Source organism: Lynx canadensis, chromosome B4 (genome assembly GCF_007474595.2).
Source record: "Lynx canadensis isolate LIC74 chromosome B4, mLynCan4.pri.v2, whole genome shotgun sequence".
Lineage (NCBI taxonomy): Eukaryota > Metazoa > Chordata > Mammalia > Carnivora > Felidae > Lynx > Lynx canadensis.
The window spans coordinates 54004498-54076586 of record NC_044309.1 but is presented as its reverse complement, the minus strand read 5'-3'; the positions used below and the strand labels follow the sequence as shown (position 1 = coordinate 54076586).

At 42.7% G+C, this 72089-nt stretch overlaps 2 protein-coding genes across 5 annotated transcripts; both read left to right on the top strand.

Moving 5' to 3' along the window:
• Positions 1–22214: 22214 nt before the first annotated feature.
• On the top strand, positions 22215–69722 carry LOC116738193 (cationic amino acid transporter 3-like). Of its 4 annotated transcripts, XM_032593927.1 has the most exons (5): positions 37853–37905; positions 39214–39321; positions 57798–57923; positions 60544–60623; positions 67447–69722. In XM_032593927.1, the coding sequence occupies exon 5, from the start codon at positions 67632–67634 to the stop codon at positions 69399–69401; it is 1770 nt and encodes a 589-aa protein (XP_032449818.1). In that variant the 5' UTR covers positions 37853–37905; positions 39214–39321; positions 57798–57923; positions 60544–60623; positions 67447–67631; the 3' UTR covers positions 69402–69722. The 4 variants fall into 4 exon arrangements, with proteins under 4 accessions (XP_032449821.1, XP_032449818.1, XP_032449819.1 ...); XM_032593928.1 differs by lacking the exon at positions 57798–57923; XM_032593930.1 differs by lacking the exons at positions 37853–37905; positions 39214–39321; positions 57798–57923 and adding an exon at positions 22215–22247.
• On the top strand, positions 28319–30340 carry LOC116738195 (cationic amino acid transporter 3-like). Its single transcript, XM_032593932.1, is given in 2 exon segments — positions 28319–29613; positions 29615–30340. Coding segments are annotated over 2 exon segments (1752 nt in total). The 5' UTR covers positions 28319–28510; the 3' UTR covers positions 30264–30340.
• Positions 69723–72089: the final 2367 nt, after the last annotated feature.

Sequence of the window (72089 nt, the reverse complement as noted above, 5' to 3'; positions counted from 1 at the left end):
ATACATGTGAGAATATTTGTGACATATGTGTGTATTTTGAGCATGTGTCTGTGTGTATGAGTGTGAGCATCTGTGTGTGTGTATCTGCATGTGTGAAGGTGCATGTGTGCATGTGTATGTGTGTGTGCTTTTCCAGGGCAGCCTGAAGACTTCACCTAAAGGTGAAGATGTCTCTGATTTGATTTGTGTAAATTTGCATCAAGTTTCAGGCTGTGGTATGGGGTTGCGGTGGGGAGGCCAGAAGAGGAAGGGGTGTTTGTGCTTGGCATGTGGGGGTTGGGTAGCCTGAGCAGTGAGTGTTTCTGCCCTGCCACACAGGGGGATGGCATCAGGGTCCTGGGTCTGAGGCTGGGTAGAGACTGGGTTCTCAGGCCTTCACTCAGGGTTTGAACTGAAAGAGCCCAGAGACCCTACTCTGACCAGGGAGGGCCATAAAGAGGTGGAGCAAGGGTGGGAGGGTGCCCCTACAGTGGAGGGTTCAGGCTTACTCTCTCCACACACCTACGAGTATTTAGAAATTATGTAACCAGGCTGTAGTTCCTAACCCTGGGCTCCACCAATTCTGCCTTAGAGCTTTAGAAGTCTTTATGTGCTACCTTCTGAGGCTGGGATGGCCAGAATCACACTATAAACTTCTCTCTAGTCAGTACTACCCAGACATGTCCAAAACAAGTCCTTGTCTCTTGAAGGCCTCTGGGAAGGCCATGTATGCATTCTTACCAAATTTCACACAAGCTGAGGCTTCAGATCCCTTGTGCTGGGAAATTGTTACTGAGTCTGACCCAAGTCCCCTTGTTGCACTTTGTGCCCCATAAGCCAAGGCTGTGTTTGTGAAACTGAACTCTGGAACCCCCATCCCCAAGCATGGAAGTAGTTTCTTCTGGATAGGGAAATGGGTCCAGAGTATAGGGACACTGAGAGGATGTGGGCTAAATCTGGTGGATGACAGATGGGACAGGCCTTTCCTGGGCAGGAGGGCCATGATCAACAGGGAAGATTCAGAGAAGCGAGTTCAGAAACCACTGATTTTCCCTCTGTTTCCCCTGTGACTCCAAGCTCTGCCATGCCAAACAGGGATGAGATTAGAACTGAAAAGTGCTTCCATGCTGCAGCTTTGAGAAGCTCTGGAAATACAGGACAAAGAGCAAATGATGAATGAAGAGAAGTTCCTCTTACAGCAAAGAGAGGGGCCGGGGCTGTGGGACTCTGAGGGGCAGAGGGGTGTGTGTGCTGAGGGTGAGGGCATGCACAACACGGTGTTTGTGGTGTACATGTCTGTGCTCTGTGGTTAACAGTCCTGTGTGCACCAGTCATGTATGTAAACATATATCACATGGGGAAGGATGTAGTTCTGACATAATTTCTTTTAAAGTTTATTTATTTATTTTTGAAAGTGAGTGAGTGAGAGAGAGAGAGAGAGAGACAGAGAGAGGAAAGGACAGAGAGGGAGGGAGAGAGAACTCCAAGCAGGCTCTGCTCTATCAATGCAAAGCCCAGCTCTGGGCTTGATCTCACAAACCTTGAGATCATGACTGGAATGATGAGCTGAAATCAAGAGTTGGATCCTTAACTGACTGAGGCACTTCATGCATTTTTTAAACCAAGTGCTGTGAACTAGCTTCCCCCTGGGGCCTATGAAGTATGCTTTTCTGTCAGGAGCTGCAGTCAGCACCAATGGGAAGACCCCTAGACTGGGAATCAAGAAAATGTGGGCTCCACATTTCCACATCCAGCTCTAGCTATCAGCTGAAACCCTGTGAAGCATCGCCTCTGTGAGCTGGGATAGCACCTGCTGTACAACCTTAAAGGAAAAGCCATAAGGCCTTCTGTTCCAACAGCCCCAGTACTGGCGACCAGAAAAGAGAAGGGGGCTGGAGTGTTTGATGGTATTTCAGGGGCTAAAGGGAATAAGGGATGGCAGTGAAAAGGGATGCAGGATGGGTTTCCTGAATTTGGAAACTCATGGGTTCTTGCTGGAGTCAAAGATTCCCCCAGCCTGGACAGCCCAGCCCTATCTCAGCACCCAGGACCCTGGGCTGGCTCTGCAGGGAAAGCCGTTCTCTGCCGCCCTCTTGTGGCCACAGTATGCTTCTCAGGTCGCTGCTAGAAGCTTCTGCGTGCCCCTGGTGGAAATTGCACACATCACAAAGAGGAATCATTGGTTGTTCAAGAGCAGCTTTCCCCCATCTGCTCTGGAGGCACTCAGGATCTCTTTAAGGCTGGGAAAGTCTTCCTGAGATTTCACACTCTTTGCCATTGCCTGAAGTTTTAACTATAGTTTGTTGAAGTGTAGTAAATACATGTGCTGAGATCAAGATATTGAAGAGAGAGAGCACTTTCTCTTCCTCCTTGGATTCCATCTACAACCTCAGCTTCCCAGGGTCATTGGGAGGTTTCAAAGAAGGATGGCAGGGGTAGTGAAATTCCTTGAGGAAATAGGTCTGGAGAAGACAAGGCATTATGAGCCTAGGCTTCTGCCAATTTGCACCTGCGCTTGGTCCCTCAGCCTCAGCAGGTAGATGGACTGGCAGGAACCAGGAGGCAAGCCACAGGGATGATGGAGAGAGATGGTATAATTGACAGATGCTGACAGGACTCCTTATATGCTACTTTTGGAGTCCCCTTCCACCCACCAGGCTGCCCTTGGTCCTTCCCTTCCAGTGCTCAGTGCTCATTAGTGACTGCCTGTTTTGGGGGAGACACTTAGGGGGGCAAGTTGCTTTGGGTCGGCAAGAGGGGAGAGAAGGATACAGGGATACCAGGTAAGTGATGGAGAAAGAGGGGTTGGAATGACTTGGATTTGAGCTGGGATCTAATGATCACTGGGATGCTTGGAAGGCTTGGCAGGGAAAATTGTCCTAGGGGCAGATACTGAGGTTCTGGGGGTGAGAGAGCGGGGGGTTGGTGAGAAAGAATGTTGAAAGGGATTGAGTTTCACTGATTTATGTGTTTACTTTGGGAGACTTCGATAATAAGAGCCAGTGACTTTATTGAGAGCTTCCTATGTACAAGATGGGTCACAGGTTGATGAGAGGATAAAAGAGGGACACATATGTTTTCTGTTCCTCTTCCTGTGTTTAAAGACCTACCTCATCCCATCTCTGGACTGGTTGTCCCACATGTGCATGTCTGAGGTTTGAAGGATCCACTGTACAGTTCTGGCCAGGATGCAGAGGCAAAGTTCCAAGGCTTTCTCTTCTGCACACCCTGTGCTCTTATGCAAAGAACTTCCATTAGGTCAGCTACCTCTCCTTGTCTCTGTCTTTTATTTAAGTACAATGAATTTAATCTGCCCCATGACATCTTCTTCACAGTAGGGCTTACAACTGCTGCTGCAGGTGCCTGGGGGATTTTTGGCATTCCTCTTTGGGGGTCACCTGTACAACCTGCAGTACATCTCTGAGCATTCACACCACATTTTTGTCCTTTAGGGTGGATCTGAATTTTTAAAACTGCCTAGGTTTCTCTGAGGCTGGAGAATAAGGCAAGGACCTAGCTATAACACTGTATTTCCAGTTAAAATCAAGGTGAATGTGGGAAGACATAGTGGAAGATGTGTCATCCTCCAAAATGGCTGTGACATCTCATTGTGAAGGAGATTCTTAGAGCATATGACAGAAGGAGACATTCCTTGTGGCTGCTGGAGCACAGGTTTAATTTTTCTGTCTGTTAAAACCATGTACTAATGGTTCCAGGAGTACTGACAGCCAGTACTGAATTTTATTAAACTTATAAGTGTCCATGGGATGAGATGGACTTGGTGGTTTTTGCTCCCTGGTCTTCTCTACAGGACTTTTCTTGAAGGCTCCCTCTCCACCCTCCTTCCTGCTGCTAAGAAGATGCTTAGGGCTCTGGCTATAACCAGACATCTGGCCTCTGGAACCTTCAAATGTGGCTGGCAAGGAAGCAGGGGAGAGAGTAATTCCCCATTAGATTGCTTGAGTTAATGTTCTTAAGGTCTTCCCTGGCCCTGAGAGGAGCTGGGGAGCTAGTCTTTGCAGAGCCCCAGGAAAGACTGGGGGAAAAGGCAGAGTACAGCTTTCCAGGCTGTCTTGGGTCTTCACACACTTGGCTGGTTGCTTCATTTCTTGTTGCTTAAAGCCTAGATTCAAGCATGTACACTGGCCTCAAGGTCTGTATTCTCTGCCTCAGTTTCTCCTTTTGTGGGTTGCATATGTATATTTGTGGGGGCTCTTTAGTGAAGAGCTGCTTGAACGCATTGATCATGACTGCTCAGATGGTGTCTACATTGTTGACCCCAAATTAATGGGCAGTCAGTAGTATGTTATTTTGCTTATACAGTAAAACCTAGGTTTGTGAGCATAATTCATTCTGGAAGCATGCTTGTAATACAAAGCACTTGTATATGAAAGTGAATTTTCTCACTAGAAATAATGGAAACTTAGATTATTTGTTGCACAACCCAAAAATATTCATATAAAATGATTACAATACTGTAATATAATACAAAATGATAAAGAAAATACAAAATATAAAGAAAAATAAATTAACCTGCACTAATCTTTGAAAAACTTCATGGCTGGTATGAGGGAGACAGGAGAGAGGAGGACAACTTTCACTATCACTAACAGAATCACTGCTACCGATTTGCTCAATGGAATCTTTTTCTTTTTGTACAACTTTAACAAGGAACCTAGCTAATTATCTAGAATGAAGCAAAGCATTCTGAACCTTACTCTTGTATGGAAAAAGCAAAAGACTGTCCATAGGTGCTTTGAAGTGACAAAAAAAAATACACTACTGCCAGTTGTGGGCACTTTCAAAGTTCTGAAAAATCACTCATTTCTGCCAAACACTTGATACTGAGCATCTGAGCATGGGAGATGATCACCCACAATCCCACAGTGACAGTGTGAGAGAGAGAGAAAGAGAGAGAGAGAGAGAGAGAGAGAGAGAGAGAGAGAGAGAAGAACCTTGGCTCAGTTGTGATCATGTGACATTTGGTGTCACATAATACTCATTGCAAGACATTGCTCTTTTATCAAGTTAAAATTTATTAGAAATGTTTGCTCCTCTTGCAGAACACTCTCAGAATAAATTACTCACAATCCAACATTTTACTGCATTTGCGTGGTGATTATTTAGCTCTCAATGCAGACATAGTCCTCATCCTTACCCTCTCGTCGCTCTTCTCCATGTGATCCCTAACCAGTCTGTCCCCAACACTTTCTCCAGAACTTGTCAGCCTTACTTGCCTTCTGCCTTTGTTTCTTTCTCCTGGACCCCCACTGTCCTTTGCACTGGTTGTGACAGGCTCCATTAACCCTGAAAAAGAGGTCTGAGCTTCAGGAGCCTTTTGATGAAAGTATTTTGGGGGAGAAGATAGGGGAAGCAGTTTTCATATCCATGTAGGGCTCTCTGGGATCCACAGGTGGTGGATCACAGAGTATGGGACATCCACCACTAGCAGCACTTGAGAGGGGACTGGGCTCAGGAAGGATCAGGTGAGATGGAAGAGGATCATAAAGTAAATATGTGTCCCCTCCCTGCCTGGCTCCCTCCTCCTGCTCCACACCTGCCTCTTTTTCTTTGTCTTGCTCCCTCCCTCATCCTCCTTGCCACTGTCTTCTTTCTTCCTACTTTGCCTCCTTCACCTTCATTTTTTTCAGTCAGATCTGTCTGTCTATCTGTCTGTCTCTCTGACTCCAAATATTTTATGGTCTGAGATACTCCAGGACTGAATCTGCCATCAGCTCTTACTTCTTACTGTCTACATCCTGGCTTTCCTCCCTCAGACTCCCATCCCTGTTCCCTCTCTTGCCTTCCATTTCATCTTTCTTCCTTGCTTCTCTTATCTCTGTCTCTTCCAGCCTCTTCCCCTGTCTCTGGCTCACACCCCTGCCTCCTCACCTCTTCCCTCCTCCCACCCCACCCCTCAAGGTTCAGATACTTCATGTGAAATCAGCTGGGTGGGCTCCACCTTCCAGGTCCCCACATTGTGTCCCCTCTTCCAGGAGAGACTTATGGCCCCAATTCTGCATCCTCTACAGTCCTCCCCCAGCACTGGGCCAATTCTTTGCATTTCCTTTTTTTTTTTTTAATTTTAAATTTATTGTAATGTGACTGCACAAAAGGAGGGAGAGATGGGTGGGGAACATACAGTGGACACAGGAACACAATGACATGGCAGAGCCACAGCTTCTGTCCTAGGGGAGGCAGATGAGAGAAAAGGCCAGGGCTGGAGCTGGGGTGGAAAAGGGATGGGGACATGGTGGCTGCTTTCCCCCACTTCCAGGAAGCACCTGTAGTCCCTGGGTCCTTCCGTTTACCCTGCACCCTGAAATTCCATCTCTTGTCTCTTACCCTAGTGGCTCCATCTTGTGCTCCCCTTGGCTTGTGACAGATTTTAAGTGAAGGAGGTTTAGGGCCGACTCCAAACAACCCACCTTATGAACTTACTACAGTTGCCTTTCTTGCTTCGGCCCCTTCTCCAGTCTCATGTTTTCTGGTCTCTGGGACAGAATCTTTCCTCCTCCTCCTCCTCCTCCTCCTCCTCCTCCTCCTCCTCCCCCCCTCCCCCCTCCTCCCTCCCCCTGAAAAAAGAAAGCACCAACTCCATAGGGAGAGGCAGCAGACAGTATTGGGGACAGAAGGGGGAAAGGAAGGACCATCAAGGAGAAATTCACCCATCCCTGAAGGGCAGGGCAGGGGGAGGGTACAGGGGAGAGAGGGGGTGAGGGCAATGGCCATCCCTGCCCACTGTCCTGGAGACTTCAAAACAACCAGGGCAACAGATGTGTGTAGGGTCAGGCCTGATAGGGAGGAGAGAAGAGCAGGAGAAACAAATTGTGAAAATCTAGCAAATTACCCTAAGGAAGATCTCTTCCTCCTTTCTGAAGGCTCCTTGGTTGGTGGGGGAAGAGAGAGGAAGTGGTGGGAAGAGAGAGGGGAGGAGGAAAGGTTACTGAGAGAGCTTCCTCCACCTTCCACTCTCCCTGCCATCAAGGTGGAGCTCATAGGGCTGGGAGAGAAGTGGCTGAGAGTTCATGGGCACTCTGTAGGCCAGAGGGGGTGCCCACGGCTGGGGCATGGAGTTGGGGGGAGGGCAGTTTTGCCACTGCCAAGTCCGCTGTAACTGCCTCTGGTGCCTAGACCTCACAGGTACCTCTGTACAGGGCTCACAGACATGGTGAGGGTCCTAGCAGTGCCCCTTTCTGTGGTCTGAAATATAAGCCTCACTCAGCACCTTGCCACACACATAAATGGCACAGTCTCCTCATGTTGCACTGTGTGCATCTGCAATGGATCCCTCAGATCAAAAGCTACCTCACATGGGTCACATTTGAAGGGCCGTCTGTGGAGGGAACTTGTGTGACATGACTGTTGAGGTGATCCTGGGGGAGACGCTCTCCCACAGTGGGAGCAGTTGCCGGGCTTGTGCACTGCGCTGTCCTGTCCATGTGCACACATGGTAACTCCCGCGGTCCATGCACTCGCAGTGCTGCTGTCACACTGGGTGCAGGTGGGGTTCTTATTCTGAGTCCCACAGTTTGTCTAGACTCCCGCTCCAGTGAGAGACACCTCTGAAGCCTTGCCACACACATCACAGGGGTCCTTCTCCCAGATGTGCTTTCCTGAAGTGTTCGTTATCACCTGCCACCCTACAAATATGTATGGTGTCTCTGCTGCCCTCACCTGAGTCTCCCACTCCCCACTGGCTCTGCTTAGCTGGAGACACTCACTTGGCTCGGGGGCACCACAGTGGGCATCTCCATAACAGCTGAGGGGACCCCGCCAGCCTTGGCTTCCACTGTGGATGGCCTCCTGCCTCTGGAGGTTGTAGCTATCTGGAACTCCTTTGCAGGCAGGGCACACATGAAGGGCCCCTTTCTTTTTGTCTTCTTCTCCCAGATAGATGCGACCCAGGATGTGGTGACCATCAAGGTCAGGGCTACAAGGCCAAGGCTGCAGGGATGATGGCAGCAGAAACAAGGGCGCAGCCTGGGCCATGAGTTCAGATCCATTGTGTCCCCTGTGTAGGCCTGGCCTGGGCGCTGCAGGAGAGGCACCAGTGGAGGTGGCAGACTCTTGGGCAGCAGTGATAAATGGCAGGAAGTTCTCCTAGGGGCTTGGCCATCGGAGCTGGTGCATGGGTACAGACCCAGGCTGAGCACCCCTGCTGGCCTGTGGGAGGGAGGGAAGGAGGGCTCCTGGGACATTTATTTTTCATTAACTGCTGATGGTCTGGAGGTCCTGACATTTCTCCCAGCCTCCCACTCAGCAGGTAGTGAATAGCACAGGTAGAAGGGAAAAGATTGCTCTTGGGACTAGGAAAGTGAGACCCTCCCCCTGAACCTGCCCTTTTCTCATTGAGCAGATGTACAACTCGGTAAATCCCAGCTTAAGACAAAAAGATATCCTACGATTGTTGGAGCAGACACAAATCAAATATCCAAATGCCCCTTCCCTACTGTTCTATCATTACAGCAATCCTTCCAACTCCTGCCTGTCTCCTTTGCCTCTAGGAATTTTTGCCCTGTAGTCCTGGCTGGGCCACTCATCTACTACCCAGCATAGCACCTGGAACAAAGGAGGTGCTCAATTAGTGCCCTTGGTCCATGCCTACTGGAGATGTGTTAGGGAAGGGTCAATGTGGTTTTTAGATTTTCTTCACTTGGGGGTTTTACCTGACATCTGAAGCAATTCTTTCTGTTTCAATTTCAATGTACTGTCTTAGTATAGCTAGTAAAACTCTATCCCTTTAGGGGCCTGCCACTGCCCTTCTCTCCCCTCCCTGATCTTCCACCCCAGTCATTAAGAACCCTAATTTAAGGTTTAGAGGATCTCAGCACAATCAACTACAGGAAGTGGTGCCCCTTTTCCCTGAGGCACAAGACCTCTTGGGTCCATCACTTGTGCATTTAGCCCTTGGTGTCTAAGTAGGTATCACCTTCTCCATCTCTGAGAAGTCTTGCCTATATTTAAAGATTAATGTTCTGGAAAGGAGGAGGCACCTTTCTCTGGTGACTGTTTTCAGGGTCTTGGAAGCCTATCTTATGAACTGTCTAGAGCAGGAAGCTCTGTAGGCAGGGACTATATCTTTTTCCTTACTTCCTCCAGCACAATGCCCAATGTGTATTCAGTTAAAATGTGCTATGAACTCTGAATGACTGTATTGGGAAATCCCTTGTGGTGAAGCTGAAGCCAGTTCCCTTTTAATTTTATTTCTTGAATGATGGGAAACCAGGATAAGTGGAGTGTATGCATGGGGTGGTAGAGGAACCTAGTAGGAAATTCTGGGAAAGGCAGCTGGGGGTGGTGGTGCTTCTATCCTTGTTTACAGAACTTCTGAGTGAGCTCTTTAGCTGGATCTGGGACTGCCCTCCAAATATCAACGTGCTGGGCTCCACCTGGCTCCTCACATCCTCCTCCTGCCAAATAGGACCTCCTCCATACCCAGGACCCTGGGAAGCTTGCTTACTTTAAAAATTCACATCTTGCTGCTACAAATCTCTAACAAGATTAAGCCCTCAGCCCACCTCCTCACCTATGCAGGTCCTCACTAGTCTTCTATTGCCCACCTCCATCTTTCTTCCAGGATTCCAGATAAGGCACCTCCTTCACCCAGGGAAACCTCCCTTTCCCTCCCCCACCTCCCCAGGGCCCCGCCTCCTTAGAGCACCAACACCCTATGGGCCCAGCTGAGCTCCACTCTGAGTCCTGACTCTACTTAGCAAGCCCTTCCTGAATTTGCTTACAGTTTCCTCTCTGAAGGATTAAAAGCCCATGGGTAAGTAATCTCTCAAGTTTATAGAGTTGGCAGAAAACTGAAAAAGAGCCAGAGAGAAAGAAGGCTGGGCTTGGAGTGTCACTGGCTGTCCAAGCCCTGTGGGTTTGAGCAGAGGGTATTTCATGGCTAGACTGTGGATTCAGGGATGTTGACCAGGGGCCTTGTGAGTTTGGGAAGGGCAGACAGGTTTTCTGGGGTCAGAGTGGTTTGGAGGCCTACGTTCTCTTCTCCTCTAGACCAGAAAGTTTCTCAGCTCTGCTGAGGAAAATATGAGTTAGGGGAGTTTATTCCTTGTCCTTTCACCTCCAGTGTCCTTCCCACCTCTAAGCCCTGCCCTGCTTCCTGGCCTTTCCTTTCTGACCTGGTGCAGAGCCTGTTTTCTTCATCTTTATCTTTCCCACGGGGTCCAGCACATAGTATGCTTAGACATGTTCCTTGAATGAAGATTCTTCCACCTGGCTCTGCTGCCTCCTTCATGTTTTGCCACCTTTTCTCACTGGAGATTCTGAATGTCTCTCTGTCATATTTTCTGTGGACTTTGCAGAATAGTAGGTACAGTTTGATAAGGTGGTCCACCATCAAGAGGGAGTATTTAAGGGTCTTCTTCTTCAATGTTTAAGGAGCTAAATATCTATTTTTTTAGTTGTTGAAGGTATCCCTTTGCCTCTCTTATCTAATTGAAAAAAGTTGTGGTGGGGATTGATTATAAACCAGGTCAGGCTGTGGGAGGCTAGATTACCAAGTTCCCCTGGGTGTAGCAGCCTAGTGAACTTCAAAATTATGTATAAAGGCTTTTCTTAGTTCCAAAGTATATTGTAAATGAGCCAGGGCTAAATAAACCTTAAAACTTGAAGTCTCTCTTCTTTCTCTTGGAATCTATCAGTTTTATGTCCATGATAGGCATAGTTATTGATTAAGGATTGGAGAAGTCTGAAATAGGTCTGGTTTACTGTGTCTCCAAGAGGCAGTTTGTTCTAATCACAAAACGTATTTGCAACTCTTCAATTTAAGGCCCTTGGAGTCTTAAATTATTCTTCACCCTCCCCACCTCCCCACCACCATGTACACTGTGAAAAACAGAGACCCATACAATGCTTATCCATGCATGGCACCTGTTTTATTGATTATATGTGGCAAATATTTCTACATTGTCTTTCTCTTACCCTCTATCATTTTTATTTTATTTTTATTTTAGAGAGAGCAAGAGTGGGGGAGAGGGACAAAGGTGGGTAGAGAGAAAGAAACTCAGGGAGGCTCCATGCTTAGAGCCCAATGTGAAGCTCAAAAACAGGACCCTAGGACTGTGAATTGAGCCTAAATCAAGAGTCAGATGCTTACCCGACTGAGCCACCCAGGCACCCCTACCCTCTAGCATTTCTTGGGTAACTTCTCTCCATTATCAATTGATACGTGGTAAGTGCTTCCAAAAGGTGGACTCATTTTAACCTCAGTTTAAGCAAAATCATATGGAAAGGCCAATATTCCTCACCAAATATATTCCAAATTGATAAATATGAATTTTGGATTATAGCTTTTAGTTTATCCTTGTCCTTTTTTTTCTTTCATCACACATAAATCACAAAGCAGACTAGAGATTAGAAGGAACTATGGAACAGGGATTAAGATTATCCCTTAAAAACTGGTGGCTGATGCTCTTTGTTGTAGATTATGTTGCCTGAGCTGAGGTGAGGCTGATGGGTCTTGGTGGAAAAGTCATATTGGATATGAAATCAGTACTTTGAGTCATGATACAACTTTCATATGACTCAGATGACCTGGTGTCTTCCCTACAATAGAACAAAACAAAACAATTAAGTTTCCCAAAAGAGATGGTGGCAGTGTGGAGTGGCACTATGAAGGAAACCAAGCACAGTGTGGTGAGAGGACAGAGAGAAAGAGACAGCTGAGTCCTTCCATGGGAGGACAGAAGGACATATTTAAAGATCTTAAGGAAGATAAACAGAGAGATAGCCTTTCCTAAGCCACCTTCTGTGCAGTATATTCCTGAGGGTATATATAGGGAGGAAGTACATAGAAAAAGGACCCATGGGCTCTGACCAGTCCTAAATGCTAGACTAAAAGTAGAGACAGGGGCACTTGGATGGCTCAGTCAGGTAAGCATCAGACTTCAGCTCATGTCATGATCCCACAGTTCATGAGTTTGAGCCCCGCATTGGGCTCTGTGCTGACAGCTCAGCCTGCTTTGGATTCTGTGTCTCCCTCTCTCTCTGCTCCTCCCTCACTAATGCTCTGTCTCTCAAAAATAAATAAATGTTAAAAAATAATTAAAATAATAAAAAATAAAAGTAAAGACAGAGCATAGTGACAGATGGGACACTGGATGGTTTCTAGATTCTCTTATAACAAGGAAAACAAGGGATTGGAGGCAAAATATATCTGTTTAGCAAAGCTTCTTCATAAAAATGAATGTAGATCAGTGCTCACTGTAGACAAAGGCCATTCTATGTTACAGTTGTAGTTTGGAAGGTAAGGTGGGCAGGAATATGGATTTCCTTCTAACACTTTCTCCTGAAGACTTTATTAGGTGTTCTGCTTTGACAGGATTCAGGGTTGAGAAAAGAAGAGTAGAGAGTCATACAGTGAATTATAGAGGAAATTGAGATTCACTGTTGACATCAATGTATTGCATCATATTCTAATCCCTTAATTGCACACCCTTCCTGATGTCCCCCCCTTCTCGTTCTGAGTCTTATTTGGAAAATTTCATTCTGATTCTTCCTGTGGCTCATCTAGTTTCTGAAGACCTCTAGAAACACAGGCTCAGGATTTTCTGATTTGTCAAGCTTATCATCATGTTTTGGTATGATAAAAATGTTAAGAATTTCCCAGTGTGCAAGTAGCCCAGACAGGGGCCACACCACTCCACAGTGATTCTTGCCCCTGGGAGAGGGGACGATAAGGTACACACCAGTCTGACTGTGCCCCAGAGGGGGGCTGGGGGCAGATATCAGGTCTGACTGTGGCCCCACTCACCAACATAAGTAAATCCAGACAGCAGAGGTGAAGTGTCCTGCAGTTTGGAGCTACCACAGGGACTACCCAAAATGACAAAATGGAAGAATTCTCCCCAAAAGAAACTCCAGGAAGTAGTTACAGCTAACAAATTGATCAAAAACTATTTAACCAATATAACAGAACAAGAATTTAGAATAATACTCATAAAATTAATCGCTAGGCTTGAAAAAAGCATAGAGGACAGCAGATAATCTATTTATACAGAGATTAAGGGACTAAGAAATAGTCATGAGGAGCCAAAAATGCTATAAATAAGGTGCAAAATAAAATGGAGGCGGCCATAGCATGGATTGAAGAGTAGGAGGAGAGAATAGGTGAATTAGAAGATAAAATTATGGAAAAAGAGGAAGCTGAGAAAAAGAGAAATAAAAAAATCCAGGAGTATGAGGGGAGAAATAGAGAACTAAGTGATGATATCAAACGGAACAATAACCATATCATAGGAATTCCAGAAGAGGAAGAGAGAGAGAAAGGGGCTGAAGGTGTACTTGAACAAATCATAGCTGAGAACTACCCTGATCTTGGAAAGGAAAAAAGTATTGAAATCCAAGAGGCACAGAGAACCCCCTTCAGACATAACTTGAATCGATCTGCACAACATATCATAGTGAAACCGGAAAAATACGAGGATAAAGAGAAAATTCTGAAAGCAGCTAGGAATAAGCAGGCTCTAATTTACAAAGGTAGACACATAAGAATAGTAGCAGACCTATCCACTGAAATTTGGCAGGCCAGAAAGGAATGGCAGGAAATCTTCAATGTGATGAAAAGAAAAATATGCAGCTAAGAATCCTTTATCCAGCAAATCTGGCATTCAGAATAGAATGAGAGATAAAGGTTTTCCCAAACAAACAAAAACTGAAGGAATTCATCACCACTAAACCAGCCCTACAAGAGATCCTAAGGGGAATTCTGTGAGTGAAATGTTGCAAGGACCTCAAAGTAGCAGAAACATCACTACAAGCATGAAACCTACAGACATCCCAATAACTCTAAACCCATATCTTTCTATAATATGGCTTAATATAAATGGACTAAATGCTCCAAACAAAAGACATAGGATATCAGAATGGATTAAAAAAAAACAGGACCCATATATTTGCTGTCTACAAGAGACTCATTTTAGAACTGAGGACACCTTCAGATTGAAAGTGAGGAGATGGAGAAATATCTATCATGCTACTGGAAGTCAAAAGAAAGCTGGAGTAGCCATACTTATATCAGACAAACTAGACTTTAAATTAAAGGCTGTAACAAGAGATGAAGAAGGGCATTATATAATATTACAGGGTCTATCCATCAGGAAGAGCTAACAATTATAAGTGTCTATGCACCAAATATGGGAGCCCCCAAATATATAAAATAATTAATCACAACCATAAGCAACCTTATTGATAAGAATGTGGTAATTGCAGGGGACTTTAACAATCCACTTACAACAATAGATAGATCAACTAGACACAGGATCAATAAAGAAACAATGGTCCTTAATGATACATTGGATCAGATGGACTTCACAGATATACTTAGAACTCTGAATCCCAAAGCAATAGAATATACTTTCTTCTCAAGTGCACATGGAACATTCTCCAAGATAGATCACATGCTGGGTCACAAAACAGCCCTTCATAAGTACACAAAAATTGAAATCATACCATGCATACTTTCAGACCACAATGCGATGAAGCTTGAAATCAACCACAAGAAAAAGTCTGGAAAACCTCCCAAAGAATGGAGGTTAAAGAATACCCTACTAAAGAATGAATGAGTCAACCAGGCAATTAGAGAAGAAATTAAAAAATATATGGAAACAAATGAAAATGAAAAAACAACGATCCAAACACTGGGATGCAGTGAAGGCAGTCCTGAGAGAAAAATACATTGCAATCCAGGCCTATCTCAAGAAACAAGAAAAATATAAACATTGGGGTACAAGTGCCCCTATGCATCAGTACTCCTGTATTCCTTGGGTAAATTCCTAGCAGTGCTATTGCTGGGTCATAGGGTAGGTCTATTTTGAATTTTTTGAGGAACCTCCACACTGCTTTCCAGAGCGGCTGCACCAATTTGCATTCCCACCAACAGTGCAAGAGGGTTCCTGTTTCTCCACATCCTCGCCAGCATCTATAGTCTCCTGATTTGTTCCTTTTGGCCACTCTGACTGGCGTGAGGAGATATCTGAGTGTGGTTTTGATTTGTATTTCCCTGATGAGGAGCGACGTTGAGCATCTTTTCATGTGCCTGTTGGCCATCTGGATGTCTTCTTTAGAGAAGCATCTATTCATGTTTTCTGCCCATTTCTTCACTGGGTTATTTGTTTTTTGGGTGTGGAGTTTGGTGAGCTCTTTACAGATTTTGAATACTAGCCCTTTGTCCAATATGTCATTTGCAAATATCTTTTCCCATTCTGTTGGTTGCCTTTTAGTTTTGTTGGTTGTTTCCTTTGCTGTGCAGAAGCTTTTTATCTTCATAAGGTCCCAGTAATTCATTTTTGCTTTTAATTCCCTTGCCTTTGGGGATGTGTCAAGTAAGAGATTGCTATGGCTGAGGTCAGAGAGGTCTTTTCCCGCTTTCTCCTCTAGGGTTTTGATGGTTTCCTGTCTCACATTCAGGTCCTTTATCCATTTTGAGTTTATTTTTGTGAATGGTGTGACAAAGTGGTCTAGTTTCAATCTTCTGCATGTTGCTGTCCAGTTCTCCCAGCACCATTTGTTAAAGAGGCTGTCTTTTTTCCATTGGATGTTCTTTCCTGCTTTGTCAAAGATTAGTTGGCCATACGTTTGTGGGTCTAGTTCTGGGGTTTCTATTCTATTCCATTGGTCTATGTGTCTGTTTTTGTGCCAATACCATGCTGTCTTGATGATGACAGCTTTGTAGTAGAGGCTAAAGTCTGGGATTGTGATGCCTCCTGCTTTGGTCTTCTTCAAAATTACTTTGGCTATTCGGGGCCTTTTGTGGTTCCATATGAATTTTAGGATTGCTTGTTCTAGTTTCGAGAAGAATGCTCGTGCAATTTTGATTGGGATTGCATTGAAGGTGTAGATAGCTTTGGGTAGTATTGACATTTTGACAATATTTATTCTTCCAATCCATCAGCACGGAACTTTTTTCCATTTCTTTATGTCTTCTTCAATTTCCTTCATAAGCTTTCTATAGTTTTCAGCATACAGATCTTGTACATCTTTGGTTAGATTTATTCCTAGATATTTTATGCTTCTTGGTGCAATTGTGAATGGGATCAGTTCCTTTATTTGTCTTTCTGTTGCTTCATTGTTAGTGTATAAGAATGCAACTGATTTTTGTACATTGATTTTGTATCCTGAAACTTTGCTAAATTCATGTATCAGTTCTAGCAGACTTCTGGTGGAGTTTATTGGATTTTCCATGTATAATATCATGTCATCTGCAAAAAGTGAAAGCTTGACTTCATTGTTGCCAGTTTTGATGCATTTGATTTCCTTTTGTTGTCTGATTGCTGATGCTAGAACTTCCAACACTATGTTAAACAACAGCGGTGAGAGTGGGCATCCCTGTCGTGTTCCTGATCTCAGGGAAGAAACTCTCAGTTTTTCCCCGTTGAGGATGATGTTAGCTGTGGGCTTTTCATAAATGGCTTTTATGATCTTTAAGTATGTTCCTTCTATCCCGACTTTCTCGAGGGTTTTTATTAAGAAAGGGTGCTGGATTTTGTCAAAGGCCTTTTCTCCATCGATTGACAGGATCATATGGTTCTTATCTTTTCTTTTATTAATGTGATGTATCACACTGATTGATTTGTGAATGTTGAACCAGCCCTGCATCCCAGGAATGAATCCCACTTGATCATGGTGAATAATTCTTTTTATATGCTGTTGAATTCGATTTGCTAGTATCTTATTGAGAATTTTTGCATCCATATTCATCAGGGATATTGGCCTGTAGTTCTCTTTTTTTTACTGGGTCTCTGTCTGGTTTAGGAATCAAAGTAATACTGGCTTCATAGAATGAGTCTGGAAGTTTTCCTTCCCTTTCTATTTTTTGGAACAGCTTGAGAAGGATAGGTATTATCTCTTCTTTAAACGTCTGGTAGAACTCCCCTGGGAAGCGATCTGGTCCTGGACTCTTATTTGTTGGGAGATTTTTGATGACCGATTCAATTTCTTCGCTGGTTATGGGTCTGTTCAAGCTCTCTATTTCCTCCTGATTGAGTTTTGGAAGGGTGTGCGTGTTTAGGAATTTGTCCATTTCTTCCAGGTTGTCCAGTTTGTTGGCATATAATTTTTCATAGTATTCCCTGATAATTGCTCGTATCTCTGAGGGATTGGTTGTAATAATTCCATTTTCATTCATGATTTTATCTATTTGGGTCATCTCCCTTTTCTTTTTGAGAAGCCTGGCTAGCAGTTTGTCAATTTTGTTTATTTTTTCAAAAAACCAACTCTTGGTTTCGTTGATCTGCTCTACAGTTTTTTTAGATTCTATATTGTTTATTTCTGCTCTGATCTTTATTATTTCTCTTCTTCTGCTGGGTTTAGGCTGTCTTTGCTGTTCTGCTTCTATTTCCTTTAGATGTCCTGTTAGATTTTGTATTTGGGATTTTTCTTGTTTCTTGAGATAGGCCTGGATTGCAATGTATTTTCCTCTCAGGACTGCCTTCGCTGCATCCCAAAGCGTTTGGATTGTTGTATTTTCATTTTCATTTGTTTCCATATATTTTTTAATTTCTTCTCTAATTGCCTGGTTGACCCTTTCATTCTTTATTAGGGTATTCTTTAACCTCCATTCTTTTGGAAGTTTTCCAGACTTTTTCTTGTGGTCGATTTCAAGCTTCATAGCATTGTGGTCTGAAAGTATGCATGGTATGATTTCAATTCTTGTATACTTATGAAGGGCTGTTTTGTGACCCAGCATGTGATCTATCATGGAGAATGATCCATGTGCACTTGAGAAGAAAGTATATTCTATTGCTTTGGGATGCCGAGTTCTAAATAAATCTGTCAAGTCCATCTGATCCAGTGTATCATTCAGGGCGCTTGTTTCTTTATTGACCATGTGTCTAGATGATCTATCCATTGTTGTAAGTGGATTGTTAAAGTCCCCTGCAATTACCACATTCTTATCAATAAGGTTGATTCCATTTGTGAGTAATTGTTTTATATATTTGGGGGCTCTCGTATTCGGTGCATAGATATTTATAATTGTTAGCTCTTCCTGATGGATAGACCCTGTAACTATTATATAATGTCCTTCGTCATCTCTTGTTACAGCCTTTAATTTAACGTCTAGTTTGTCTGATATAAGTATGGCTACTCCAGCTTTCTTTTGACTTCCAGTGGCATGATAAATAGTTCTCCATGCCCTCACTCTCAATCTGAAGGTGTCCTCAGTTCTAAAATGAGTCTCTTGTAGACAGCAAATAGATGGGTCTTGTTTTTTTTATCAATTCTGATACCCTATGTCTTTTGGTTGGCACATTTAGTCCATTTACATTCAGTGTTATTATAGAAAGATATAGGTTTAGAGTCATTGTGATGTCCGTAGGTTTCATGCTTGTAGCAATGTCTCTGGTACTTTGTCTCACAGAATTCCCCTTAGGATCTCTTGTAGGGCTGGTTTAGTGGTGACAAATTCCTTCAGTTTTTGTTTGTTTGGGAAGACCTTTATCTCTCCTTCTATTCTAAATGACAGACTTGCTGTATAAAGATTCTCGGCTGCATATTTTTTCTGTGCATCACATGGAAGATCTCCTGCCATTCTTTTCTGGCCTGCCAAGTTTCAGTAGAGAGATCAGTCACGAGTCTTCTAGGTCTCCCTTTATATGTTATAGCTCATTTATCTCTAGCTGCTTTCAGAATTTTCTGTTTATCCTTGTATTTTGCCAGTTTCACTATGATATGTTGTGCAGAAGATTGATTCAAGTTCCCTCTGAAGGGAGTTCTCTCTGCCTCTTGGATTTCAATGCCTTTTTCCTTCCCCAGATCTGGGAAGTTCTCAGCTATTATTTTTTCAAGTACACCTTCAGCACCTTTCCCTCTCTCTTCCTCCTCTGGGATACCAATTATGCGATATTATTTCTCTTTAGTGTATCACTTAGTTCTCTAATTTTCCCCTCATACTCCTGGATTTTTTTATCTCTCTTTTTCTCAGCTTCTTCTTTTTCCATAATTTTATCTTCTAGTTCACCTATTCTCTTCTCTGCCTCTTCAATCCGAGCCGTAGTTGTCTCCATTTTATTTTGCAGTTCATTGATCGCATTTTTTAGCTCCTCCTGGCTGTTCCTTAGTCCCTTGATCTCTGTAGCAAGAGATTCTCTGCTGTCCTTTATACTGTTTTCAAGCCCAGTGATTCATTTTATGACTATTATACTAAATTCACTTTCTGTTATATTGTTTAAATCATTTTTGATCAGTTCATTAGCTGTTGTTATTTCCTGTACATTTTTCTGAGGGGAATTTCCGTTTCGTCATTTTGTATAGTCCCTGGAGTGGTACGTGACTGCGGGGCACTTCCCCTGTGCTGTCTGGAATAACTTGTGTTGGTGGGCGGGGCCGCAATCTGACCTGATGTCTGCCCCCAGGCCACCGCTGGGGCCACAGTCAGACTGGTGTGTGCCTTCTCTTCCCCTCTCCTAGGGGTGGGATTCACTGTGGGGTGGCGTGACCTGTCTGGGCTACTTGCACACTGCCGGGCTTATGGTGTTGGGGATCTGGCATATTAGCTGGGGCAGATCAGCAAGGTGCACAGGGGCGGGAGGGGCAGGCTCAGCTCGCATTTCCTTTGGAGATCCGCTTTGGGAGTGGCCCTGCAGCACTGGGCAGGAGTCAGACCTGCTGGAGGGATGGATCCACAGAAGCACAGCGTTGGGTGTTTGCGTGGTGCAAGCAAGTTCCCTGGCAGGAACTGGTTCCCTTTGGGATTTTGGCTGGGGGATGGGCAAGGGACATGGCGCTGGCGAGCGCCTTTGTTCCCCGCCAAGCTGAGCTCTGTCATCTGGGGCTCAACAACTCTCCCTCCCGTTGTCCTCCAGCCCTCCCATTCTCTGAGCAGAGCTGTTAGCTTATAACCTTCCAGATGTCAAGTCTCGCCTGCTGTCAGAACACACCCTGTCCAGCCCCTCCGCTTTTGCAAGCCAGACTCGGTGGCTCTGCTTGGTCGGTTGGCCGCCCCTCCACCCCAGCTCCCTCCCGCCAGTCCATGGAGCATGCACCGCCTCTCCGCCCTTTCCTACATGCTTCCGTGGGCCTCTCGTCTGTGCTTGGCTCCTGAGACTCTGTTCTCCTTGTCTTCTGGCGGTTTTCTGGGTTATTTAGGCAGGTGTAGGTGGAATCTAAGTGATCAGCAGGACGCGTGGTGAGCCCAGCATCCTCCTACGCCGCCATCTTCCTCCCCTCTAGTCTTTATGAAACTTCTAGAAAAGCATTTGTTATCCAAACTATCCTTGAGGCTATTCAGGAGGAGCCACGAGGCTTATTGGCAGGAGTATTAACACCCAACCACATAAACCAGGGGAACTTAATGCCTTGGAAAAATGTTTTGAAAATGAAAGGTCCATCAGGAGGGCAGTACCCTTCTTAGAGACAGAGGAGTGAACACAATGACCTCCAGGAAAAAGGCGAGTGGATAGTGCTGGATGGGAATGCCAGACAGGCTAAAATTTTCTGGGTGAAATGTTGGATTTGACTGGAGTTCTTCTTGTGGACATGGGATGAAACTTTTGTTTTAGAGTTTGGAAGGAGCTCAGAGGCTGACAGAAACGTAGGGAGGAGGAGGGCGGGAAGGCAGAGCCAGCATTATTATGGAATTCATACAAACTGGCTTAATGTTCCCTGGCCCCTCTCTGTTTTTCCTTAAGCACATCCCCTGAGCATGCACTTCCTTTGGAAGACACTATTTCCTAATAAAACTGAGATTCATAGACCCAAGATTCTTATTAGGAAATGACTTCAGGAAATGCATTTGAAATAGATGATGGTACCTGTTCTAGTCTCATGTTTACACTTCTGTTTGCCCCTTTGTAACTTTCAATCAATCAATCAATAAGCAAACAAATAAATATTCTAGGAATCTGAAGGTATAGTGGTCAAATGCATCTACGTATTCACTTTTTCTGTCTTAAATGCCTTCTTGGTTGTTTCCCACAGTTATTAGGAGATCTTAATCCTGGGTAGTGAGAGTTTAAGATGGGAATGTGGAATTCAGAAGGCATATGGATGTTAGCCCTGCCCTCTGGAAAGTGAGACTCTAAAGAAATTTAAGTGACATACCCAGGACATCAGCAGACAGGGAAAATGTTTCAAATGAGCATAAGGATATTCTGTTAAGTTCTAGAGATGTGGATCAGTCAAGATGGCTTAGGAAAGCCTTCCTAGACATGGGAGGAAACTTTGTAGGATAGGGTTGAAAAGAGGTAGAGGGTCAAGACTGGGAAAAAAGGAGTGAGGAGGGCATCCATGGCAGGGTAACTTACCCAGGCCAAAGACTTATCCCAGGAAAGGTAAGTCAGGATGTGAGGAGCTGAGTTAGGAAGGAGGTGATGGGCCAGAGGGTAGGGGGGATTAGGGTGGATTCTGAAAGCTGAGTCAGAGGGTCTGGAGTGAATATAAACTATTGGATTAATCACAGATTATTACAGGGAGAAAGGGTATTTCTGAACATGGCCTTAGAGAATGATGTTTCTGTGTTTTTATAAGCTGGATTTGTGATAGTCTCTCTCAGAATTCCTAATCATGGGTTTGCTTTCCCTTCTATAAGTTTGGTTGTTCATTTGTTTGTTCTTCCTACTTATGTTGGTGTCATAAAATGTGATTATTTAATTCCTAGAGGTTTTGTTCTTTGGGTTGCTTCTCTGATATCTTCATACTTTGTAGCCACTTTCACTCATCTTCAAGTGTGAAGAACACAAGGATCACCCAGAACAACTCTGTTGAGGGAAACAGAAATTATCAAAATCATTACCCATTTCTGTCCCTGCCATTTAGATGGCCGTCTTCTGGGATTCCTGCTCAGGGTCCATGGATGGACTTCAGAAGAAAGTGGGACATTTTTTTTAATGTTTATTTATTTATTTTTGAGAGAGAGAGACAGAGAGAGAGTGAGGGGACAGAGAGAGAGAGAGGGAGGAGACAGAGAATCAAAGCAGGCTCCAGGCTCTGAGATGTCAGCACAGAGTCTGACGTGGGGCTCAAACTCACAAACCATGAGATCATGACCTGAGCCAAAGTTGGACACTTAACTGACTGAGCCACCCAGGCAGCCCTAGGACATTTTTTTTGAGGTGACTAACCTCAGAGGGGTCTGTGACTCAACAAATGTGAGTAATAACTGTTGTGTTTTTGTTGGGAGGTAGGTGGCTGGAGATGGTTCCTCAGAGGTAACGTGGTACAAGCATCCTTAGTGCCCAGTAAGGAGCCTCCAGAGACAGTTGAAGGAGCTGAAGGATAAAGAGGAGTTGGTAAAAGGGAAATGGGTTCAGAGGGAACTGGTGGGAGGGGCTCCCCATCTTCCCTTGTTCTCCACCCTCTTTCTAGTGGGTATTCCTTTTCTGTGTTTTCCATGTCCTGATGATTACAGATTCCAGTTCTCCTTCAATTTAAATGTATTGATTGCCTGTTGTTTATCAGTCCCTGAACCAGTCCTCTCATAACATCATCTCATGAAATTCCTTTGTTGAATCTGAAGTGCACAGAGTGGAGTCAATCCCTTTCCTAGTGATGGACTATTAGCACCATAGCTTCATGTCAGGCCCCTTTACAATGCATTTTACTTTCCCCATTCATCCTGATCTCTATTCTCATTTCTCCTCCTTATGGAAAGGGGGACTTTCTTTAGTGTATTTAATAAATGCTCTTCCAATCCATGATTTATACATTTAGTTAGATACATTCATCCAGTCAACAACTACACAGTGCTATGTGTCAGGCACAGCTGTATGTGCAGAGAATACAGCCAAGAGAAAAAAATTCTCCTTTCATGCAGCTTACAAATCATGAACAAATAAGTAAATTAAAAATATATTACCTTAAATAGTGATAAGTACTAGGGGAATAAAGGGGCAGGGGATAGGGGCGCCTGGATGGCTCAGTGGGTTAAACGTCCAATTTCAGCTCCAGCTCAGGTCATGATCTCACAGTTCGTGAGTTCAAGCCATACATCGGGCTCTGTGCTGACAGCTCAGAGCCTGGAGCCTACTTCAAATTCTGTGTCTCCCTCTCTCTCTGCCCCTCCCTTCGCCCCCCTCTCAAAAATAAATAAATAATTTAAATTTTATTTTTATTTTTTTAATTTTATTATTTTTTTAAATTAGAATATAGTGCAACAATGATTTCAGGAGTAGATTCCTTAGTGCCCCTTACCCATTTAGCCCATCCCCCCTCCCACAACCCCTCCAGTAACCCCCAGTTTGTTCTCCATATTTATGAGTCTCTTCTGTTTTGTCCCCCTCCCTGTTTTTATATTATTTTTATTTCCCTTCCCTTATGTTCATCTGTTTTGTCTCTTAAAGTCCTCATATGAGTGAAGTCATATGATTTTTTTCTTTCTCTGACTGACTAATTTCACTTAGCATATACCCTCCAGTTCCATCCATGTAGTTGCAAAGGGCAAGATTTCATTCTTTTTGATTACCGAGTAATACTCCACTGTATATATATGTACCACATCTTCTTTATCCATTCATCCATTGATGGACATTTGGGCTCTTTCCATACTTTGGCTATTGTTGATAGTGCTGCTATGAACATGGGGGTGCATGTGTCCCTTCCAAATAGCACACCTGTATCCCATGGATAAATGCCTAGTAGTGCAATTGCTGGGTCTTAGGGTAGTTCCATTTTTAGTTTTTCTGAGGAACCTCCATACTGTTTTCCAGAGTGGATGCACCAGCTTGCATGGCCACCAACAATGCAAAAGAGATCCTCTTTCTCCACATCTTTGCCAACATCTGTTGTTGCCTGAGTTGTTCATGTTAACCATTCTGACAGGTGTGAGGTGGTATCTCATTGTGGTTTTTATTTGTATTTTCCTGATGATGAGTGATGTTGAGCATTTTTTCATGTGTCGGTTGGTCATCTGGATGTCTTCTTTGGAGAAGTGTCTATTCATGTATTTTGCCCATTTCTTTACTGGGTTATTTGTTTTTGGATGTTGAGTTTGATCAGTTCTTTATAGATTTGGGATACTAACCCTTTATCTGATATGTCATTTGCAAATATCTTCTCCCATTCTGTCCATTGCTTTTTAGCTTTGCTGATTGTTTCCTTTGCTGTGCAGAAGCTTTTTATTTTGATGAGGTCCCAGTAGTTCATTTTTGTTTTTGTTTCCCTTGCTTCTGGAGACGTGTTTTTAAAAAGGCAGGGGGAGAGGTCTGTTTTGTATGGTTAGAAGCAGATTATAGTTTTATATGGGGTGATTAGCAAGATGTGCTACACATGTGCTATTTCACCAAATGCAGTGAAGGGAGCAACCATGTAGATATCTGCGCTACAAGTAGTATGGCTATAGGGAACAGAAAGTATAAAGGCCCTGAGATAGGATCTTGCCTGGTATGTTAGGAGGCCAGAATGATTAGGAAGCCAGTGGCTAGAGACCAATGAGTGGGAAGAGAGAGAAACAAGGACTTTGTAGTACATTGGAAATGCAGACTTTGGCTGCTACTCTGAATTGAAATGGAAACTGGTGGAAGATTGTGAGAAGAGGAATGTCATGACATTTTAAACAGATATATGTGTATCCTTGACAAATATAGTGTTTTTTGGCTGTTTTTTAAATGTACATAAATGACATTGTGCTATACAACTCTTCCCGCTTATATTTTCCTACTTAACAATGTTTCTAGGATCTACCCAAGTTGGTATCTATAAATCTACTTTGTTATTTGTGACTGCTGTGTAGTATTTCATTGTGCACATACACACATTTTATGTATATATCCCTCCAGTAACAGACACTGGCATAGCTTCCAGTTGCCTGCTATCACAAACATTCCTGTGATAAACATGCTCATAGGGCCTCTTTATGGACTCAGGAGAGAGTCCTTGGGGTGTTTACCTCAGGGATTGTGGGGTGGGAGTGTGTGCATTCTTAACCCCACTAAGACTGTGCTTTAGGATGGTGACCCCAGTTACCTACTTCTACCAGCATTGCATGATAGTTTGTATCTTCTCATGAAATTATGTTGATCCAGTAAGGGAAGTGAAGTAAGGTTCCTTATGGATGAGGAAACTGAGGCTTAGAGAGATTCAGCCAATTACCCTAGTTTTTGTAACCAAGTGGAAGAGCCAGGGCTCAAAGCCAAAGTTTTTGATACAATTTCCAGATATAAGATGAGTCATCCATAGGCAAAGATATTATTATTATTATTATTATTATTATTATTATTATTATTATTATATTTAAGCCTTGTATTTTTCAATGCCTGGTCTAACTCAGTAAGCTTAGGAGTCCCAAGTAATTAGCACCAACATGTATGAGGGTGTTTAATTAGACTCCTTAGAGTTTCAAGGTAAAATATATGGAACAAAACTGATTTCATTTTCTCATGCAGACTATCTAACAGGCTCAAGTTTTAGTGGATGATTTTGAGGCTACAAAATTGTAAGGAGTAACTGATTTGCAAAGCTTGGGAACGTTGGATCAGATTTCAATATTAAGTATTAGATAGATTACATTAACTACATATTGTTTACTAGGAACTGAGCTAAGTACTTTACATGCATCATTTCACTTACTCCTTACAACAACCCTATAAAGTATTTTCTTTTACTCCCATTCGACTGTAGTGGAAACTAAATTTTGAGACATGAACTAATTTGTCCAGAGTTACCAGGTATGAGGCTGAGTTGCAATTTGAACCTGAAGAGTCTACCTGCAGAGCCTTACTCCTAAGTAAACTGTGCCGCCTTCCTGTTAAGGAAGCTTTTACAATGTCTTTACATTGAAATTGTAGATAATTTCTTGTCCGTTCAGGTGGTTTAAAGCAGTCATGGGAAGTACAGGGCTAGTTGGACAAGAATCTCCAGAGGGAGAAGATATGAAGTCTGAAAGTGTCCCCAGGTCTCTTCATTATGTCTCCCTCTGTCCCCCTAAGTAAGATCCTCTGCCTTAGGACATCCCACCTAGATTATAGGTCCTGAGAATGACGCCTTTACAAACGTAAGGATTATCTAACTGGCATGGGTGGTTGGTTGCCTATAATTCTGATAGTGTTAAAACATGTGTCCTCAAAGGCAAACAATTCTTTATCACCTTGTGTGGCTTATACCTGTCATGAATGATGTGTGGTCAAAGTGTTATCATAGCTGGCTTTCCCCCCACACTTTTCATTTTGCTTGCCTTCCACAAAGAAAGTAATTCCATTTGTATCTTTACCTGAACCAGGTTTATAAAGGTTGCTTGGCCTCAAAGCATGTATCTCAAGTCAATATATAGGAATTCTGGCTAATGTTTCTGATTTCTCTTATCATTTTGTGCACTTGTTCAACAAATACTTATTGAACAGTCTCATGGAGGACACAGGCAGTTGATGGAATTCTGATACATTAGGATAAATGGCACATGAGGTAATCTGGGTGCCATGAGAGCACACAGGAAGGGCAGCATAAGGGTCAGGGGAAGTTTCTGGTGAAGTAACCTCTGAGCTAGGGACTGAAAAACAAGTGGGGGGGTAGCTAAGTGATGGGACAAGAGGGCATTAGAGGCAAGGGAGCAGAGTGAGTATAGAATTTCACAGCTGGAGCAGGAACTGGGCAGGGGGTAAAGCTGGAGGAATCAGCACAGGTCATATGATGAAAGAAGGAAGGACTAGGAAGGAAGGGCAGTGGGAATCACTGAAGGGTTTGAAGCCTGGGTGTGGGTGGAGAGACATGTCAGTCATATTCATAATGTAGAAAGACTCAAATTCTTAGCCCTCCTTATCTATTTCACATGCTTGTTAGTGGAACTGGTGAGTGGCAAATAAGGAGTCTAGATGGATTTGTAGACAGAAGGTCTGACTCATAACCCAACCTATAGAGTAACCTATAGAGAATATTTTTGGTAACATATAGAGAAGACTTTTCAATTTTGACTTGATCTTTCTGTCTTTACAAACCTCTCATAACATTACAAAATTCTCTCAAAACCAGAGCCTGAGTTGGAGGAGAGTGTGGGCTTTATGGCTTTGTTTTCTCTGTTCTCCACTACTCATTTCTGGGGAATTTCTGTGAATTGTCCATCCAAAATCTTGCTCCCCTTAAGGGGGGGGGACCATTTGAATAGCAGCAGGGAGTAGAGGAAAAGAAGAAGCACTTGCAGGGTTTATTCATATATATATATATATATATATATATATATATATATATATATACACATATATATATATACACAAATATACATGTATATATGTGTATATATATACGTGTATATATATATATATATATATATATATATATATATATATATTGGCATATTCAGAGAGTGGTTTGGGTGAGTTAAAAATAACTCCTTGTGAAAAATTAATAGGGAGTTACAAGTGAGTGTTTTAATAAAGCTCACAGAGCAGAACAGATTCTCCAAGCCATTGGGAGCTGACATCAGAGATGGCTCAGGGCGTTTACAGAGCATCTTGGGGCCAGAGAGGAGACTGTCTGCATAAGTCAGCTCTCCTTCTCTCCTGAAACCTAGGGAGGGAGGAGACAGAAATAATTGTTTTCATTGTGAGCTACTGAGCGAGGTGACTTAATTTTGTTTCTCCCTACCCATCATACTCTCTTAACTGTAGATATAACTGTAGTTAATTTTTGTCTCATTGTTTTGGGTTAGGATTATTTAATATCACAATTCACAAAACAGCTTTTCTGGCTCTGTTCCCTTCTTAGAAATGGACCCTCAATTGGCTGCTGTATCCGTTTCTCCACTGTCTCTTCACCAGACAACCTGTTCATCTGGTTCTTGCAGGGAGTTATGAAGCCCCACCCTTTTCTTCTTCTTCTCCTTCCTCTTTTCAAAGTGCCTCTGTGAGCCTATATGGCTAATGTGAAGGGTTGAACTGTACATTCTTTGCCATTAGTGCAGCTTAATGGATGATGCTGAATGATGAGAAAGAGGACCAAAGTGACACCTAAACCTGGCTAGCTGATTTGGGGGTTAAGAGTTTTAAGAGTGGAGGACCAACATTAGTATTTTAAACTCAGATTATTATTTTAAAAATGGTTCTGTAATACAATGAGGCCCTTATTCTGTGAATTAATGTGCATAACTCATGCCCAAGCACTGTGCAAACATCTGGTGCATGAATTATTGCATAATACATTCATGCTCTGCTGCATTTTACAGCTTGATTAGTACATGAAGCTACATGACTTAGATGAACCCAAATGGGAATATATCATCCAGTGTGTAAAAAAGGAGAATGTTGGAGATATTTGTTACTTTTTGTGGGGGGAAAGCAGGTTTTGTTTTTTTTTTTTTTGTATGATGTCTTTTGGTGTCAGTTTCTGGGCTGCAACAGATGACATGGGACTTCTGAATTTGGGTTGGTTGGTAGAACACCATTGTCTAGTAAATATTTATTGTTTACTTAGGCTTTATGGAGGGACAGCATAAAGCAGATGAAATACAAAGCAGCAGATTTGAAATCTGAGCAACAGAACTCGGAAGCCCCAACCCAGCTCGACTTAACTCATCTTCATCAAACTGAATCCCAGACTCCAGGCTTCCTGTGCTTGCTACAGCTCTCTGCTCCTAGAACCCTCTTCAATTCCAGCTACAATGTTGTGTCAGGCATTTCGCAGATTTGGTCAAAAACTGGTTCGCAGACTTCCTAAGGAGCAACAGAGACCTGAGACCGACACTGCCATAAGCCTGAGCACTCTGGATTTAGTGGTGCTGAGTGTAGACCACATATTGGGCGCAGGTGTGTATGTCCTGGCTGGTGAGGTGGCCAGCAATCAAGCAGGACCATCTTTTGTGATCTGCATTTTGGTGGCTGGCCTATCTTCTGTATTGGCTGGGCTGTGCTATGCAGAGATTAGTTCTCAGGTTCCCCATTCTGGCTCTGCATATCTTTACAGCTTTATCACTATAGGCGAAATCTGGGCTTTCATCACTGCCTGGAACCTCATCTTCTCCTATGTTGCTGATACAGCCATGGTGGCCCTGACATGGAACTTAGCTTTTGATTACCTGCGTGAGAACAGGATCTCTCAGACCCTGCATGAGAACATTGCACCACACGTTTCCCGTGTCCTTACAGAATATCTAGATTTCTTTGTTGTGGGCCTTGTGTTGTTCCTCATGGAACTGCCGACTCTGAGGATTAATCACTTTCTCCTGGTTAGCAGAGCAGTCACAATGTTGAAACTTTTGATTCTTAGCTTTATCATCATCACTGGCTTCATTAAAGGGGACCTGCACAACTGGAAGCTCACAGAAGAGGACTACGTAAAGGCTGGACTCAATGACACCTCAAGCTTGGGCCCCCTGGGCTATGGAGGATTTGTGCCTTTTGGCTTTGAAGGGATTCTCCGTGGTGCAGCTACCTGTTTCTATGCATTTATTGGTTTTGACAATATTGTTACCAGAGCTGAGGAAGCCCAGAATCCCCAGCGTTCCATCCCCATGAGCATTGTGGTTTCACTGCTCATCTGCTTTTTCGTGTACTTTAGTGTCTCTGCAGCACTTACACTTATGTTGCCTTACTACAAACTTCAACCTGGGAACACCTTGCCTGAAGCATTTCTCCATATTGGCTGGGCCCCTGGCTACTACGTTGTTACCTTTGGATTTTTCTGTAGTCTTTCTGCACGCATCTTGGGCTTTATGTTACCCATTAAGCAGTTGATATACAAGATGGCAACAGATGGCCTCCTGTATGTGCCTGTATGCTGGCACATACACCCCCATCATGGCCGCTGTGATCTTTGGAATTATTGCAGCCATCATGATATTCCTCTTTAAACTCACAGATCTCTTGGACCTCAGGTCAATTGGGTCCCTGATATCTCATTCTCTGGTTGCTCTTTGTGTTCTCATCCTCAGGTATCAGCCTGAGGTGAAGAATGGGGCAAATGAAGCAGAGATGCAGGAGGAGAATGGACCTTCAGCAGAGAGGCTGACTCTACAGCGACTACTTTTTCCAGGCAGTTCCACCCCCACTCCACTCTCTGGCTGGGTTGTCCGTGTTTGCTCATTACTGCTTGTTCTGCCGCTCACTCTTCTTTGCCTGGTGCTGGCCCAGTGGCCAGTCCTGCTTTCTGGAAACCCAGTGTGGATTTCACTGGTTGTGGTGCTCCTGGTGTTCATCACTGGGCTCACTGGGGTCATCTGGAGACAGCCACAGAGCTCCAGTCGCCTTCACTTTAAGGTCCCTGCTGTGCCTTTCCTCCCGCTACTGAGCATCTTTGTGAATGTTTGCCTTATGATGCAGCTGACAGCTGACACCTGGGCCCCTGTTGGTATCTGGATGCTGATTGGGTTTGCTATCTACTTTGCTTATGGGATCCAGCACAGCCTAGTTGCTTAATTCCACTTAAATTTGGGCCATGATTTTATATACTGCAATTTTGCTGAATTCACGTATCAGTTCTAACAGTTTTTTTTTTTTTTTTTTGGTGGAGTCTTTTGGATTTTCCATGTAGAGTATCATGTCATCTGCAATGAGTGAAAGTTTGACTACTTTGCCAGTTCATATGCCTTTTATTTCTTCTTGTTATCTGATTGCTGAGGCTAGGACTTCCAGTACTATGTTTAACAACAGTAGTGAGAGTGGACCTCCCTGTCATGTTCCTGACTCTAGGGGGAAAGCTCTCAGTTTTTCCCCACTGAGGGTATTAGCTATGGGTCTTCATATATGTCCTTTATGATGTTGAGGCATGTTCCTTCTACTCCTACTTTCTTGAGGGTTTTCATCAAGAAAAGATTCTGTATTTTGCCAAATGCTTTTTCTGCATCTGTTGAGAGAATCATATGGTTCTTATCTTTTCTTTATTAACGTGGTGTATCCATTGATTGATTTGCAGATATTGAACTATCCCTGCAGCTCAGGAATAAATCCCACTTGATGGTGGTGAATAATGCTTTTAATGAATTATTGGAATTGATTTGCTAATATCTTGTTAAGAATTTTTGCATCCATATTAATCAGGGAAATTGGTCTGTAATTCACCTTTTGGTGGGGTCTTTGTCTGGTTTTGGAATCAACGTAGTGCCGGCCTCATAGAATGGGATTAGAAATTTTTTTTCCCATTTTTTGAAACAGCATCAAAAGAATAGGTGTTAACTCTTCTTTAAATATTTGATAGAATTTCCCTGGGAAACCATTTGGTCTTGGACTCTTGTTTCTTGGAAGATTTTTTGATTACTGATCCAATTTCTTTACTGGTTACATGTCTGTTCAAATTTTCTATTTCTTCCTATTTCAGTTTTGGTAGTTTATATTCCTAGGTATTTATCCATTTCTCTCAGATTGCTCAATTTGTTGGCATATTATTGCTCATAATTTTCTCTCAATATTGTTTGTATATCTGCATTGTTGGTTGTGATCTTTCCTCTTTCATTTGTAATTTTATTTATTTGGGTCATTTCCTTTTTCTTTTTGACAAATATGGCTAGGGGATATCAATTTTTTTAATTCTTTCAAAGAACCAGGTCTTAACAACTGATCATTTCTAAAGTTACCTTTACCTAAAAAATTCTAGGATGTCCTCTGGTTCTTCTGTCCTGTGATTCTCCCAGTCAGATCTCTCTTCTGCATTAACTGTGAATATGAAGCATGCCCACTTTCACTATAACTAAGTGTTGGAACTGTAGAGGTACAACAAATAACACTCCATTTCTTCCTCCCATCTTCAGAAGCAATTGATAATCAAGACCTAGAGACAGATGATTAAGCCATCAGCTTTAGATCTGAAACTTGATTGTCTTGCTAATCCTGCCTCACTAAATTAGACAGACTTACTCCTCATCTCAAGTAATGATGAGCACCCCCCAACTCCCACCACAGGAGAGAGTTTTCTCTTATTAGATTCACTTGTGTTTCAGGTTGGAATGCAAGTGTTCTTTGGGCAGGTTGGCCCTGGATAAGAAAAGAAAATCAACTAAAACTGGAAGGGGCTGAGCTAGGTATGCTCAGTGCTGTCTCTTCTACTCACTAATCAAATTCACAATAAAAGAAGTCAGGAATATTACTCTTCTCAGTGGTGCTCACTTCAGGAAATGCCACCTTACCTGTAAGGTTTGTGAAAACACAGATTGATGGGCCCTGTGCCCAGCATTTGGAATTCAGAGGGCCTGGGTGAGGCCCAGAACTTGTACTGCTAACAAATTCCCAGGTGTTGTTGACACTGCTGTTCCAGGGACCACACACGGAAAACCAAAGCTCCAGCTGAAGCTCTTCCACGTGTAAAGACGAAGTGGTGACAACAAAGATGCAGTTTGAACACTTATCTTCATTTAATGAAACAATCAGATTAAAATGCCATCATTAATCCTCTCACAGTGGGGAACTCATAGTGAATCATTTCACAATGTATATGTCTATCAAATCACCACAATGTACACTTTAAACATCTTACAACTTTATATGTCAATTTTACTTCAATAAAACTGAAATTAAAAAATATGTATATGTATATATATACATGTACATATTTACATATATACATATACAGTTATCTGTGTGTCTTTATTTTCTTTATTTTATTCCCTGATTGCAGATCATAAGTTATGAGTATATGTTGTTCACCCCAGGGCACTCAGCTGTCTGCCAGGCACATAATGAATACATAATAAATTTATGTTAAATATAATTGAGCCTTACACATTTCTTTGGTTCAGTAAATTTCCCTTCCTTTCAGGCTAGCAGTGTGCTACTCCTTTAAAACTTCCCTCTGGGAGACTTCCTTGACAAACAACTTTTCTCTCCATTCAATACTATATTTAGAACTGTTTCTAGGTCTGCACCCAGCATCTAGAACTGTACCCAGGCACTTTTAGTTTTGCCTTTGTGTGGCTCTGCCTGAGTTCTGGTGACTGTCCTGTCTTTTCTATCAGAGTAGAATGCTGCTCAGGGCAAAAGTATATTCTTCTCTTCCTGTAGACCCAACAGTAAGAACAGTGTTGTTTACTGAAAGAGCAAAAGGGAAAATACAGCCTCACAGAACCACCCCTGGTCCCACACCAGCTATTTCTATGGTATGTGGGGAGGGGGCCAAAGTACCAAAATTGATAGAAGGCCTAACCTGCTCTATCTGACTCAAGGGAATTCTTGAAGAGGAGACTGGCTCCAGCATGGGTACAACAGGTAATTTCTTAAATCACTTAAAGTTTGAGGGAGGAGTTAAGATGGCAGAGAAATAGGGAAACCCTAGGCTTTCCTCATCTCTCAAACACAGCTATATTGAGGTCCGATCACTTTGAACACCTAGGAAATTGATCTGTAGACTGGAAGAAGGATTTCCAAAGTCGGTGGGAAAGTGTGGCTTGTACAAGGTGCATAGAAGTGAATTGGGGGAGAGAAAAATGGCGGTGTCTTGGTGTAGAGATCTCTGGGGCTCACTGGGAGAGAACAGTCCCCTTCCTGGAGTACTTAGGACAAAAGACCCCTTAGGCATCAGCAAAAGGCCTTTCACCCAGAGGGCTTGCCAAGAGTGCATATAACCTTTTTGCTGCTTTTTTAGATATGCTACACCATAGATTCCACGCACTAAGCAGGCAGGGGGCTATTTTTCTGGGAAAAGGACAACAGACACAGCGTGGAGAGGCTCTAATCTAAGGGATGGGGGGTAGGGGGGCGGATCTGCGTGGTGCCAGATCCTTTAAGACTTTGAATTTTGAATCCCAGGCACTTGCCAAAGAAAAACGTTGGATAGTTGTGTCACAGGGCATGCTGATTGCCCTAGCTATTCTATAAGGGCTGCCTGAACAAGGGAATGGGGTGGCTCCACTTTCCCACCAACACCAACATGGTGGGACCCTAGAGAGCAGCACAGAGACCCCCAGTGGAGGCAGGACCCCCTTATGCCAAACTCCACCCCTCTGTACCTGGCAACAGCTCATTTACTGGGCAAGACTGACTCTGAGCCAACTCAGCAGCCTCTCCTCCAGATCAGCACAGCCAGCACTCTCGATGCACCTAGTGTACTGAAAGTCAAGTGCTTCCAAATGACACCTGCAGTTCTGGTTAAAATAGTCTAAGTTTTATGGTTGGCATAGAAGAGCCAGTGTTTTTCTATTGTATTTATGTTTGAGTCCTGCTTGGCAAGCGAGGGATAGTAAGCTACTTTCTTACTTGTGAAATTTCTATTCCCAACAAGGAATTGGTGATTCCAAGGAAGCCTCCTATGGGCAGGATTACCCATACAGGTACCAACTCCTTTAGATGTTTTTTGTTGTTTGTTTCTTTGTTTTGTTTTGTTTTTAAAGACTGGTGCATATAAACCACATCTTCTTCATCCACTCATCAACTGAGGAATAATACTTGACAATGAGAAAGAATGAAATCTGGCCATTTGCAGCAATGCGGATGGAACTGGAGGGTATTATGCTAAGTGAAATAAGTCAAAGAAAGACAGATACCATATGTTTTCACTCACATGTGGATCTTGAGAAAGTTAACAGAAGACCATGGGGGAGGGGAAGGGGGAAAAAAGTTACAGAGAAGGAAGGAGGCAAATCATAAGAGGCTCTTAAATACTGAGAACAAACTGAAGGTTAATGGGGGTTGGGGGAGAGAGCAGAACAAGCAATGATGGGCATTGAGGAGGGCACTTGCTGGGATGAGCACTGGGTGATGTATGGAAACCAATTTGACAATTATATTTATTTTTTTTAATATTAAATTTATTGTCAAATTGGTTTGCATACAACACCCAGTGCTCATCCCAACAGGTGCCCTCCTCAATGCCCAGCACCCACTTTCCCCTCCCTCCCACCTCCCATCAACCCTCAGTTTATTCTCAGTTTTTAAGAGTCTCTTACCTCTAGCCAGGCTTCTCAAAAAGAAAAGGGAGATGACCCAAATGGATAAAATCATGAATGAAAATGGAATTATTACAACCAATCCTTCAGAAATACAAGCAATTATCAAGGGATACTATGAAAAATTATATGCCAACAAACTGGGCAACCTGGAAGAAATGGACAAATTCCTAAACACGCACACACTTCCAAAACTCAAACAGGAAGAAATAGAAAACTTGAACAGACCCATAACCAGTGAAGAAATTGAATCAGTTATCAAAAATCTCCCAACAAATAAGAGTCAAGGACCAGATGGCTTCCTTGGGGAATTCTACCAGACATTTAAAGCGGAGATAATACCTATCCTTCTCAAGCTGTTCCAAAAAATAGAAAGGGAAGAAAAACTCCCAGACTCATTTTATGAATCTAGCTTTATTTTGATTCCCAAACCAGAGACCCAGCAAAAAAAAGAGAACTACAGGTCAATATCCCTGATGAATATGGATGCAAAAATTCTCAACAAGATACTAGCAAATCAAATTCAACAGCATATAAAAATAATTATTCACTATGATCAAGTGGGATTCATTCCTGGGCTGCAGGGCTGGTTCAACATTCACAAATCAATCAATGGAATACATCACATCACATTAATAAAAGAAAAGAACCATAGGATTCTGTCAATGCAGAAAAAGCATTTGACAAAATTCAGCACCCTTTCTAAATAAAAACCCTCAAGAAAGTCTGGACAGAAGGAACATACTTAAATACAATGAAAGCCATTTATGAAAAGCCCACAGCTAACATCATCCTCAATGGGGAAAAACTGAGAGCTTTCCCCCTGAGATCAGGAACATGACAGGGATGACCACTCTCACCGCTGTTGTTTAACATAGTGTTGGAAGTTCTAGCATTAGCAATCAGGCAACAAAAGGAAACAAAGACATCAAAATTGGCGAAGATGAAGTCAAGCTTTCACTTTTTGCAGATGACATGATTTTATACATGGCAAACCCGACTGACTCCACCAAAAGTCTGCTAGAACTGATACATGAATTCGACAATTATGTTTAAAAAAATAAAGACTGGTGCAAAAACCTTATAAGAACATCTAATATTATTTGGGGAGAGAAAACTTACACCCAAAATGGGAAGAAAAATATACTGAAATAGGAGGTATTAGTAGCTGTATAAGGATGAAGCCATCTTTACTTTGGAAGGGAAGGTATGAGTAGAAACTGAGAATGAGATATTGGTCAAGAGACACTTCATGGAGGAAGATGCCTATGGAGCAATTTGGGAAATAAAATAACATAGGTGAATTGGAAAATAAAAGGGACAGTAATTCTAGGGTACACAGACATTTAAAAAGGAGTCATGCAAGAATGAGACTCTTGTGAGGGATGTTTGTATTTGCATTTGAAGGGAATTTATGAGCCAGGTTTGTGTTGTGTATTGTGTCATGGAGTGAGATTGCAGAATCAGAAAAGGATGAGATATGATTCTCATTACCATGTGGAGGACAGACAGACAGAAGGATGTGGACAGATAGACTCTCCCTGGGAGGCAGTTGTTACAAGTCACATAGGTCTTGGTCTTCAAAGTGTGGTCCATGAACCAGCAGCATGGTGTCATCTGGGAGCTTGCTAGAAATGCAGAATCTTAGGCCCCAACCCAGACCTATTAAATCAGAACCTGCATTTTCAACAATCTCCCAAGGTATTTGTATGTTCTTTCATGTTTCAGAAGAACTCACCTTAGGTGATGGATGATAGTTGCCTCAGATGAGCACTATGGAAGGTCTGAACTTTAGAATTGGGAGCACAAGAGGAGGGGCCAAGGCTGGGAAAATTGAATTTGAGGAAGAGGGAGAAGTCTGGGCTTTGGCTGCCCTCCTGTCCCCAGGCCTCCCACACCAGACACTGTGCCATGGTTTGGCACTCTGCCACTTTAGGAAAATGCCTGCTGTGCCCATGTTGGAGTCCGCCTGGTCCTCGGGGGCTCTCCTGGGGCAAGCATTGTGGGGTTAGGAGAGCTCTCAATTCTGTTACCCTTACTTCATGTGATGGCCTGAAGAGTTATTAGATCATTTTAGTCATGATCCACCTCAAGGTTATACTGTTTCTTATTCATATGGTTGATAATGTGATAATACTAATTTAGGAGGCTATGGAAGTTGGGAGGATTGAAATAGGACCTTTTAACTGTCTTTCAGGAGAATTAGGGTTCTTTCCTCTTTCAGAAGTTTTAAGGAGAGACAAGATGACTATATAAAAGGCTGTACCCTGGTAGGGACCAAATTAAACCTTTTTAAGGAATATTTTGATGATTGTATTGGGCTAATAACAAAATATATGAGACCTATAATTCCAGAGACCTGAACTGATAGGCACTGGAACAATGTTATCAGGGGGAATTTTAGAATATTCCTCAGGCTTTGATGGTTTTTGTACCTCATCCTCAGTCAGAATGGGTGATAAGAGAGACTGTTGTTCAAGGAAAACATATTCAGATAGATGGTAAGGAAGAATTTCTGAGACTGGAGGGTGAAGGGGGAGACAGGAGGGTGCAGGCTCTCTGGCCATAGGCATGGCTGTCTCACTTGGGTTTGGAATCCTCAGGTGGTCCTCTGCCAAGAGACAGGAAAATTTACAAAATGAACTCTCACAATCTCCTTTACCCAAAGAATTCTCCTGTCAACTTGTGAAATGCAAGGGTGGGATGGATACGTGGTGTATGTAAAGTGGTGAAACATGGGGATGATGAAGGACCAAAGGAAAAAAAAAATCTTATTAAAGCATTGAAATCTACTAAAAATGATAAACCAGGGCTTGGATTTAGAAAATAAATTGCATGTTAGGGCTCACATAAGAGTTTTAAGTTTCCATGTCCTTCGTCTCTTCATGTATTTATCTTGTCTCATTGATGAGATTTAAAAACCTCCTAAGGGCACCTTTTGGGATGAGCACTGGGTGTTGTATGGAAACCAATTTGACAATAAATTTCATATATTGAAAAAAAATAAAAATAAAATAAAAACTTCCTAAGGGAAAAGAACATCTCTTTTATGTATTATCTCTTCATATCTCTAATTCCCACAAAGTGATGATAAACATAATAGCATAATAACATTTGTTGACTACTATGCCTATACTTTGTTCCAAACACTTTACATAATCATCTATTTAACACAAATGTTCTATGAGGTGAGTATTGTTTTGGTCACTTTACAAAAGTTGAAACTATGGCTCAGAGAGGTTATGCCACTTGTGTAAAGTGAGTAGTGAAGCTAGGATTTGTACCCAGTTTCAGCAAAGTTCATGCCTCTAACCTTTCAGCTGTCTTCTGCAGGGAGTAGTGGCTCAGTAAAGGACTGATGATCATTGAAACTTGATGGCATAGAGTAGTTGAAAGACAGTAGATAATTCCAAATAATGAAAAATGAAAAAAAAAAAACAATTTATTTGTTTTGTGGCATGTAGTCAGAGAGACACTTAGTGACACATGGAAGCTTATATTCACAAATTCTCTCATTCACCTTCACTGTGCCCCACCCTTATTCAATGAATTTTCAATGAATAAAGAACTTCATTGAAAGTCATGTGTATGTGCAAACTATATGGACATATGTGTTTGAATTTGTGTGGAAATATGTGCCAAGGAGTAGGCTACCTCTTTCTGTTATGTCTAGAAACATGTGCATATTTGTTAGACTTATTGGATATGGGGTGTGTGTGTGTGTGTGTGTGTGTGTGCAGTGTATTGTGTGCATGTGTGTGAGTGCATGTACACAAATCCTGAAGGACTTCAACCAGCTATAAGGAACTGCCTGCTTTCCACCCCCCACCCTCATTGATATATTTGTACCAAACACTGATATTTACTTTTCATCACCTCTCAACGGAACCTGGATGAGTTTTCTTCCTGGGAAGGTTATGGCTAAGACACTGGGCTGTTTGGAGCCCCTATAAATCTGCTGCAGTCATAAGAGGTTTGCAGAGAAAGAGAAATAGCAGCCACAATGCAATCCTTTCCTGTCTTTTACTTTCTAGCCTGATACACAGCAGCCGTTGTATACACACCACCCATGTAACCACCTCACCTCTCTCCTAGAACCCCTCATGGAAGGTACTAAGGGAAGACATTTTACTTCTTTACCCCCAAGTGAGACTTTGTATTTGGGTCATCCCAGAAAGAAGAAAATTAAAAACTGTACCAGTGAAGGAATTTAGATTTGATATTGTGAGAAACTGGTCATTTGTGAAACTAATTTCATGGAAATCAATGGGCTTTGACAGAAGCAAGGTTGGAAAGAGGAGTTGAATGTCTCTGTTTACATGTTTAGAAAACCTGAAGCAAACCTCCTGAAGGGGGAATGATCTGCACATGATTTGAAGGCAGACACAATGCAGGAACTGCCCCCCACCCCCACCCCGCTCCAATGCCAGTACTTGGGAGACTTTTTTATGAGGGTTTTTTATGACAAACTTTACTTTACATCTGACATTTCACAGCATCTCTTGTCCAGAGAAGGAGGAAATACAGCTATTATATAATATAGCATCAGTACATTGAGGAAAATGGACTATGGAGATGGAAGAAGAGATTTCTCCCTTTCCCAGGTATGCAAATTACCTGACTTAATTTGTGTAGTGTGTGTTTTTCTGTGTTTGTACTCTTCTCGGGAAGAGATTAAGAAGTCCTGTCATTCTTAAGAAATGACTCAGTGGGGGAAGAGAGGAGATGAGAGACATATAGGTGGAGGTATAATGGATATGCTGTCCCAATTGAACCTTACACCCCTTCAAGAAGACCAAGTACAATAAAACTGGGGATAAATGGAAGTTGAGCTAGGACCCAGGTCCTGGCTCCTGTCTTCCATATTCAAAGCCTCAGCTTTTGCAGTTTTACCTTGAAGTTCACTGGTCCTTGCATTTCACTCTCCAATAATGAACAGAAGTTAAATACCAAAGATCCTCAGCTTCACCAAATTTTCCTTTCCTTTCCATTCAAAGCAAAAACAAAATTGGCAGCTAGTTTAGGTTTGGAATCAGCAGGCCTTTTCCCTAAGACCTAAATAGTCTGGATGTCGGCAGGGACAGATCCCTCAAATTCCTTCCCAGAGACCAACTAGCCCAGAACAGCTATTCTCTTGTGGTCTTCCAAGGAATTATTAGCCCAATAGACTAGGAGGGATCCCTGGCATGGTACAGGCCAACTGCTCCACGGTGGGTTAGACACCAGAGGGGCACTGGTTCCCAGCTGACTCGACAAAATTTGTCACTGAAACCCAAGTTCAGCTGCCCATCATTGCTCCAAAAGCCAACACTCAAGAGGGGAGGTTTGTTTGGAAAGGAATATGAGCTTTATTCAGGAGCCCATCTACCTGAGGAGAAGGCAGACTCTTGTCCAAAGAGCAACTCCCAGGTCTCTGCCTGGCCCAGGGATTTTAAAGGAACTTAGGGCAGTTAATCAGCAAAGGGAGTACAGTGGTCCCTAATGTTGCTTGATTACATGCATACTTGATAATATCAGATACAGATGTTATCTCAGTTCTGGGAAATTGTGCAAGGGGGTCTAGTTCCTTGGTGCACAAGGGTGGGTGGTGTGGTGCAAGTTTCTGTATTCTTTTTCATGATGTGCAGAAGGCTCTGTTCTTTTCTAAGAAAGAATGCATGATTTATAGGTATACTAAGAAAGGTTAGTTAATCATGTGGGCTCAGGGTGCTGGTAGGGGATTAAAGAATAGTGGAAGATTTTCCCTGGGACGGCTCCCTTGGAGATGATTAGCACTTCAAATCCTTCGATGCACAGGCTCAGCATTTCATCGTTAGTATTTTGGCTGAGGTCAGCAGCATTAAAGGTTATTAAAGAACATCTAACCTGGAAAGGGGCAATAATGGGCCAAGAGGGGTGGGAGTCAGGGTTGTGGCAAATGAGTTCCATGGAGTCAGGCAACCCAGAGATCAAGTTTCGAGAAATTTTCACAACTGAAGATTTGTGGCTGAAAGAGACCAGGTTTCTGTGTCAAGGACAGCAGGACTGGAAGTGTGTTGGGGGAGATAATCACCACGGAAGTTGGGAGATGGAATGTGGTTGCTTTCTGTGGGTGGACACTTTGCTGATGGACGTTTTACCTGTCTTTTAATCCTCCCAGAATTATTAGGGAAATGTTATTAATTGAATCTTACAGGTGATGAAACTGAAGATCAGAGAGTTTGTATCAAGTGCCCAAGGTAACAGAGCATATTAAGAAGCAAAAGTAGAATTTGAACTCAGGTCCTTGGCTCTGAGCCATACCACTGGGAAGAAGGTTTATAATTTCACAATACCACTGGGCAGAAGGTTTTATTATTTTCTTTTATGTGACTGCCTTAGCTGAAGTTGTGGGAGTGGAAGGTGAGGCGAGGAGTGTCAGATAGGTGCTCAAAAGTGTCTGTTGAGAGAAGGAATGAGTTATCTCTGCAGATTCCATTTCCATGGTGTGGGCCAGAGTCCTACAGACTCTGTGGCAGGAAGGGGAATATAGCAAAGGAGTTCCAGTATGGGCCCAGAAACTGAAAATATGTTTCCTGTGGGTTTACATGTTTTCTCCTGGATATTCTAGATCTCTAGAATTTAGAGGACTGGGCACTGGATTTTTAGAAGAAAAGAATATAGTGTACATGTGTACAAGGGTGTTTGATGAGTGTATGAGAGTGTATAAGTTTGGATGTGCATGCCCTTCTGTAAATGTATAAGTTCATGAATATGTGTCTCTGTGTTGCATACATGTGACAATGTGACGTATAAGTGTGTATATGTGAATATTTTGAGGGTATGTTTGTGTGCATATGTATAATTGTGAGTATCTGTGTGTGTGTATCTGCATGTGTGCAGGTGCATTTGTACCTGTGTGTATGTGTGTGTGCTGTCCCAGTGAAGCCTGAAGACTCATAGCTGAAGATGTCTTTGATTTGTGCAAACTTCTGCCAGATTTCAGGCTGTGGTATGGGGTGGGGTGAAGCAGGAAGCCAGAAGAGAAAGGCTGTCTGTACTTGGGGTGTGAGAGGTTGGGTAGCCTAAGCAGTGGATGTCTCTGTCCTGCCAGGCACAAGGGGATGGCATCAGGGTCCCAGGTCTGAGGCATGGTGGAGACTGGTTCCTGAGGCTTTAGCTCATGGCTTACATTAGAAGAGCTCAGAGGCCCTGCTCTGACCAGGGAGGGCCATAAAGAGATGGGGACAGGGTGGGAAGGTAGACAGACAGTGGAGGGTTCAGACATACTTTCTGCACCCTCCCACCCCCAAGATTTGGGATGATGTAACCAGGCTGCAGTTCCTGGCTCTATGCTCCACCTATTCTGCCTGAGGCCATAGAGTCCCCAGAAGTCTTTGTGAACCACCTTCTGAGGCTGGGATGACCAGAATCACAGTGAAAAGTTCTTTCTGGCCAGTACCACCAAGACAGGTCCAAAACAAGTCCTTGTCTCTTTGAGACTTCTGGTAAAGCCATATGTGTTCTCTTACTGAATTTCACACAAGCTGAGGCTTTCAGACCCCTTGTGCTGGGAAGTTCTTACTGAGTCTAACTCAAATCCTCTTTTTGCACTTTGTGCCCAATAAGCCCAGGCTGAGTTTGTAAAATTGGAGCCCAGCACCCTCACCCCCACTTCTGGATGGAGAAGTAGGTCAGAGTGTAGGGACATTGAGAGGATGCAGGGTGAATCCTGGTGGATCACAGATGGGTCAGACCTTTCCTGGCAGGAGGGCCATGGTCAACAGGGCAGATTCATAGAAGAGAGATCAGAAACCACCAGTTTTTCCTGTTTTCCCTGTGACTCCAAGTAGTGCCAGGGGAAACTGAGGCTATGATACAAGGAACCAAGAATAGAGCCAGGAAAGTTCTTACCTGTGTGAAGATTTGAGGAGCCTCTGGAAACACAAGACAAAGACCAAATGATGAATGAGGAGAAGTTCCTCTTGCAGCTCGGGAAGTAGGAAGGGAGGTGCGGGGGCTGTGGGACTCTGAGGGACAGAGGGGTGTGTGTGCTGAGGGTGAGTGTGTGCACAGCATGGTGTTTGTGGTGTACGTGTCTGTGCTCCGTGGTTAACAGTCCTTTGTGCACCAGTCATGTATGTAAACATACATAAAATGGGAAAAAGGTAGTTTTTTTTTATATATGAAATTTATTGACAAATTGGTTTCCATACAACACCCAGTGCTCATCCCAAAAGGTGCCCTCCTCAATACCCATCACCCACCCTCCCCTCCCTCCCACCCCCCATCAACCCTCAGTTTGTTCTCAGTTTTTAACAGTCTCTTATGCTTTGGCTCTCTCCCACTCTAACCTCTTTTTTTTTTTTTTTCCTTCCCCTCCCCCATGGGTTCCTGTTAAGTTTCTCAGGATCCACATAAGAGTGAAACCATATGGTATCTGTCTTTCTCTGTATGGCTTATTTCACTTAGCATTACACTCTCCAGTTCCATCCATCAACTGATGAATGGATAAAGAAATTGTGGTATATATACACAATGGAATACTACGTGGCAATGGGAAAAGGTATAGTTTTGATATGAGTTTTATAAACCTAGCATTCTGAGCTGGCTTCCCACTGAGGACTACAAAGTATGCTTTTCTTTTATGAGCAGCAGTCAGGACAAATGGGAAGACCCTTGTACTGGGAATTTAAAAAACATGGGTTCCAGTTCTGGCTCTAGTTATCAGCTGGAACCCTGTGAAGCATCACCTCTGAGGCAGGATGTCATCTGTTCTCTGAAAAGTGGTACAGCCCACAGTACTGGGACCAGAAAATGGAAGGGGACTGAGTAGGTGATGGCATTTCAGGGGCCAATGAGAATAGGGATGCCAGAGGAGAGGACTGCAGGAGGGATTTCCAAAATCAGAAATTTGTGTGTTGTTGCTGGAGCCCAGGGCTCCCCCAGCCTGGGAGCCCAGCCCTATCTCAGCACCGGGGGCCCAGGGCTAGCTCTGCAGAGAGAGTCATTCTCTGCCACCCTCTTGTGGCTGCCCAGGCTTCTCAGGTCTTTGCCAAGAAGTTTCCCTTCAAATCCAGAAAGGCTTGCCACTCATCTCAATGGTAAAAATTGCATATATCAGGAAATGATGTTTGGTCATCCAACCACGTCTTTCCCCCCATCTCCCCTGGTTTCAGGAGGCACTCGCGACCTCATTAACACTGAAAAAGTCTTCCTGATATTTAACCCTATTTGCCATTGCCTGAAGTTTTAAGTTTGGCTTTTGGGGATGTACAGTGGAGACAAGGCGCTGAAATCAAGATATTTGAGCAGACAGAGCGATTTCTCTCCCTTCTTGGATTCCATCTCCAACCTCAACTTCCAAGTGTCCTTGAAAGTTTTCAAAGAAAAAAAGCAAGGATAGTGACATTCCTGGCGAAAATGAGTCTGGAGTGGACCAGGCACGAGGAGCCTAGGCTTCTAAAGATTTGCACCTGAGCTCAGTCCCTCAGCCTCAGCATGGAAATGGATTGGCAGGAGCCAGGAGGCAAGAGAGACAGGGATGCTGGAGGGAGATGAAATATTTGACAGATGCTGACGAAACTCCTTATCTGCTAGCTCTGGAATCCCTTTCCAGATTTGCACCTGAGCTCAGTCCCCCAGCCTCAGCATGGAAATGGATTGGCAGGAGCCAGGAGGCAAGAGACAAGGATGCTGGAGGGAGATGACATATTTGACAGATGCTGACGAGACTCCTTATCTGCTAGCTCTGGATCCTTTCCCACACACCAGGCTGCCCTGACTCTTCCCTTTCAGTGTTCAGTGCTCACTAGTGACTGCCTGTCTTTAGGGAGACTCCCCGGAGGCCAAGTGTCAAAGTGTCATTGGGTAGGAAAGGGGGAAGAGGAGGAAGGAGGAATGCCAGGTAAATTACTGAGGAGGAGGTGGAATGACTGGGATTTGGGCTGGGATCCCATGATCACTGGGGTGCTTGGAATGCTTGGCAGGGGAAACTCCAGGGGGCAGATGCTGAGTTGCTGATAGTGAGTGAGTGGGGCTGGGAGTAGGAAGGAATATTGAAAGGGATTGAATTCCACTGATTTAGGTTCTTCTTTTGGGAGACCTGGTGGAAAATGAGCCAGTGACTTTATTTCCTATATACAAGAGAATTTCATATATATATATATATATATATATATATATATATATATATATGAAATATACATATACATATACATATACATATACATATACATATGAAGGGTTACAGAGGCCATGAGGTGATAAAAGAGTGACACATAATTTGTGTTCCCCTTCCTGTGTTTGAAGATATGCTACATCTCCTCCCTGGACTAGTTGCCCCATGTAGGCCTGTCTGAGGGGTGCAAGGAGACATTGGGAAGTTCTGGCCCAGCATGCACAGGCAAAACCCCCAGGTTTTATATTTTGCATACACCTCTCACTTCTGGCAAAGTACCTCCAGAAGGCCTCCTGACTCTCCTCACTGCACTTCCCATAGAATGCACCAGATGCAAAGACACCTGGCTCAAGGGGACCTTAACTGCACTCCCAAAATTTCCAATGGCTCCCATTGGACTAACGGGAGTGGAAAGGGGAAGATTCAGGACCTGAATGGCCAGCATAGCCAGAAATGGGGCAAGCAAAATCTGTTCCCCCATTTCCCCTCATCTGCTTCTCAACAGCCTCTTTTCCTGCCCCTCTCTCCCTCCTGCAGCAAGAGGCACCCTCCCTCTCCCTGTGTCTCTGCACACCCACCTCCATCATATTACTTCACTTCCTCTGTCTCCCTCTGTCTTCTGTCCATTTCTCTACTCCCTGCTCCACTCTGTTTCTCTCCCTCTGATTTCAGTTGGGCTTTGCCAATTCTTCTCTGTCTCAGTCTTTCTCTAATTCACATCTTGTTTCTGTTCTCCCCCCTCCACCTCCACTGCTCAGAGCAGTCCTGCAGAGGGAGGGGTGTGGGATCTCCTGTCTCCCCAAAGAGGCTGGGCTGGGATGAAACAACCCTGTGGGGAGGTGGGGAGGTGGGGAGGTGGTCAGTGAGTGATTTTTAGGATGACTTTGTGTCTCTCTTGTTTTAAGCACAATGAACCTATTCCATGCAACCATCTTCTTCACAGGAGCACTTACAACTGCTGCTGCAGGTGCCTGGTCACCTGGCATCCTCTGTGGGGATTGGCTTCACAGCCTGCAGCACAGCCCTGAGCATCCTCACCAGAGACACATGTTTGTCCTTTAGGGTGGATCTGATTTTTTAAAACTGCCAAGTTTTTTTTCTGAGGCTGTAGAATAAAGTGAGGACCCAGCTGGGAACCAGTATTTCCAGTTAAATATAAGGTGAGTGTGAGAAGACACAGTGGAGGATGCGTCCTCTTCCAAAATGGCTCTGAAAGGTCATTCTGAAGGGGCAGTTTGCAGGATGTGACAGGAGTCATTCCTGGTGTTTGCTGGAGCCCCAGTTTAATATTCCTGTCTGTGAAAAACAGGTAGTAGTGCTCCCAGGAACATTCCCAGCCTGGTACTGGAGGATGAGGCCTGCATTTTCCTGAGATACTCAATCCAAAGGTCCTGCCCTTGGGGGTCTTATAGACACCCTCCCTGCAACTAATATGCAAAATTACCTGGTGACACTCACTCAGCTCAGATGAACAAGTGCAAAGGACCAAGGCAAATTCAGAATCAGATCCAGTTAGTTGATTAGGGAAAGCTACCTGGAAGAGGGCTGTTATGAGTGGGATGTAGAAGGAGAAACCCAACAGGGCATGGGATAGAGGGGGAAAAGAGGAAGAGAACATTTCTCTGTTGTTTCTGAAGCAAAATGAACAAAACTTAAGCCAGGCAAGAGAGAGCTTTGCTTGCCTGGAATAAACAGTTCTATTGGGGAACCAGCAAGAAGGGGAATAGAGGCAAGCAGAGGTGGACAGCCAGGCTGTGTCTCTATTCTCACATGCCAGAGAACAGGGCCTTGTCTTCTCCTCCTTTGGGATGGTTTCCTTCCCCCTGAGGTGGTTTCACAGGGGGAGTCTAAAGAATGGACACTAAGAGGTGCTGAAAATTTGAGATCAAACAGGAGAGGGAGGCCTTGGGGGATAGGACAGCAAACTAGGCTTCTGATGTGGATCTCTTACCTACAGGCTGTGTAATCCTTTTTGAGAGTGCCATGGCTGAGGAAGGAAATAATCATCTCCTTCCTGGAGTTGAGGGTTAGAGGGGAATTAACCTCCTAATATTTAGAGTATCTTTTATTCTCTTATGTGAGGCACATCATCTGGATTTCAATCCAACAGGCAAAGAAATAACAGCAAAGAGAAGACTTACCTTTTCCTGTTTGGGTTGTGTGTGTGTGTGTGTGTGTGTGTGTGTGTGTGTGTGTGTGTTTCTCTGTTTTTAGCATTTACCTACTGTAGCTCTAAGGAAATCCCTTCCAGAGTGTCTGATGAATTTATTTTGCTGAAATTAAACCCATCTCTTTAGTGGAGGCAGTTTCTGAAGCTCAGGATCTGGTTCACTCTTTCATAAAAGATGTGTGTCTGTGGGGGAGAAAGAGGGTAAACTTGGAGAAGAAGTGTAATTACCCAGTTCCTGGTTTTAATTACATGTAAATCCTGGACACACTGAAATTTATTAAACTTCTAAGTGTCCATGAGAGTGGGATAGACCTGGTGGGTGTTGCTCTCTTGTCTTCTCTGCAAGACTTTTCTGGACGTTTCCCTCTTCACTCACCCTCCCTCCTGCTCCTAAAGAGACTCCTTGGGTTCTGGATATAACCAAACATCTTACCTCTGAGACCTTCAAATGTGGCTGGCAGGGACGGAGGCAGAGAGAACAATTCCCTTTAGATTGCTTGTGTTAATGTTCTTAGGGTCTCCCCTGACCCTGAGAGGAGCTGGGGAGCTAGTCTTTGCAGAGTCCCAGAAAAGCCTGGGGAAGAAGGCACGGTCCAGATTGCCATGCTAAGTCTCAGGTCTTCACACACATGTTTGTTTGCTTCATTGCTGTTCCCTTGAAACCTAGATTCAAGCATGTATACTGGCCTGAAGGTTTCTAAACTCTGCCTCAGTTTCCCCTTTTGTAGGCTGCATATGCATATTTTGGAGGGTCCTTTAGCAAAAAGCTGCTTGAAGGCATTGATGGTGATGCTCAGAGGTGGCTACATTGTTGACTCAAATTAATTGACCGTCACTAATACGTTATTTGCTTATATTTTGCATGGTGCTTATTTAGCTCTCAATGCAGACATAGTCCCGGTCCTTACCCTCTCCTCCCTCTTCTCCATGTGATCCCTAACCTTTCTGTTCCCAGCACTTTCTCCAGACCTTGTCAGCCTGGCTTGCCTGCCTGCCTCTGTTTCTCTTTCTCCTTGGCCCCCACTTTCCTTTGCACTAGTTGTGCCAGGCTGCATTCACTTTGAAACATTTAGGGCTGATCTTTAGGGTCTTTTGATTGCAGCATTGTGGAGGACATAGTAGGGGAGGCAATTTTCATATCCATGTAGGGGTCTCTGGGATCCCCAGGTGACACAGGGAGGGAGCCAGGGGCAGCAATGGCAGCAACTTCATCCTGTCAGTTTTATGGGTGCACCCCTCACCCAGCAGCACCTGAAAGGGGACTAGGCTCAGCAGAAAGACAGGTGGTATGGAAGAGGATCCCAAAGCAGAAAATTCTCTAGGCAAGGACTGTGTTTTCCTTTATTTCCTCTAGCACAAGCTGAATACGTTATTCAGTTACAATGTGCTAAGAACGTTGAGTGAGTGTCTCTGGAAATCCCTGTTGGTAAAGCTTAAGCCAGTTCCCTTTTAGTTTTATTCCTGGAGTGATGGGAAACATAGGTGAGGGAGCAGGGGTGGATGGTGGTGGTAGAGGAACCTAGTAGGAGATTTTTCAGTGGGCCGTTGGGGGTTGCTTCTGTCATTGTTTAAAGGGCTGCTGAGGAGGCTCTTTAGCTGGATCAGGGACTGGCCTCCAAATTACCACAGGCTGGACTCCACTTAGCTCCCCACATTCTCCTCCTGACAACCAGTACAACCTCAATACCCAGGACTCTGGGGAATTTATTTACTTGTAAATTCATATCTTGCTGCCACAAAGTCTCCAACAAAGTCCCAGTTAAGCCCTCACTCCACCAACTCACCCAGATATGGCCCCACTAGTCTTCCATTCCCCACCTCCTGCTTTCCTTCTGAATTCTGTCTAATCCAACTCCTTCACTATTTCTCAACCTGCTGGTGTGCCCCGCCTCCCCAAATGCCCGGCCTCCCCAAGGGCCCTATCTCTAGAGGGCTCCTGCCACGCTCCACTTCAAGTGCTGACTCTGCTTAGCCAAGCCTTCCCCTGTCCCTGGGTTTGGCTTGCACTTTCTTCTCAGGTCTTTCTCCTTTGAGAAATAAAAAGCTCATGGGTAAGTGATTTCTCATTTTTATAGAGTTGACAAGGAAACTAACACAGAGCCAGAGAGGAAAAAAGGCTGGGCTTGGAGTTCTGCTATGGGGGTTGCATATTTCATGGCTGACTTTGCTTTGGGGGGTATAAATAGACCAGAAGCCCTGCAAATTTGGGAAAAGCAAGTAGGTTTGCTGGGGTCAGAGTGATTTGGAGGCCTACACTCAGCTATCCTGAGGAAAATATGAGTTAGGAGAGGTTATTCTTTGACACTTCTCCTACTTAGTACTTCCCACCTCTTTGTCCTGCCCTCCTTCCTGGCCTTTCCTTCCTGTTATGGTACAGAGCTTGCTTTATTCATCTTTGTCTTTCCCACAGGGTCCAGCACATAGTATGCTTAGACATGTTCTTTGAATGAAGATTCTTTCATCTGGCTCTGCTGCCTCCTTCATGTTTTGACACACTTTCTCACTTGAGATTCTGAAAGTCTCTATATCATATCTTCTTAGGGAGGATATTGGTGTGGACTTTGCAGAATATCAGATCCAGTTTTATAAGGTGGTCCACCATCACCAGAGAGGAGTTGAAGATATTCTTCCCTCATGCTAAAGGAGCAAGTTATTTATTTTTTACAGCTGTGAAGGTATCTCTGTGCCTTTCTTATCTAATTTTAAAAAGTTGTGGTAGGATTGATTATAAGCCAGGTCAGGCTGTAGGAGGAAAGATTACCAAGATCCCCTGGGGTGTGGCTGCCTACTGGTCTTTAAAACACTGTGTGAAGACTTGTCTGAGTTCCCAAGTATATTGTAAATGAGCCAGTGCTAACTAAACCTTGAAACTTGATGGCTCTGTTCTTTCTCTTAGAATCTATCAATTTTATGTACATGAATTTATTAATTTATAAAGCCTTGGTGGAGAAGCCTGAAATAGGTCTGGCTTCCTGGGTCTCCAACAGGCCATTTGTTCTTATTGAAGTACATATTTGCAACTCTTTAAGGCCTTAGAGTCTTAAACTCTTCTCCACCCTTCTCTGCTCCCAAGACCATGTACACTGTGGGCAGTACTTCAACACCAGGAGCCCAGACAATGCTTCTCCATGCATGACACCTATTTTATTGCTTATATGTGCCAAATGTTGATTTCAAGGTTGTCTTTCTCTTGCCCTCTAGAGTTTCTTGGGAATGATTCTCCATTATCAATTAATATGTGTTATATGCTTCCAAAGGCAGATTCATTTTAACCTTAGTTTAAGCAAAATCATGTGGAAAGGCCAGTATCTTTAACCAAGTATATTTCAAATTGATAAATATGATTTTTGGATTATATCTTTTGGTTTATCCTTGTCCCTTTTTTCTTTTATTAGCACAGAAATCACAAAGCAAAGTGGGGATTAAAAAGAACTAGTGAAGAGGGATAGAGAATATTCCTTAAGAATTGGTGCCCAATGCTCTTTGTGTAGATTATGTTGCCTGAGCTGGGTGAGGCAGATGGATCTTGGTGGAAAAGTCATATTGATCTATAATTGGATAAGAACTCAGGAAATTGTGGCATAATACAACTTTAATATGACTCAGATGATCTGTTCTCTTTCCTACAGCAAAACAAACACAACAATTAACTTTCCAAGGCAGATGGTAGTGGTATAGAACAGCTACCTAGGGCTATGACAGGAACCAAGCACACTCTGGTGAGAGAGGACACAAGAAAGAGACAGCCAAGTAATTTCATGGGAGGACAGAAGGACACAGTTAAATATATGAAGGAAGATAACCAGGGACATAGTCAGCCTTTCCTAAGATACTTTATGTGTAGTATATTACTGAAGGTGTATATTGCGAGGAGGTCCATGGCAGAAAGAGTCATGAGCTCCGACAGCCCCTAGCTGCAATTCTAAATGTGGAGACGCGGTATAGTGATGGATGGGGCACTGGATGGATTTCTAGAATATGTGCTTACAAGGAAAGGAAGGACTTGAGGGGGCAAACAATTTTTTCTTGGGAAAAAAATGAGCATGGATCAGTGTTCATTGTAGACAAAGGCCATCATATATTATAGTTTGGAAAACAAGGTGGACAGGATTTCCTTCTCCTGCTTTCTCCTGAGGATTTTAATTAGGTGTTCATTGTTGACAGGATTCAGGGTTAAGAAAAGGGAGTTGAGAATCATAGGGGGAAATAGGGAGGAAATTGATTTTCACTGTTGACATCAATGTATCACGTCACTTTCTAATCCCTTAATTGCACATCTTTCCTGGTTTTTCCCAGCCTTTTCTGATTCGTGTTTGAGAAATGTCATTTTTATTCTTTCTGGTAGCCCATCTAGTTTCTGAAGGTCTCTAGATGCAGAAGCTTATGCTTTTCTGACTTGTCGGGTTGATCATCATGTTTTGATGTGATGATAGAAATGTTAAGAATTTCCAAACTGGATTCTGACTTAAAATAAAGATGTAAATGTGTCAAGTCATGAGTGACAAGTTTTGTATTTCCCTGTCTTCTCTGAAATTATCCCAGAGGGACTAGGAAAAACCACCTTGTTCACAACCATACCAGAATGATACTAGATAATATGGAGTCTATACAGCCTCTAAAGAAAAGCTAGCTACCTGATTGTTTACCCAAATAATGGTGTAATGATACTAGTGTAGAGTGTGAGTATAGCAAGAACTCTATAGATATTGTGAGAAGGAAGCAAAAATGTTTTGGTCCACATTTACATAGATTTTGGTCAACATTTCAGTGGATGGATTTGGTCTACACACAGTTGGTGTGAAGCATGAAGTTTACATCAGGATGGGTTTTTACTGACTTGGAATTCAGCCTCTGCCAGACTGGGAATGAATTTGAGAGGTGTAGGGCTCGGGGTGGTCATGTAGGTAGGAGAGCTTGAGAAGGTGGCTGTGTTTCCTCTTGGTCTAAGGAGCAGACAGTTTGGGGGCTGCCATGTCTTCAAGTCTTGGTTAGTAATATTTACTTATAGAATTAGGGTTTCTAGTCTCATTGAGAGACATGAAACAGGTCCTACCCTAGAGTGATTTTATTTTAGAAGGGGAGACAAAGCCTTCTTCCAAGTAACATGCAAACAGAATATAGTACAAAGTAAGATCATGGGTGGGAGGATGCCTGGTAAGTGGTCTATTTGGTGAGGTTGTTCTCAAAAGACCCCTAGGATACAAGTTTGGATATTTATTTTCTTTACTATAAGCTGAATTTGGTTAGTCCAGCTTTCTTTCCAACTTTTCAGGGTAGCTATCTGACTTTTACTTCTCCTTCCCTAGGGGAGAATTTACATATTTATTATTACTGCAATGATGTTTCTCTCTTTTCCTTTCCTTTACAGACCATGGTTGAGAATAATAATAATTATTATATTTTTATAATATATTATATTTAACTGGATCTGTCTAGTTGGGTAAACTGAATTTACTGATTCAAGGTGTGGGTGGAGCTTGTTTTGTGTTTTTGGTGGGGGGCATGGAAGAAAGGCATAGATACGCTGTATTTATTGGGTAATGTCCCAAGTTGAAGATGTAGCTTGAACCATGTTTTGCTGGGAAACAGTTATACACAATGCCAAGGTGGGGATATCCATTCAAGCTGCATCATCCATGCAACTTTCTCAGGTTGACCCATGGAGTATACAGAAAGATACTCACTAGTTTTACCAACCTGGAAAATTAGGTCCTTACTACTCTTACTACTACTCTTATTTTCCATCAACTATGAAGATATCTGGGATGTTGACATGCCTTTGCCTTGACTATTCATTTCTGATTTAGGAATACCCTTCCTCATTTATACTTTATGTATTTTTTTTTACTTATTTTGGCAGGTGGGTAAGTATTGATGAAATGACCTTAGTTGTATGTTCCCAGAGAGGACTATTTTGTATTTGCCACTATTGTGCACTGTGTGTAACTGACTGTGTGATGATTTGGGGGTAATGGTGGTGATGTATATTATTTATGGGAGGTAAAAATGTTGATTTTGCTTGAGTTCTTTTGCACAAAGAATCACTGTGGTGCCTGAACTTTATAATTTGGAATTTGCCTTTATTTTCTTTTACATGTAGTTGAAATCTTATCTTATCTTTAATAGATTTGAATCCAGTCTTTCACACTTAGAAACTTTTTGTGGTTTTTACTTGAGGGATCTTCCAATAGCTCATGTTAGACCCAACCCAAAGTACACAGAACCATTCTGTGTAGTTATTTACAGATAGTACAGGAAAATTATGATAAATACAGAAAATTATTTTTTCTGGAAGCTTATATTATAAGGGCATTTCAGGGATACTTCCTTATCTTTCTGAAACAAGAGAAGTCCTATTCTAGACACCATTTAATCCTTTGACTATGGTATCCCTCCTCCCTTCTTCAGGCTACCTTTAAATGAAGCCACTGCAGTTTGAGTATCATGTCATGTTGCCTAATGACAAAGCTTTAGGTGACTTATTTTACAAATAAAGTAAAACAGTGGAAGTAATAAAACTCTGGATTGTCTGTTCAGTTGTGACATGTTCAGGGAGATGACACTGGAGGAAATCATATATCTCACAGATATTGTACTTTATCCCAGATGAGTGGGTTTCTTAGTTTATACTTTACTTTGTTGTGATGAAAGAGACCTAGACCTCAGTTCTTGTGTCAGATCTCTGATATCACCAAAGTGGGCTACAGAGTGTGGGGTACTTCCTTGGCTGTAGCCAAGTAACTCTTTGTACCTCAGGTTTTAGCTGGGGAAGGAAATGCAAGCTAAAAGCATTATCAAGCAGAAGTTCTGCTCCTTACAACACTCCCACCCCCACTTATTACTTCTGCCCTCTTCTCTACCTGAGTGTTCTTGTGCAAAGTTCTAGGCCTGTGAGTTATGCCACTGGACATTAATGAGGGGAGAGTAGGAGGGAAGGAAAGAATACTGGAAAGACCAGATATCTATCTACAGGTGTGACCAGAGAAGCTTCCAGAAGGAAAGTCATGCTGGACAGGGTTTGAAAAGAACGTGTTCTAGGCAGAGAGGGACAGATTATATGAGGGCTAATGTCAATGCCAGCAACATGTGCAAGTGTTGGCAAAGGTTTGTCCTGTTCATGAAAAGAGCCACAGAAAAGTTTAATAGTAGGAGTAAGTGATAGAACAACAGTGGAAAGAAAGACTTATAAATATCATGTTAAAAGTTTCAACTTAATAGAGAACAGAAAATTGCAAGTCTGTTGGGAGAGAGAGAGAGAGAGAGAGAGAGAGAGAGAGAGAGAGAGAGTGTGTGTGTGTGCATGCATGTGCACGTGCGCACGCGCACAAGTGTCTTTTTAAGACTTGAGAAAAGTGTCATTTTCCAGAAGGAGGGTAGAGAATACTCATACTTCAGGTATCTAATGCAGTGTAGTGATCAGGAAGGATGTAATTTAGGTCTTTATCCTGCTTTAAGGGCAGTACTCTCTGATAGCTGCTTAGTGAATCTGAGTGAGAGCTGATAGGATCTCTGTTTAGAATTACCAATTTTATGGACAGGAGGGTGGACCAGAGAGTGTGGCAGGAAGCTGACCCTGGATATGCTGTATTTGCAAAGTGTAGGAACATACTAGATAGAGGTCTGTTGTGGACAAGGTGCTAAAAGTCTAAGGAACTTCATATCATCTGAATTGAATTGAAGGCGAGTTTGGCTATCCCCCAAAATCTGAAACCAATGATTTCAGTTGGAATTTCTTAGATTTGTTCTAAACTTTTTATGGAATTTCTCTAATAAAGTCAGGATCCTTTGAGTCTTCTTTGTCAACCCTTTATTTCTGGACATATTTGGTGTTTCCCTTTGAAACTGAAATAGGAAGGCAATCCTTTATCTTCTCTGTTGATCTTCCTATGCCAATAGCATGTTCAGAATACTGATTATTCCTTATTTCAAGTCCATATTCATTAATAAGTTTAAAACAATAATGACAAAATCATAAAATACACAAAGATATCTGTGTTGATGCCTGATGTCCATTCTTCTTTGTGCTTATTTCCATGGATGATTAATAAATACTAACAATGTTCTAGGTGCTGTGAGCTCAGAGCTGGCCACAGACATGGGTCACAATGGGGAACACTGATGCCAATTTTTATATGTTCTAGTAGGTTAGGTCTCTAGTTGTCAATGACAACCAAACAAGAATGATCAATCAGACATAACTGAAGTCCTTTTCACTAGAATCACCCTCCTATTTTAGATCTGGAATAGGGTTAATCATACTTTGGAGTGGCATGAAAGCTGAAATTTTTCTGGTACTTGTTCTTCTGAATTAAGAATAGAAACAAGATGGCTGTTCTCTGGAAAACATTCCCATTCTGCTTGTGATTGGCAGCCAAGTCTGGGGAGCAAATGGCCAAATGAATTAGGAGGCTTGAAAAGATGTTTTGTTAGGGCCACCTGGGTGGCTCAGTTGGTTAAGCGTGTGACTTTTGGTTTCAGCTTAGGTCATGATCTCACGGTTCCTGAGTTCAAACCTCACGTTGTGATCTTCACTGACAGTGCAGAGCCTGCTTGGCATTCTCTCTCGCTCTCTTTCTCTCTCTCTCAAAATAAATAAACTTTTAAAAAGATGTTTTGTTAAACCATCCTCATTAAACTGGCACCATCTGCCTTCCTACCCTCCTTTGTCCCAGTTGGAGCTGTCCTTTTTGACAGATGTTTCCTAATGGTGTGGGCCAGCAGCAACTGGAAGCCTCAGTGATGGCTGAAGTTTGGGAAGGCCAAATCTGTAGGTATTTAGCTGTCAGAAATATTACAACCATCTCCTTACCATTTGGGTCCCATTTTAGAAAATGTCTGCTCCCCACCCCCATCTTCCTTTACACAATAAGAGTAAAGGTTTCATTTTCTTCTTTAGCACTCCCTAACTGTACTGAAGATTGTTCTTTTCCTTCGTAAGAATGAGGCAGTGACCAGAAAAGATTTAGAATAGAATGGTGAAAGAATAATATGATGAAAGTATTCCTATGAGGATGACTTATATTTCCTATTGAGATCCATTATCCTATAATTCCACTAAAAGCCAAGCAAAAGGAGATGGGCTAACGTTGTGGGCAGGAATTACAATTAGCTATTAAATCATATCTGGGAACTACTGGGGTAGGTATAGCAATTCTTTGCAATCTTTCTTGGCATCCAAAAGGACAATCCGAAGACATTTTGGCCCTAGATTAAATTAAGTTTGGATTTTATCAGGACAATGTTTATTTGGAGATTTTAGTTTTGATGGTCCCACTACTTCCAGTTCTGGCTCATCAATATCTATTTGTGAGGAAAAGAAAGATATTAGCAGAGGATGACCTTGGAGCAAATAAAAGAACATGGCTCAAATACTCCTTTTATAGCAATTCCCTAGAGTCTTGCCTTTTGTGAAGGTAGGGTGCTCAGGAGAAAGAACATGGTCTTTGAAGCAATAAAGAACCAAATTCAATTTCTAGCTCTCCTTTTTACTGGCTATATGAGCTTGGGACAGTTATCTAAACTCTCTGTCTATAAAGTGGAATAATTATGCTTATGTCATTGGGCTGTTATGGGGGATAAATGAAATAACATATGTGCCTTACCTGCAGCTCAAAAAATTCTGGTTCACTTTCACCCCCCTCTTAACGCATCCCTAAATCTTGCACATATACCTGGTACTAATACTTGCCAGATACCATTTTTCTCTTCTTCCAGTTTCTTCCCATGTTCCCAAATATCTCTAGAATTGAAGTCTAGGGCCCTGGTTTATTAGTTTGTGTTAATCCCACAAAATGATAAGAATATGGAATTTTTATAACTGTACTAACATGAGCCATGGTTGTGGTTACTTTTAAGGTTTTTTGGCTGGCTGACAATTTTGGTTATAAAGCAAAGTCAAGAGAGTTCTATTTTCCATCCACTCCTTTGATCTAAAGTTTCTGATTTGGGGCTAGATCATTCTGGGTGGAATGATCCAACCAAAATGATGGCAAGTTTGTTTATAAAGAGTATTTAGGGGAGGAGAATCCATAGCCTTTACTGCTGGGATATTCTTATTTTCCTCCTATCTTTTTGGTTTGAAAAAATATGAAAACTACAAATATGAAAATTGCAAGAATAGAATAATTAATACCCATTTATTTTTCACCAGGATTGACCAAGTGTTTTAATATTTTCCCACTACTTGCTCCCTCCAATGTGTGTGTTTGTGTTTGTGTGCTTGTGTGTATAAAATATGGTCCATATTCTAAGTATACTAATTGTCTGATTTTTTTATAGTAAAATATTTCTCCCTGATGCAGATGCAGTTCAGGGTTCTGCATTACGTTTCATTGTCATGTCTCTTTATTCTCCATTAATCTGCAACAGTTCCTCAGACTGTCATTCCTAATATTAACAGTTTTGAACAGCATGGGTCAGTTGTTTTATAGAAAGTCAACTTACTGAGGAAAGTTCTTTTGTAGACTGATCATTTTATCATTAGGTTCAGGTTACACATTTTGGGAAAGAATATTATATACAAATATTCTTAATGATAATGAGTGCCATGCAGGCAGGGAACACATCTTTTTCCTCCCTATTGTGTTCCTCCCTATTGTGTTCCTCCCTATTTGTGTTTCCTCCCTATTGTGTTCCAGTCCCGATTCCCTAGGACTGGCCTTTAAAAGGTGCTTAATATTTTTGAATGAATGAATGTGTGAGTGAATGAATGAATGAATGAATGATGTAAGATGTACACTTCCATTAAGGTCTATTATTTTTCTACTTGAAAGGAGAAAGAACATCCTTCTCCTATATCCCATACAGTCCCATTTTTACTGTACATGTTTGAAGGCTTAAAGGTAACCCAGGACCTCTGTCAAGATCCACAGAGAAAGGAAATGAGATGGGACTATGAGGTGAGGCAAGCTGTAAAGTCTCTTTACCCCAGGGGTGGGTGATAATCATAATATTTTGAGAGTGGACAATGAATAAGATGGTTCTTAGATGGAAAGAAACACAGGACACAGAAGCTAGAAGTACATGGTATGTTTCCTTGCTGAAAGAAATTAGTCATTTGGATTTCAAGATTTTATTATACTTTCCTCCTCTAACTCCCATTTGAAAATATAGAATTATGTAAATTGATTTCTGTCTCTTTTCCTTTCCCAGAAGGACAACCCCACAATTCTCTCCTTCTCCACCATCCATCCCCATCCCTACTCACACACAGAAGTCTGTATCTTATAGCATTTATAAAAAGTGGTTGGGCAGTGATTCTCTCCAGATTATTTGTTGTTGGGAAACTGTAGAACTCCTTGAAATACTCATATGGATGTAGAGATTTTATCTCTGTCACCCAGGGGAAGTGAGATTATGAGAAGTACTCTTTACTTCTCAGAAATGTGTTTTCAGGCTTCCCTTGGGGTCCTTTCTCCAGCTCTGAGCTTCTCAGAAATTTCTGACAGTCCTTTCTGAGGCATATGGGCCTTGGGATTGAATTCACCTATTTAATTCTGCAAGGCTTCAGAGTGCCTGATGTATATGGTTCTTATCCCCCTTCTGAGACTCTACCTACCCTTGTCTTTGTAATCATTAATATCATCAGTTCCAAGAAAGCACCCTTTATCTCCATGTCAATTCTTCATTATCCTGAATTATAGTGGGAATAGTCTAAAATAGTGAAAGGTACTAAAGTGACTTAGTTTTCAGTGGTGGAGTCCTGCCTAGAGATAATCCATAAAGTGAAAGTCTTCAGGGAAGGCAATCTGCCATTGTCCTCCCCCATGGATGGCTGTATGGCATCTCTGCTTTGGCATCTAGAGAGGGAGGCAGAGGCAAGAACACAGCTTGTTCAGGCCTCATTGTGTTATCAGAGGCACCAGGCATCTATTGAGAGCTCTGCAAAACTTATCTCCATGACTTGTTTTCAAACTCTGGAGGAGGGCTTTCCTTATTAGAGTATCCAATACTTAGTTCAAAAACACCAATCTGTAGAAAACTTGTGAAACTATAATTTTTTCTAGGGTTTCCATCTCACCCAGAGTAACAGCCAAAGTTCTCACAGTGACTCTCAGACCCTACAGAAGGATCTGGCTTCCTGCTTTTTCTCTGACCTCATCCCTTACTGCTTCCCCCTCACTCACTCTGTCCTGGCCCCACAGACCTCCTTATTATCCTCAAAAATAGCCAAGTACCACTTCACACCCATTAGGATGATTGATATAAAAAAAACAGAGGATAACAAGAGTTGGGAAGCATATGTAGAAATTGGGATGCTTGTGCATTGTTAGTGGGAATGTAAAATCGTGTAGCCACTGTGGAAAAAAGTATTGTGGGTTACAAAAAAACTACATATACACTTCTGGGTATATATCTCACAGAATTTAAAGGAGGAACTCAAAAAGACATCTGTATACCCGTATTCGTAACACCATTATTCACAACAGCTAAAGGTGAAACATCCACATGACCATCAGTGGATGGATGGATAAACAAGATGTGGGATATACAGACAATGGAATATTATGCAGCCTGGAAGAGGAGGGACATTCTGACATATGCTATAAAATGGATGAACCTTGAAGATGTAATGTTAAGTGAAATAAGCTGGTCACAAAAGTGCAAATTGTATGATTCTACTTACATGAGGTATCCAGAGTAGTCAAATTCATGAAGACAGAAAACTTACAGAGACAGAAAGTACAGGAGCTACAGGGAGTTACTGTTTAGTGGGTACAGAGTTTCAGGTGAGGAATATTAACAAGTTTTGGAGATGGATGGTGGTGATGGTTACACAAAAGTGTGAAGGTGAGGCTGTCTTGGACCATCCATTTTAAAATCACCACCTACTCTGAACACATCCTAGCCTTTGCTTTGCTTCCATTTTTTTTATCTGATTTTGTTAACTAATCCCTTTTACCATTGGGTAAGAGACATGGCCCCAGTGTTCATGGTGGCTTTTCTCTGTTTACTTTTCTTATGTATTCTGGACTGTTTCCAGTTTAGAAGTGTTGGTGTGCACAGGCACTACATTATTATTTAAAGTTCTCACCCTGAACTCAAACCCCTACTCTTGTTCATGACTGCCCCCTATCAGAGTTGTAGGGTTGCTGAGTTAGAAGTTCAGAACCTCTGGGGAAGCTAAGCTATACAAAAAGCTGTATACTTGTTTATTTGGGAGCCACTGGTTTGATTGGTTCCAGAGTTTTTGTTGTCTGGAAATTCTAAGTAGGACAAGAGAATTTACATACTTTGAGATCAGGAAGGAGCTGTGCTTGGATACAAAGGGTTTGATATAATCTCTGGAGAGGAATGTTGCATTTAAAGTCCACTTCTCTGAAACTTTGAGTACTTGAAAATAATTATTTAACATCCTCTGTAGCCTTCCTCTAAAGTCTTTATCAAACTTCTAGCAAAGCAACTGATATCCAAACTATCTTTGAGGCTATTCAGGAGAAGCCACAAATTGGCAAAAGTGTTAATGCACAAGCATGGGAAACAGTGGGACTTACTGACTTTAAAATTTTTTTTGAAAAGGAAAGGTCTAGAGTGAAGGCAGTACCCTTCTTACAGACAGAGGAATGAACACAACGACCCTCCAGGACAAAGGAGAGCAGGTGAGGCTGGCTGGGAAAGTAAGACAGCCTGCAATTTACTGGGTATATATTGTTGGATTTAGCAGGTGTTCTTTTTGGCCATTTGTGATGGATATTTTGTTTTGGAGTTTTTAAGGAGCTCAGAAACTGAGATAAACACAGAGAAGAAGTAGAAAGAGAGAGCCAGGGGTATTTTGGAATTCATACAAGCTGAATTCATGTCCCCTGCCCCCTGCTATGTATTTCTTTAAGCACATCCCCTGTGTAAGCACCTTCTTAGGGAGGGATTGTTTCTTAATTAAAGTAAGATTCACAGACACAGAGCCCACATTAGGAAATGTCCTCAGGGAATGCACTTGAAATAGATGATGGTGCCTGTTCTAGTTTATTTACAACTTACACCTTTGTTTGGCCCATTCTATCTTTCCAAGCAAACAAACAAACAAACCTTCTAGGAATCTCAAGATATATTAGTCATTCAATACATCTCTATATGCATTTTCTCTGTCCCAAATGCCTCTTAAGTTTCCTTGCTACAATTATGAGAAGATCCTTATCCTGGGTAGTGAGAGTTAGAAGGGGAGTGTGGAATTCAGAAGGAGGTATATGGATCCTGGCCCTTCCCTCCCAAAGTTTTTGGGAATTTAAGTGACACACCCAGGACACCAGCAGATAGAAAGGGGAAATGTTTCACATGAGCAGCAGGATGCCCTGTAAGTGTTGGTGGGAAAAGGAGGAAGGTTGGAGATGGGGCTCAATCATGATGGCTTAGAAAAGGCCACCTAGATGTTGAGATGGGGGAGGTTGTAGAATAGGTTTGAGAAAAGCTAGAGCATCAAGACTGGACAGAAAGGAGTGAGGAGGACATCCCTGGCAGGACAGGCACTTAGTCAGGCCAAAGGCTCAACCCAGGAAGGGTAAGGCAGGATGTGAGAAACTGAGTTAGGAAGGAGGTGATGGACCTGAGGGTTGGGAGAGAATTAGGATGGGGCTCTGACAGCTGAGTCAGAGTCTGGACTGAATAAAAACCATTAGAATAACCACAGATTACTGCACAGAGAGAGGGCATTTCTGAACATTGGTTTTGAAAACAGTGATTCTCTGTGTTGTTATAAACTGGATTTGTGATAGTCTCTCTCAGGATTCCCAATAATGGGTTTGCTTTCTCTTCTGTAAGCTTGCTTGCTTATTTTTTTTTCTGCTTGTTGGTGTCATAAAATATGATTATTTATTCCCAGATGTTTTGTTCTTTAGATTATTTCTCTGATATCTTCATAGTTTGTCTGTAGTCCACTTTTGCTCATATTTAGTAAAAGTGGGAAGAGCACAAGGACAACCCTGCACAACACAGCTGAAGGAAACAGAAATTATCAAAAACATTGCCCCTCTCCAACCCTGCCATTCAGATGGTCCTCTTCTGGCATTCCTCCTTAAAGTCCATGGATGGACTTCAGAAGAGTGTAGGACATTTTTTTGAGGTGACCAACCTTAAGGGGTGTATGATTCAACAAATGAGAGGAACCACTCTTGTGTCTTTGTTAGGAGGTAGGTGGCTCCCCAGAGGGAGAAACATGGTACAAGCATCCTTAGTGCCCAGAAAGGAGCCTCCAAGAGACAGTTGAAGGAGCTGATGGAGAAAGAAGAATTGGGAAAAGGGAAATGGGTTCAGAGGGAACTGGTAAGAGGGGTGTCCCGTCTTCCCTTGTTCTCTACCCTCTTTCTAGCAGGCATTCTTTCTCTGTGTTCCCCATGTCCTGATGATTACAGGATTCTGGTTCCCCTTGAATTTAATTCTATTGAGAGCCTGCTCACAGTGTCATCTCATGCAATTCCTTTGTCGAACCTGAAGTGCACAGAGTGGAAACAACCCTCCTTCAGTCATGGGCTTTTAGCACCATTGCTTCCTGTCAGGCACCTTTACAAAGCATTTTATTTTCCCCTTTCATCCTGATCTCTATTCTCATTTTCTCTCCTCACAGTGGGTGTGTGTGTGTGGGGGGGAATTACTGTCCTGTATTTAACAAATGATCTTCCAGTATATGCTCTACATGTATATTTAGAAACATTCATCCACTCAACAACAGTTGCAGATGCGAGGAATAGAGCCAGGAGCAAAAATTTTTTTTTTTTAAAGTCATGTTTTCATGGAGCTTACATTCTTTTGAAGTGAGACAAATCATGAACAAATAAGTAAGACATTTAGTACTTTGGGCAGTGATATGTGTTATAGAAAAAAAAGCAGGGGGATAAGGTATGTTATCTGTGATTAGGAGGAGATTGCAGTTTTATATGGGGTGATTAAGAAGGTCATGCTACACATGTCCTATTTCACTAAATGCAGTGAAGTGAGCAGCCATGTGGATATGTGGGCTATAAGTGCTGCAGTTATAGGGGACATCAAGTAAAAAAGCCCTGAGGTAGGGTCTCGCCTGGTATGTTAGGAGGCCAGAAGGTTAGGAGACCAGTGGCTAGAGAAAAATGAATGGGAAGAGAGAAACAGAGGCTGAGAGGTAGCTGGGTCAGTGACCAATACTGTAGGACTTTGTAGGCCATTTGTAAATGCAGACATTGGCTTTTACTCTGAATAAAAGGGAAACCAATGGAAGGTTTTGAGAAGAGGAATGATGTGATATTTTTAACAGATATGTGTGTATCCTTGACAATTATACAGCATTTTTGTCTGTTTTATAAAAGTGCATAAATGGCATTGTGCTTTACACCTCATCCTGCTTTTACTTTTCCTACCTGTCATTGTTTCTGAGAGGTACCCATGTTTTTAAATGTAAATCTACTTTATTATTTCTGACTTCTGTGCAGCATCTCATTGTGCACATACCACACATTTTATTTATATATCCCTCTAGTAACAGATGCTGGCGTAGCTCCAACTACTTGCTGCCACTAATAGTCCTGTGATGAACATGCTCATATGAGCCTCCTTATGGACTCAGGAGAGAGTTCCTTGGAGTGTTTACCTCAGAGAGGGATTGTATGGTGGAAGGGTGTGTGCATTCTTAACTCCAATAAGATTGTGCTTCAGGGTGGTGGCCCCAGTGACACTCCCACCAATGGTGCATGATAGTTTGTATCCTCTCATCAAATTCTCAGGTTGATCCAATAAAAGTAAGTTTCCTCATGGATGAGGAAACTGAGGCTTAGAGAGATTAAGCAAATTACCCTGTTTCTATAGTCAAGCAGAAGATCCAGGGCTCATATCCAAAATCTCTAACATAATATTCATTGCTCTTCCCTCTCTAGTACCCAGCATTGTCTCTTCCAGAAATAAGATGAGACATCTATGATTACAGATTATTATTATTATTATTATTATTATTATTATTATTATTATTATATTAAAGCCTTACATTTTTCAATGCCTTCTCTAACGCAGTAAGCCTAGGACCCCCAAGTGATTAGCAACAGCATGTATGAGGGTATCTAATTAGTGTCCTTAGAGTTTCAAGGCAAAAATATATGGAATAAAACCATATTCATTATCTCACAATGGCTAGCTAACAGGCTTGAGTTTTAGTGGATGATTTTGAAGATAGACATATGCAAAGACTAATTTATTTTCAAAGCTTGAAGACTTTATAGCAGATTTTCATATTAAATATTTGGTAGATTATATTAAGTACATAGTGTTTGCTAGGCACTGAACTAAGTATTTTATACTCATAATTTTATTTACTCCTCACAATTATCCTATGCAGTATTTGCTTTTATTCCCATTTGACTGATGTGGAAACTAAAGCCCCTGGAGGTGAACTAATTTGTCCAGAGTCACCTGGTATGAGGTTGAGTTGTGATTTGCACCTGAGCAGTTTACATTCAGAGACTTACTCCTAACTACTAAACTGTGCTGCCTTTTTGTGAAGAAAGCTTTTAGAATCTCTTCGCTTTCAAATTGAGGACCAGTTCTTCTCAGCTGGGTGGTTGAGAGCAGTCATGGGAAGTGGACAAGAATCTCCAGGGCGAGAGGTTATGACATTTGAAAATGTCCCCAGGTGTCTTCATTATGCCTCCCTCTGTCTCCCGAAGTCAGAACCTCTGCCTTAGGACATCCCACCTAGATTATAGCACCTGAGCATAATGCCTTCAGAAAAGTAGGGATTCTCTACCTGGGCATGAGTTGTTCATTGCCTGTAACCCAAGGTAGCCTGATATTTTTAAACAAGTGTCATCAAAGGCAAATGACCTATGTGTGGCTTATACTTGCCATAAATGATATACAGTCAAGGTTTTATCACAGGTGGTTTTCCCTTCACACTTTTGATTTTGCTTGCCTTCTATAAGGAAGGTAATACCATTTAAATTTTTTACCTGAGCCAGGTTTATAAAGGTTGCTTGGCTACAAAGTATGTATCTCAAAGTCAAGTAGATAGCAATTATAGATTTTGTGTTCTTTCAGGTTTCTCTTCTCAGTTTGTACATGTTCAACAAGATATGTATTGAGTACCTAACTCACAGTCTAATGGAGTTAGGCAGCTGAGCTGGAATTTTGACATATTAGGAAAAATGGCACACGGAGTAACCCTAGCATTATGAGAACACACAGGAAGGGCAGCATAAGGGTCTGGGGAAGCTTCCTGGGGAAGCAACATCTGAGCTGGGAACTGAAAGAGAAGTGGGGGTTAAGCTATGTGAAGGGGACAAGAGGGCATTACAGGCAGGGAACAGGGTGAGTGTGGAATTTCGCAACTGGGAAATTGTGCAGGAACTTGGCAAGGGACGAGGCTGGAGGGATCAGCACAAGTCAGCTGATGAAGGAAGGAAGGATTATGAAGGAAGGGCAGTGGGAATCACTGAAGGGTTGAAGCCTGGGGGTAGGTGTGAGATACGTCAATCACATTTATACTGTAGAAAGTTCCATGAGTGAACAATTGATCCTCCTTATCTATCTTGTGAGCTTGTTGGTAAATCATAACGTTGGGGCTGTTGGGCAGCACAGAAGGAGTTTAGATGGATTTGTAGACAGAAGGTCAGACCCATAAGTCAAGGGTTCCTTTTGATAATCTGTAGAAGAGACTTTTCCATTTTGATTTGATCTTTCCATCTTTAGAAACCTCTGACATTTGCCAAAATTCTCTCAAAACCAAAGCCTGATTAGGGAAGAGAGAGGGGGCTGCATGGCTTTGTTTTTTTTCTGTTCTGCACTACTCATTCCTGGGGCATTGCTGTGAATTGTTCACCTGAAGCCTTGTTCTGCTTGAGGAGGGGCCATTTGAATAGCAGCAACAAAGAAAAGGAAAAGAGGAACCAGATATTTGGCATATTCAGACAACGGTTTGAGTGAGTTAAAAACCCCTTGTGAAAACTTAATAGGGAGTTTTAAGTGAGTGTTTTAATACAAGCTCCTAGAGCAGGCAGAGTCTCCAAGCTGCTGGAAGCTGGCATCACAGATGAGGCAAAGTGGTTATAGAGCAGTGCGGACAATGAGGAGAATGTCTGCAGAAGTGAACTCACTTTCCTGAAACCCAGAGAGGGAGGAGACAGAGGAATTGTTTGGTTGTGAGCTACTGAGCTAGGTGACTTACTTCTTTTCTCCCTACCCATCATAGTCTTGTAGACCATGGTTTATAAAACTTATAAAACTTTACTTAAAACTTTACTACAACTTATAAAAGTTGTAGTAAATTTTGCCTTGTTGCTTTGGGTGAGGCTTAATTAATGTCAGCATTCATAAAACCACCTTTCTGGCTCTTCTCCCTACTTAGTAATGGACCCTTGATTGGCTGCTGCACCTATATCTCCAGTGTTTCCTCACCAGGCAGACTTGTCCTCTGATTCTTGCAGGTAGTTATGGAGGCCATGCCTCTTTCTCCCTCTTCCTCTCTTCTCACAGCGCCCCCTGTGGGCCTAGATGGGTAAAGTGAAGGGTTGGACTGTACATTCTTTGCCATCAGTACAACTAAATGGATGATGCAGAATGAGGAGAAAAGGGGGCAAAGTGCCATCTGACCTTGGGTAGCTTATGTTGGGGCTAAGGGTTTTAAGACTGGGGACCATATTTGTATTTTAAACTCAGGTGATATTTAAAAATGGGTCTTTGGGGCGCCTGGGTGGCGCAGTCGGTTAAGCGTCCGACTTCAGCCAGGTCACGATCTCACGGTCCGTGAGTTCGAGCCCCGCGTCGGGCTCTGGGCTGATGGCTCAGAGCCTGGAGCCTGTTTCCCATTCTGTGTCTCCCTCTCTCTCTGCCCCTCCCCCGTTCATGCTCTGTCTCTCTCTGTCCCAAAAATAAATAAACGTTGAAAAAAAAATTAAAAAAAAAAATGGGTCTTTAATTGAGGCCCTCTAGTTTGTGAATTAATGTGTCATAACTCATGCTCAAGTACCGTGCAAACATCCCACATGTAATTATGCACAATAAATTCATGTTCTGTTGTGTCTTACAGCTTTGTTTGTTTGTTTGTTTAGAGAGCATGAGTGAATGAGGCAGAGGGAGAGAGAGAGAGAGAATCTTAAGCCAACTCCATGTCCAGCATGGAGCCTGATGCAGGGCTCGATCTCACAACTGTGAGATAATGACCTAAGCCAAAATCAGAAGTCAGATGCTTAACTCATTAAGCCACCCAGGTGCCCCTCTTATAGCTTAATCAGTACATGAAGCTGCATGAGTTAGATGAACCCAAAGGGGCTGGCGTCATGTGGTGTATAAAAGAACGTTGGGAAGTATTTGGCACTTCTTTTGTGGTGGGGGGAGAGAAACAGGGTTGATTTGTATATGATGTCCTTTGGTGTCGCTCTCTGCAATATCTGTGTTGCAACAGGTGCTATGGGACTTTTGATCTTTGGTTGGTTGGTTGGAAATGGGTTCAGTAAATAGTTATTGTTTACTTAGGCATTGTGGAGGGACAGCACATACCAGAAGAAATACAGCGTAGCAGGTTTGAAGCCTGAGAAGCTAAACTCAGCAGCCCCAAACCATAAGCTTAACTCAGCCTCACTGAAGATGATACCAGACTCTGTACCCCCTGGACTTGCTACAGCTCTCTGATCCTACAATCCTCTTCAGTTCCAGCCAGAATGCTGTGTCGGGCACTTCGCAGATTTGGTCAAATGCTGGTACGCAGATGTACGCTGGAGGAAAAGAAAACTGAACCTACCCCTCTCAGATGGCTAAGCACTTTGGATTTAGTGGCCCTGGGTATAGACTACACTCTGGGTGCAGGTGTGTATTTCCTGGCTGGCGAAGTGGCCAGCAATCAAGCAGGACCAGCCACTGTGATCTGCTTTTTGGTGGCTGGCCTATCTTGTGCATTGGCTGGGCTGTGCTACGCAGAGTTTGCTGTCCGGGTTCCCCATTCTGGCTCTGCATATCTCTACAGCTATGTCACTATAGGTGAACTCTGGGCTTTCATCACTGGCTGGAACTTCATCCTCTCCTATGTTGCTGGCGCAGCCAGTGTAGCTCAGGCATGGACAAGAGCTTTTGACTACCTGATTGGGAACCAGATCTCTCAGACCCTGCATGAGAGTATCTTGCATGTTCAACAAGTACTTGCAGAATATCCAGACTTCTTTGCTATGGGTCTGGTGTTGTTGCTCACCGGAGTGCTGGCTCTGAGGGCTAGGGAGTCAGTACTGTTTACCAAAATGATCACATTGGTGAGCCTTTTGATTCTTGTCTTTGTCATCATCTCTGGCTTCATTAAAGGGGACCTGCACAACTGGAAGCTCACAGAAGAGGACTACGTAAAGGCTGGACTCAATGACACCTCAAGCTTGGGCCCTCTGGGCTCTGGAGGATTTGTGCCTTTTGGCTTTGAGGGAATTCTCCGTGGAGCAGCTACCTGTTTCTATGCATTTATAGGTTTTGACAATATTGTTACCAGAGCTGAGGAAGCCCAGAATCCCCAGCGTTCCATCTTCATGGGCATTGTGATTTCACTGTTCATCTGCTTTTTGATGTATTTTTGTGTCACTTCAGCACTTACACTTATGGTGCCTTACTACCAGCTCCAACCTGGGAGCCCTTTGCCTGAGGCATTTCTATATATTGGCTGGGCCCCTGCCTGCTATGTTGTGGCTATTGGAGCTCTCTGTACTCTTTTCACTACAATCTTGAATGATATGTTCTCTGCACGTTGGGTGATCTCTGTGATGGCAAAGGATGGCCTCCTGTTCCATGTCCTTTCCAGGACCCACACCAGCAGACATATCCCCATTGTGGCCACTGTGGTCTTGGGCATTATGGCAGCAGTCATTGCATTCTTCTTTGAACTCATTCATCTTGTGGACTTCATGTCCATTGGGATCCTGTTTACTCACTCCCTGGTAGCTATTTGTATCCTCATCCTCAGGTATCAGCCTGAGGTGAAGAATGGGAGAAATGAATCTGTGGTGCAGGAGGAGAATGGACCTGCAGCAGAGCAGCTGACTCTACAGGAACTACTTTTCACAGGCAGCTCCTCCCCCACTCCACTCTCTGGCCGGGTTGTCTATGTTTGCTCCTCACTGCTTGTTCTGCTGCTCACTCTTCTTTGCCTGGTGCTGGCCCAGTGGCCAGTTCTGCTTTCTGGAGACCCACTGTGGATTTCAGTGGTTGTGGTGCTCCTGGTGCTCATCATTGGGATCACTGGGGTCATCTGGAGACAGCCACAGAGCTCCAGTCACCTTCCCTTTAAGGTCCCTGCTCTGCCTCTCCTCCCACTACTGAGCGTCTTTGTGAATGTTTGCCTTATGATGCAGATGACAGCTGCCACCTGGGCCCGATTTGGTGTCTCCATGCTGATTGGGTTTGCTATCTACTTCAGCTATGGGATCCAGCACAGCCGAGTCGCTAACCCCACTTAAGTTAGCACCAAAACTATAGACCTTGAACTCAGCAGTGCCAATACATATTGAGTGTTACATCATCACACCTAAATGCAGTCTTGTCCCTGAACGATTTTGGAGAGTACTCTTGAGTGCATGGAAAGCTCGGACTCCCATGGGATGTTGGTGAGGGAATACTAATAGAGTTCTGTACTTATTGTGGAGTGAAGGATGTGTCTTTGCTCTCTCTCTCTCTGTCTCTGTCTCTCTCTCTTTTTACTTGTCTACTTTACAGTTGTGTCTGTAGCAGCTCACTGGCCTTACTGGCTTTAAAAAAATATATTATTAAAATAAACTAGAAAAGTGTTTTTGTTTTCTTTGAGTAAATATTCAGTAGTGATATTACTGGACTATATAGTAATTCTATTTTTTATTTTTTTTAGGAACCTGCACACTACTTTCCCTAGAAACTGCACCAATTTATATTCCCACCAACATTGTATGATAGTTTTTTTTTCTCCACATTCTCACCAACACTTATTATTTCTTATCTTTTTTCTTTTAGCCAATATGACAAAGCAAGTGATATCTCATTGCAGTTTTAATTTGTGTTTCCCTCGTGATTAGTGATGATGAGTATCTTTTCGTGTGTCTGTTGGTCTTTGTACATTTTATAAATGGATTTTTTGATGTTGAGTTGTATAAGTTCTTTATATATTTTGGATATTAACCCTACTGGATATATCATTTGCAAATATCCACTCCTACTCAGTAAGTAGCCATTTTGTTTTGTGTATGGTTTTCTTTGCTGTGCAAAAGCTTCTTCTTTACATGAATAAGAAAAGATATATATACCTTTATGTTTATTATAACATTACATACAATAGCCAGGATATGAAAATAACCCAATTGTCCATTAATATATATATGGTAGAAAATACTCAGCCATTGAAAAAATGAAATGTTGCCATTTACAAAAACATGGATGGACCTAGACGGTGTAATGCTAAGTGAAACAAATCCAGCAGAGAAAGATAAATACTATATGATTTCACTCATATGTGGAATTTAAGTAATAAAAAATATCTTGGGGCGCTTGGGTAGCTCAGTCAGTTAAGTACCCCACTGCAGCTCAGTTCACATTCTCACAGTTCATGGGTTTGAGCCCTGCATTGGGCTCTGTACTGACAGAACCTGGAGCCTAATTCAGATTCTGTGTCTCCCTCTGTCTTTGCCCCTACCCCCGTTCATGCTCTGCCTCTCTCTCTCAAAAATTAAATAAACATTTAAAAAAAGAGTACACTTATCTTTATGATTACTCAGAAATTTATGGAATTGCTGAATCCTTATATTGTACACCTGAGAATAATATAATGACACTATATGTTAATTATACTTCAATTAATAACATAAAGGAAACTAGAAAAAATACAAAAATAAAGATGAAATATGGCCCCTGCCTTTAAGGAGTTTATATTCTTTTTTTTTAAGTTTATTTATTTATTTTGAGATAGAGAGAGAGAACAAGTAGGGAAGGGGAAGAAGCAGGGGGACAGAGGATCCGAAGCAGGGTCTATGCTGACAGCAGAGAGTCTGACACGGGACTCAAACTCATAAGCCGTGAGATCATGACCTGAGCTGAAGTCAGACACTTACCCTAAATCCAGCCACTCCAAGAGCTTATATTCTAATACAAAGGGTAAAGTATACCTGTAACACAAAGTATAAAGCTATCATAAGTAATACACAAATAAAGTGTCTTGGGAATTCAGAGTGGAGGGTGATCATTTGTGGCTGGCACAGTAATGAGAGTTGATTGGTGAAATTAGAGACATCTTTGTAAACGAATGATATTTGGGTTATCCCTCTCCAAAGATAGATAGGATTTTGCCACACATGGGTACTAGGGAGAGATTGTAGGCAAAGAGAATGGCACTAGGAGAATGAAGCAGTGTTCATTCAGACTCCACTGAGCAGGCTGTGTAGCTTGACCCTTGACAGTGGGCTGGAGGGGAGTGGGCGTGCAACAGAACACACACAGGTGGATTGGAGCCAGGGCTTTCCTCTGAGCACAAAGCACTCTGGCTTTAAGCCCACTACCCATGCTGAAAAGCCCTGGGGTTTCTTCCTCTACTTGGCTATTTCTGCATTCTTGAACTTTGCAGTTTCTCTACAGTTGTCTGCTTTGGTCCACCTGGTCAGAAAGTGCACAGCTGAGAGCCAAGTATCCTGGGTTCTGGTCTTGTTTCTACCACTAACTAGCAATGTGACCTTGAGCAAGCCACTCAGTACCTGCATTCTGCTCAATAAAAAAACAAAAGAACAAAAAACAAAAAAACAAAAAACCCTGCATTTGTCTCTCCTATGTCTGGAACCAACTGATACCCAAGACATAGGTGAATAAACTGTCAGCTTTGGATATGAAACCTGATTGGCTTGCTAGTCCTGCATCACTAAATTAGGCAGACTTAGTCCTCATCATAAGCAGTGCTGAGTACCTTCTGCCTCCCACCACAGGAGAAAACCTGCTTTTCTTCTGTGAGCAATGTAGAATACATGTGTCCAGTGGGCTGATTCGTTCTGGATTAAAAAAAAAAAAAAATTAAACCCAAGAACTGGGAAGGGGCTGAGCTGGGCATGCTCAGTGCTGTCTCTTCAACCCACTAATCAAAGTCACAATGAAAGATGGTGGGTGGAGAGAAGCCAGGAATAGCAGTCAGCACAATG

What these genes read in the sequence shown, in the direction of transcription:
- LOC116738193 (XM_032593930.1), top strand. Translation starts at nt 67,632, where the DNA reads ATGCTGTGTCGGGCACTTCGCAGATTTGGTCAAATGCTGGTACGCAGA.